This window comes from Schistocerca serialis, chromosome 5, assembly GCF_023864345.2.
Source record: "Schistocerca serialis cubense isolate TAMUIC-IGC-003099 chromosome 5, iqSchSeri2.2, whole genome shotgun sequence".
Taxonomy (NCBI): Eukaryota; Metazoa; Arthropoda; class Insecta; order Orthoptera; family Acrididae; genus Schistocerca; species Schistocerca serialis.
Genome location: NC_064642.1, coordinates 178,737,389 through 178,809,477, shown reverse-complemented (window position 1 = coordinate 178,809,477; position 72,089 = coordinate 178,737,389).

The window sequence follows — 72,089 nt, the reverse complement described above, 5'->3', positions numbered from 1 at the left end:
ACAGCACCGTCTCAAGACTCAAATAAATTGAGATTTCCACCAATCGAAATACAACTTTGTAACGCCGTTCATCAACAAAAAGCGATCTAAATCAGTTCGAAATTTTCGGATTGGATGCAGTCAGCTAGTACGTAGAACAACCACATAGCTGTTAACTGTATTAATGGGCACTCACCAGTTTTTATTTTTGCTGGTGGGGCATCAGTTTATCCAACGTTTTCACTCTCAAAGACCGGGCTACGTCCACACAAACATAATGTGGCTCAATTAGCTATGCAAATGACAACCCAAACAAAACCCGCTTCATTTCCGCTCAGGTACAATTCGTAAACTTTCCCATATGGTCCATAGATCATAAACACGTCTTGGTTTCATGCCTGCTTTAGCCGTTATTTTTCCAGTCTTTACTTGTTACCCACACAGCTTATCAACAAGGGTCGAAGTTGTTATTAATCTTCTTCAAAATAATATAATTGCTATCCGCCATAACACTTTCTTCCGATGTTTTCTTTTCCTCTCTTCAATATATTTCCTACGACAACCTTACTAAGTTTTTCATTCTATCGATCTTCCTCTTCTCTCTAATAATGCATTATGTCGAATAATCTAGAAACTTAATATTCTGCTGAAAATTTTATTGATAAATTATCTGATAAAACCGTCTTTACACCGTCTCCGTCTCTTCTTTGCTCTTGTTGCTAAGCATTCAAAACTGCTTCAATTTTGCCACTTATCGTAACTTTGCTCAAAATGACTTCTTCTTCCCACAGTAACTGAATTCAAGGTTGACTGCTCCCAGACTTCAACTCTCTCCTCCCTAATTTTTCTTAAATAGATGTTCAACGTCGCAGTACCAAAGAGGAGGCGGGTGGTGGTGTTGGGGGGAGGGTGTTTTGTACCCAGATTTCGAGAATATTGTAATCTAATCAGTCATTTCATATTTCAAAATTTTGAAAAAAAAATGTTTCTAATGATCTATTCTCCCGGATTCCATATATGTTCTACATTTTTCAGTTCAGATCAAGAGGAAATTGAAGCCTCAGTAGTAGACCCACCTTCCCTACTGAATGTCGCATTCAGTATTTTCGGGCTCAGGACCTTAGTTACACACCAGTATCTCTGTACAAAGTACGTCGTGATTAGAAGTCAACAACAATTAATGAACTTTGCATTTTCAAAATCCTTTAGGGCGGGCATAAACAACTCCTCTCCTGAAAATGTTTTGATGTTACAAAGAGTGTACTAAAAGATATTTTCATTTTTGTTACCCTACTAACACATCAGTACCTCTTTAAGAAGTGAGTTGTTATTATAAGTCAACAACAACTAAGGAATTTAGTTTTCTTTTTTTCCCTTGGATGTTCATAAGGTACTCCTCTGCATCCGCCCCTCTCCCCTCCCCCCCCCTCCCCCTCCGACAGTGGTTGTGTTGGTACTACTTTCACGTCAAGCAGAAAATTTGCATTCGAATTACATAAACTGCAACAACGAAACATACACTTGCAGATATGTGTAAATATATTTCATTATAATTTACGTTCTTGGATTTATAAAAATTTACTAAAACATGTATTGGATCAATATAACATCCTTACACAATAAATGGAAGGATACTACTCCGTCATATCCTCGAGTGATCAAAACAGCCGATTGTAGCCGCAGTCCGCTTCTTAAGCCAGAAGCATCTAGCTATCTTAGAAGCAGTAGCAGCAACATGAATGTAGGCAGCAGACTGACTGGAGGATGATGTAAGCTCGACCAACCCCAAGCGAGATGTAGCGGACTGATTATCGCGACCGTTTTACTTCATTTTGTAAGCTCATCCCCCCCCCCTCCCCTCCGCTAGCCTACTTGGAGAGGGTTTTTTGTAAAGAGACAGCTGTGAGCAGCTATGGTCTAAACTGGGGGAAATTCTATATTTTGAAATTGTGAAAAATACGTTTTCGAAAGCACGATACCTATCGCTCGATACTGACGTAGGTATTAAGACCAGCAACTGACCACCAGTAGCGGATAGCCGATGGCAGGGCAAGAATGTGGCAGGCATCAAAGAGCACAAAATCGCGATGGTTAAATACTGAACTCGTATGAAATATTAAAAAATTAGAGCAGTGCTTTGTTCTATTATATAATCAATGAAACGCCGAGCTAGAGCTGTTAAATTCTTCTTGAACGTTGTATTGAAACTCAAGTCTAGTTAGCTGTTTTAAGTTGCATGTTTGGGTATTTATTAACAGAAAATATAAAGCACTTCATTTTGAATTGTGCTGGGAGTGATTAGTAGTTTTGACCTCGGTGACGTCTTGTGTTGGGTGATTACGAGGTATAATGTCGATATTTGATGTCAATCTCAGTTACAAATCTTCTTGATATGGAACTGAGAACAATTTACGCGAATTACATTTTACTTACTCGGTGGCAGTAATAGTTCTCTTCGGGTTTTGTGAATTTTCCACGTACTGTCATGAGTCCTTCCATTCGACTTCTTCTGATTAGTCGATTCAGCGGTGCAAGTAAGGGCTTATCATCGACTAGTACAATCATAATAATCAGGAATTTATTTCAAAGCCCAGTTTTGTGTGTCTTCTCCCGGAGTTGGTGACTTAATATCGAAGGACTCAGGTTTCCTCAGGCGATTAGGCTCATCGAATACGTGTATCCGAGGAGCATAAGAGCCTTTAGTATAGGAGGAGCGCGAAAAAGACAGAAGCAAGAGGAAGCATGCCAAAGTGTAACTCCCATAAATCTCGAGCTGTTTGATTGATTGAATGTATCCAAAAGCTTCGCATGAGAAATATCTCTTTTCTAGCTACTCTAAAGAGGACGGAAAATATTTCTGTTACTCCATATAGTGTTCGAGAAATATCTCTTTTCTAGCTACTCTGTAGAGGACGGAAAGTATTTCTGTTACTCCATATAGTGTTCATACAAGGATGGTAGTACGAGAATGCAGTATCGATGCACGAGGGGCGTTCCACAAGTAATGCAACACATTTTTCTCTCGGCCAATTTCCGTTGAAAAAGTTAGAAATTTGCCATGGGAGGTAGCAGAATATTCCCGCTTCAAACACAACATTTTCATGATCTTGTGATAGGTGCCGGCGCGATGCGGTAGCCTTCGAAATGGCGCCTGTAGCGGTGATGTGATCCTAGCACAGAGCTGTAACTGAGTTTCTTTCGGTGGAAAACCAGAGCACCGCTTGAATAAAGTTTACGGAGACCTGAAATTGAAAAAATTAGGACGAATAATTGGGAGAGTCGTCTATCATCATCGCAAGAAGATCGCGCAAACATGTCCGATATCCCGCGTAGCGGACGGCGGCTCGCATCTTTTAAGTCGAGCAATGTTGGAACGTGCGGACCCTCTCATTCGAGGTGATCGGCTGATCACAGTCCAACACCTCGCTACTCAACTGGACGTCCCTATTGGGAGTGCTGATACATTCATGCACCAGGGGGGGTACTCAAAGTATGTGCACACGGTGTTCTCGCCGCCAAATAGATTATCATAACGAGCAACGAAGGACCACGTGAGCAGAGCTGCTTGCACGTTACGAGGCCGATCGTGACAATTTTTCGTCGAACGTCGTCACTGGCGATGAAACATAGGTTCATCACTTTGAACCGGAAACAAAACGGCAATCCATAGAGTGGCGCCACACCGCCTCTACCCCGAAGAAAAAGCGCAAAGGAGCACTCTCAGCCAGTAAAGTCCTGGGATTCTGAAGGGGCTATTCTGTTTGATATCCTCTCACACGGTGCAACGATCAAAACTGAATGAAGTGTATTGTGCTATCCTCAGGAAACTGAAGAAACAACTACAGTGTGTTCGCCGCCACAACAATGCAAGAGATCTTCTCCTTCCCCACGGGAACGCAAGGCCTCACACGTGTTGGCACACCAGAGAGGTCACAAAACTTCATTGGACTGTTCATCGTCACCCACCTTACATCCCATATATCACACCTCCCGACCCCATCTACTTATCACACTAAAGGATGCACTCCGCGAAAGCAGTACATGAGATGGTGGGGAGGCTATTAAAGCCACAGGACGTTCGCTCCGACGTTGACCAGTATATGGTACTACACTACTGGCCATTAAAATTGCTACACCAAAAAGAAATGCAGATGAAAAACGGGTATTGCTTGGACAAATATATTGTACTATAACAGACATGTGATTACTTTTTCACGCATTTTGGGTGCATAGATCCTGAGAAATCAGTACCCAGAACAACCACCTCTGGCCGTAATAACGGCCTTGATACGCCTGGGCATTGAGTCATACAGAGCTTGGATGACGTGTACAGGAACAGCTACCCATGCAGCTTCAACACGATACAACAGTTCATCGACAGTAGTGACTGGCGTATTGTGAGGAGCCAGTTGCTCGTCCTCCATTGACAAGATGTTTTCAGTTGTCGAAAGTTCTGGAGAATGTGCTGGCCAGAGCAGCAGTCGAGCATTTCCCGTATCCAGAAAGGCCAGTACAGGACCTTCAACATGCGGTCGTGCATTATCCTGCTGAAATGTAGGATTTCGCAGTGGTCGAATGAAGGGTAGAGCCACAGGTCGGGACACATTTGAAATGTAACGTCCACTGTTCAAAGTGCCGTCAATGCGATCAAGAGGTGACCGAGACGTGTAACCAGTGGCACCCCATACCATAACACCGAGTGATACGCCAGTATGGCGATGACGAATACACGCTTCCAATGTGCGTTCACCGCGATGTCGCCAAACACGGATGCGACCATCACGATGCTGTAAACAGAACCTGGATTCGTCCGAAAAAAAGATGACGTTTTACCATTCGTGCAGCCAGGTTCGTCGTTGAGTACACCATCGCAGGCGCTCCTGTTTGTGATGCAGCGTCAAGGGTAACCGCAGCCATGGTCCCCGAGCTGATAGTACATGCTGCTGCAAACGTCGTCGAACTGTTCGTGCAGATGGTTGTTGTCTTGCAAACGTCCCCATCTCTTGACTTAGGGATCGAGACGTGGCTGCACGATCCATTACAGCCATGCGGATAAGATGCCTGTCATGTGGACTGCTAGTGATACAAGGCCATTGGGATCCAGCACGGCGTTCCGTATTACCCTCCTGAACCCACAGATTCCATATTCTGCCAACAGTCATTTGATCTCGACCAACGCGAGCAGCAATGTCGCCATACGATAAACCGCAATCGCGATAGGCCACAATCCGACCTTTATCAAAGTCGAAAACGTGATGGTACGCATTTCTCCTCCTTACACGAGGCATCACAACAACGTTCCACCAGGCAACGCCGGTAAACTGCTGTTTGTGTATGAGAAATAGGTTGGAAACTTTCCTCATGTCAACACGTTGTAGGTGTCACCACCGGCTCCAACCTTGTGTGAATGCTCTGAAAAGCTAATAATTTGCATATCACAGCATCTTCTTCCAGTCGGTTAAATTTCGCGTCTGTAGCACGTCATCTTCGCGGTGTAGCAATTTTAATGGCCAGTAGTGTATGTGGGCATATAAGCTCCCGAAGTGAGGTGGTGCAAGACCATCGTATTATGTTGGCGTATTGGAATCCTGAATGAAGCCAACCTGCTTTCAGAAGGAGAAATGTGTTGCGGTACGTACTGAACGAGTCTCGTAACTGCGTGCGTCTTTGAGTTTGATCGAGTGCCGTTACCTTAATGTGTTAATGAAACGAGGCGGGAAGCAGACTCGTAGAGCAGCTGGCAGAGACTGCAGGAGATGGCAGAGTGTGCGGGCGGCCGGTAACTGGTGTGGTGGAGAGGATGCTCGCTTTGGCTGTCCGGCCATCAGCAGCGCTGGCATAATGCGGCTGTGCCGGCAGCCGGGCTGTCGACCGCACGCGGCGGCTATTGTGCGTCCTGTCGCCAGTCGGTGCCTGGTATTGGCAGCAGCGCTGGCGCCAGCTGGCTGCGGCTCTTGAGCACCTGCGTAATTAGCGCGCATCAGCAGAGTGGCCGGCTCCGGCTCATTCATCGCGGCATTAAGCGGCGGGCCGCACTCGCGAGCCGGCGAGTGTGGCCACCCGACCAGGCGCGTCGTTTATACCGCCTCTCTCCTCTTCCCGTCCACTCCGAAAGCGACGACAAGTGCCTACATCGAACTACGTCACCTACAGTCTGATCAGTGAGTACTGTCACAACCGTCTCCCCTCTTTTTTGGTCTCGAATTGTAATTATTTCGAATATGTCATAGCAGATGTGCGACAGACGTTAATACTACACGTAACAGTTTTTTTTTTTTTTGAGTCATCATTCTTTTGACTGGTCTGATGCGGCCCGCGAGGAATCCCTCTCCTGTGCCAACCTCTTTATCTCAGAGTAACACTTGCAATCTACGTCCTCAATTATTTGCTGTATGTAATCCGATTAGATTAGATTAGTATTTTTTCCATAGGTCATGAATACGACACTTCGTAATGATGTGGAACGTTTCAGGGTAATAAAAGGTGTCCATACAAGGTATTACATTATATTACATTCGACAAAATATTACATGACACTCAATATTTTCTTTATTTTTTTTTTTTGTGGAAGTTGGGAAATAACCCACTTACTACTATATCCAAAAATTCATCTAATGAGTAGAAGGAGTTGACATTAAGAAATTTTTTTAATTTCCTTTTAAATGCTATATGGCTATCTGTCACACTTTTGATGCTATTAGGTAAGTGACCAAACACTTTTGTGGCAGCATAATTTACCCCCTTCTGAACCAAAGTTAGATTTAACCTTTTAGTAGTGAAGATCATCCTTTCTCCTGTAGCCATGTACACTGCTATTACTTTTGAATTCGTTTGGATTGTTAATAACAAATTTCGTAAGTGAATATACAGGGCTATTACAAATGATTGAAGCGATTTCATAAATTCACTGTAGCTCCATTCATTGACATATGGTCACGACACACTACAGATACGTAGAAAAACTCATAAAGTTTTGTTCAGCTGAAGCCGCACTTCAGGTTTCTGCCGCCAGGGCGCTTGAGAGCGCAGCGAGACAAAATGGCGACAGGAGCCGAGAAAGCGTATATCGTGCTTGAAATGCAGTCACATCAGTGAGTCATAACAGTACAACGACACTTCAGGACGAAGTTCAACAAAGATCCACCAACTGCTAACTCCATTCGGCGGTGGTATGCGCAGTTTAAAGCTTCTGGATCCCTCTATAAGGGGAAATCAACGGGTCGGCCTGCAGTGAGCGAAGAAACGGTTGAACGCGTGCGGGCAAGTTTCACGCGTAGCCAGCGGAAGTCGACGAATAAAGCAAGCAGGGAGCTAAACGTACGACAGCCGACGGTTTGGAAAATCTTACGGAAAAGGCTAAGCAGAAGCCTTACCGTTTACAATGACATAGTCAAACGCCCGTTGACATAGTCAAACGCTTTGAATTTTCGGCGCGGTTGCAACAGCTCATGGAAGAGGATGCGTTCAGTGCGAAACTTGTTTTCGGTGATGAAGCAACATTTTTTCTTAATGGTGAAGTGAACAGACACAATGTGCGAATCTGGGCGGTAGAGAATCCTCACGCATTCGTGCAGCAAATTGGCAATTCACCGAAAGTTAGCGTGTTTTGTGCAATCTCACGGTTTAAAGTTTACGGCCCCTTTTTCCTCTGCGAGAAAAACGTGTATCTGGACATGCTGGAAAATTGGCTCATGCCACAACTGGAGACCGACAGCGCCGACTTCATCTTTCAACAGGATGGTCCTCCACCGCACTTCCATCATGATGTTCGGCATTTCTTAAACAGGAGATTGGAAAACCGATGGATCGGTCGTGGTGGAGATCATGATCAGCAATTCATGTCATGGCCTCCACGCTCTCCTGACTTAAGCCCATGCGATTTCCTTCTGTGGGGTTATGTGAAAGATTCAGTGTTTAAACCTCCTCTACCAAGAAATGTGCCAGAACTGCGAGCTCGCATCAACGATGCTTTCGAACTCATTGATGGGGACATGCTGCGCCGAGTGTGGGAGGAACTTGATTATCGGCTTGATGTCTGCTGAATCACTAAAGGGGCACATATCGAACATTTGTGAATGCCTAAAAAAACTTTTTGAGTTTTTGTATGTGTGTGTAAAGCATTGTGAAAATATCTCAAATAATAAAGTTATTGTAGAGCTGTGAAATCACTTCAATCATTTGTAATAACCCTGTATATATTGTGAGGCTGCAGTGAAGATTTCTAGCTCTTTAAATAAGCGTCTGCAGGATGATCATGGATGAGCTCTAGCAATTATTATGATTACACGCTTTTGTGCACTGAATACTCTTTTACTCAAGGATGAGCTACCCCAGAATGTGATGCCATACGAAAGCAGAGAATGAAAATAGGCGTCGTAAGCTAATTTACTCAGATGTATATCGCCAAAATTTGCAATGATCCTAATAGTATAAGTAGCTGAACTCAAACGTTTCAGCAGATCCTCAGTGTGTTTTTTCCAGTTCAACCCCTCATCAATGCATACACCTAGAAATTTTGAATATTCTACCTTAGCTACCGATTTCTGATCGAAGTCTATATTTATTAATGGGGTCATTCCATTTACTGTGTGGAACTGTATATACTGTGTTTTGTCAAAGTTTAATGGGAGACCATTTGCAGAGAACCACTTAATGATTTTCTGAAAAACATCGTTTACAATTTCGCCAGTTAACTCTTGTCTGTCGGGTGTGATAGCTATACTTGTATCATCGGCAAAAAGTAACAGCTTTACATCTTCGTGAATATAGAATGGCAAGTCATTAATATATATTGAGAACAGCAGCACCCCATTCTTGATTGTTCCCCAGTTCGAGAAATCACCAGTTTTTTGCATTGCTTCCATCCTTCCTCCACAGTTTTTGCCCTCTACAGGTCCCTCTAGTACGGTGGAAGTCACTCCCTGATGTCTTAACACATGTCCTGCCATCCTGTCCCTTCTCCTTGTTAGTTTTTTCCACATACTCCGCTTCTCTCCGACTCTGCGCAGAACCTCCTCATTCCATATAAGTCCATCTAATTTTCAGTATACGTCTGTAACACCTCAGCTCAAATTCTTCGATTCTCTTCTGTTTCGGTTTTCCCACAGGCTATGTCTCACTATCATACAATACTGAACTCCAAACGTACATTATCAGGAATTTCTTCCTCAAATTAATCCCTATGTTTGATAACAGTACATTTCTCTTCGTCAGAAATGCCCTTTTTACCACTGCTAGTCTACTCCGTGTTCTGTCAATTCCGTAACTTCATCTACTTCATGACTTTCAATCTAGATAAGTTTCTCGCTGTTTTCATTGCAACTACTTCTCATTACACACGTCAGTCTTCGATTTAATCTCAATCCATATTCTGTACTCATTAGCCAATTCATTCCATTCAGTAAATCATGTGATTTTTTTCCACTTCCATTCAGGATAACAATGTCATCAGCGAAACTTATCTTTGATATGCTTTCACCTTTCGTTTATTTCCATCATTGCTTCTTCCATGTAGAGATTGAACAGAAGAGGCGAAAGGATACATCCCTGTCTTACGCCCATTTTAATCTGAGCGCTTCGTCCTTGGTCGTCCACTTTTATTATTCCCTCTTGGCTCTTGTTGGATTGTATATTAATCGTCTTTCCCTATTGCTTACTCCGATATTACTCGCCCAGTTGTACAGCTGACGTTCATAGCAATGGTTCACTTCCTCCAAACCCCGTGATTTGGCTCCTGCCAATTCACAACATTGGCGACGAGCTAAATCGCGTTTGTACCCATTGATCTTGCCTAAATTACTTGTGTCATGGCTTCGCCACAATCTCCAGATGTACTGTCCGAATTTTATCGCTTGCAGAATCAGCAGACGCAGGCCTTATTGGATGCCCTTGGACAGCTCTTCCAGGGTCAACGTGCAATGCAAAACGATGCGGCGGCCACCGCTTTACCGCTACCGCAGCCGCCACACGCAGTTGCACCACCTTTTCGTCCTTTTGATGCGGCACTGGAAAGCTGGACGGAGTGATCCCGCCAATTTGGATTCCATCTCGTCGCCTACAGAATTCAAGGTAATGAGCGGCAGCCTTTTTTGCTTTCGTGTGTGGGAGTGATTGCAATTTATCCTTTACCCCGCCCGGAAGATCTTTTTGACAAACTGTGCCCGGGTAAATATTTTTCGAAGTTGGGCCTAGCAGATGCGTACTTGCAAATACCGGTGGACGAAGAATCCCAGCGCGTCTTGGTGGTTAACACGCATCTTGGTTTGTACCGATTCAAAAGACTGTCATTCGGGTGTGCATCCGCCCCTGCATCGTTTCAGCAATTTCTGCAAACTGTTTGTGCCTCGGTCCCTACTGCAGCAAACTATCTGGACGATATTGTAATCTCCGGAAAGACAAAAGAAGAACATTTAGCCAATCTCAGAACATTATTTCAGGTCTTGCGACAAAATGGTCTTCGCTTGCGGAAGGACAAATGTGTGTTTTTTGCTCGTGCCTTACCCTATTTGGCACATGTAATCAATGCCCAAGGCATACATCCCAGTCCTGAGCACCCCCGTGCCATACAAGACTTGCCGCAGAATTTGAAGCAGCTACAGAGTGTGCTGGGAAAAATAAATTACTAGAACAAATATGTTCCCCATGTCTCTTCCATTTCAGCTCCGCTTCATCGCTTACGCCGTAAAGGTGTTCCGTTCGTCTGGACGACGGAATGCGAACGCGCCTTTCGCCAGTTGAAATCGGCGTTGCTTTCCAATACTTGCCTTATGTGGTGTCACCGCCAGACACCACACTCGCTAGATGGTAGCTTAAATCGGCCGCGGTCCATTTAGTACATGTCGGACCCGCGTGTCGCCACTGTGTGATCGCAGACCGAGCGCCACCACAAGGCAGGTCTCGAGATACGGAATAGCACTCGCCCCAGTTGTACGACGACTTTGCTAGCGACTACACTGACGAAGCCTTTCTCTCATTTGCCGAGAGACAGTTAGAATAGTCTTCAGCTAAGTCCATGGATACGACCTAGCAAGGCGCCATTAGCCTTACATAGTTTGATAGTGATCGTATGAAATGTCTCATCAAGAACGTTGTATTCACAACAAGGATAAATAAAAGTTAAGTATTCGAGGAGCTGCATACTTTTCTTATTAGAATTCACTACTTATCCTGTTCCAGAATTCACGCCCGTCTGCGTTAGATAGCGTGCATTTCGGCCTCCTCTATCTACAAGGTGTTGGCACATTTGCCAACACATCATTGGCGACGAGAAAAACGTGTTCTTTCTAATTGCTTACATTTACTTGTGTCATGGCTTCGCCAGATGTACTGTCCGAATTTTATCGCTTGCAGAATCAGCAGACGCAGGCGTTATTGGATGCCCTTGGACAGCTCGTCCAGGGTCAACGTGCACTGCAGCACGATGCGGCAGCCGCCGCTTCACCGCTACCGCAGCCACAACTCGCAGTTGCACTGCCTTTTAGGCCCTATGACCCAGACGTGGAATCCTGGACGGAATGGTCACGCCAGTTTGGATTTCATCTCGCCGCCTACAGAATTGAAGGTAACGAGCGGCAGCCTCACTTATTGTCTTGTGTCTGCGTGCAAACGTACCGTGTGATAGTGAAATTGTTTCCCCGACACGACGTAGCAACTCTGTCCTACGAAGAAATTTTGTCGGCATTGGACGCCTATTTCAAAGAAACAGTTAATGTCGTTGCAAAAAGGTATACGTTCTTTCGTACAAAACGTACGGCCGGTCAAACTAATAGGGAGTGGGTTGCAACATTGCAAGGCCTTACAAGGGATTGTGCGTTTGAATGTGACTGTGGCCTTCCTTATTCAGATACAATGGTACATGATGCAATTGCACAGAACATTTCTGATGTTCGTATACGGGAGCAAATTTTGAAACTAGTTAATCCCTCCCATCAGCAAGTGATAGACATATTAGATAGACAAGACACACTTGACTTTGCTCAGGACTCATTTGAAACTTCGCCAGCCGTGTGTAACATTAACCGGCCCGCCGGGCGCGCTGCGCGGCCCGGTCAACTGCCCTCGCACACGTCCGTGCTGCTGCCGCCAAGCTCTAAACCAGGTGTGCCGCGCCAGCACACAAATGCAGTGAAATCATGCCCGCGGTGTGCTACTAGACATTCGCGTGAACATTGCCCGTCATGCCAAGCTATTTGCTTTTTCTGTAATAAGAAAGGACATGTTCAAAGTGTTTGCCAGAAAAAGCTCAGATCAGACAATCATAATCATTCCAGGCCTTTTGCTTCGCGCCGGAATCGAACCAAGGACACTCAGGCTCGTGGACATTCGCCCATGGACATTCATGTAGTTAATTCCACTTCGTCCAGTGCCACTTTCTCCAACAGTGACTGTGTTCATCCCACAAAAAGTGTGCGTCGAAGTCGCCGGAAATCACGTCAATTAACAAGTGATGCTGTACCTGTATCAGTTCAAATTGCACGAGACAGTCACTCTTGTCGTCAGCAGGACAATAAACTTTTTGGAGATTTGGACTTTAATGGCAAGGTCATACCATTCCAGCTCGATACCAGAGCTGCAGTTTCTCTGCTCAATCACGACACGTACAAACAACTGGGCAAACCTCCGTTGCGTGCCGCAAATGTTCAGTTAAAAAGTTATTCAGGACGGCAGATCCCTGTGTTTGGACAGTGCACTCTTCTTGCAACATACAAGGGACAAACAAAACTTGCGTCATTTTACGTTCTTCGTTCTTCTACTGCAGTGGACTTGTTTGGTTTGGATTTATTTCAGTTGTTTAACATGTCTATAGTAAATCAGGTCCTAACAGTGAATCAGACTGTGCCTTCAGACAGTGTTTCTCGTCTGTGTGAAGAATTTGCAGACATTTTTGCACCGGGCTTAGGTTGCACTAAAAACTATGAAGCACATTTGGAACTGAAAGTAAACGCGCAACCGAAATTTTTCCGAGCGCGCAATGTTCCCCACGCATTGCGTGATGAGGTCGCAAGAACGTTAAACGATCTAGAATCACAGGGTGTAATTGAACGCGTGCAAGCTTCTCTCTGGGCCTCACCCTTAGTAATTTTGCCAAAACCTTCCGGAAAACTGAGACTTTGTGTGAACTTCAAGGCAACAGTGAATCCACAACTAGTGACTGCAACTTTTTCCTTACCCCGCCCGGAAGATTTTTTGATAAACTGTGCCCGGGTACATACTTTTCCAAGTTGGACCTAGCAGATGCGTACTTGCAAATCCCAGTGGACGCCGAATCCCAGCACGTCTTGGTGGTTAACACGCATCTTGGTTTGTACCGCTTCAAAAGACTGCCATTCGGGTGTGCATCCGCCCCTGCATTGTTTCAGCAATATTTACAAACTATTTGTGCGTCGGTCCCTACTGCTGCGAACTATCTGGACGATATTGTGATGTCCGGAAAGACGGCAGACGAGCATTTAGCACACCTACGAACATTATTTCAGGTATTGCGCCAACATGGTCTTCGCTTGCGGAAGGACAAATGTGTGTTTTTTGCTAGTGACTTACCATACCTGGGCCATGTCATCAATGCCCAAGGCATACATCGGAGTCCAGAGCACCTCCGTGCCATACAAGATTTGCCTTCGCCACAGAATATGAAACAGCTACAGAGTGTGTTGGGTAAAATTAACTATTACCTTCGCTTTCTGCGCAATGCCTCTTCTATTTCAGCTCCGCTTCATAGCTTACGCCGTTGGATAAGCAGCTGAGCAGCAAGTCGTATACTCCTAGCTCACTCATTTGTTACATAGTTTAATTCTTAATTTCTTTGCGTGTTTTTGGTACTTGCATTGTTTAATTCATAAATTTCGGGCGTATTATAGAATTTGAGAGTGTAGCATCGCGTTTTAGTACCTGAATAGTGTAAATTCGCGTAGTCGTTTGTCTTCTGTCTTTGTTTTGAACGGCCAGTGTCGGTTGGTCACAGTCAGTGTGCTCCCTGCCGCCGTTGGATAAGCAGCTGCAGCAGCAAGTCGTATACTCCTAGCTCACTCATTTGTTACATAGTTTAATTCTTAATTTCTTTGCGTGTTTTTCATAAATTTCGGGCGTATTATAGTATTTGAGAGTGTAGCATCGCGTTTTAGTACATGAATAGTGTAATTTCGCGTAGTCTCCTTCCGCCGCCGAGCAGTGTCAGCAGTGCGCAAGTAGCAGCATTACTGTATTTACTAGGCAATCTTGTATTTTAATAACCGTTTAAATTTTGTTGATTTGTTTGCGCTCTCTGTAGATTATTTCAGACGTTCTTTGCAAAACAGTTTTTAGCATCGATAGGGACTGCAACTGTTGTGTTCGGATGCAGGCTGAGTTGGCATCCCTTCGCTCCCTGCTTCAGGCAGTGTTGGCTTCGGTCACACAGCTTGAGGCTGTTGCCAATGGGCATCACTGTGGGGGTCCGGATGGGGGTTTGTCGGTGACGGCCAGCTCGTCCCACGCATCCCCTGATCGGACTACGACTGTGGTTGCCCGGGATACTGCCCGCATTGAGGCTGATCCCTCACCTGTGGTAGAGTGGGAGGTCGTCTCAAGGTGTGGCAGGGGCGAAAGACATTCTGGAGGGCTGAATGGAAAGCCTCTCCAGTTTGTCTGACGAACCAGTTTCAGGCTCTGTCTCAGGCTGATACTGATCTTCGGCCTGACATGGCTGCTTGTCCTGTTCCAGAGGTTGCCCCTCAGTCTGCAAGATCCGGGCAGTTGCAGAGGGTGGGCTTACTGGTAGTTGGGAGCTCCAACGTCAGGCGCGTAATGGGGCCCCTTAGGGAAATGGCAGCAAGAGAGGGGAAGAAAACCAATGTGCACTCCGTGTGCATACCGGGGGGAGTCATTCCAGATGTGGAAAGGGTCCTTCCGGATGCCATGAAGGGTACAGGGTGCACCCATCTGCAGGTGGTCGCTCATGTCGGCACCAATGATGTGTGTCGCTATGGATCGGAGGAAATCCTCTCTGGCTTCCGGCGGCTATCTGATTTCGTGAAGACTGCCAGTCTCGCTAGCGGGATGAAAGCAGAGCTCACCATCTGCAGCATCGTCGACAGGACTGACTGCGGACCTTTGGTACAGAGCCGAGTGGAGGGTCTGAATCAGAGGCTGAGACGGTTCTACGACCGTGTGGGCTGCAGATTCCTCGACTTGCGCCATAGGGTGGTGGGGTTTCGGGTTCCGCTGGATAGGTCAGGAGTCCACTACACGCAACAAGCGGCTACACGGGTAGCAGGGGTTGTGTGGCGTGGGCTGGGCGTTTTTTTTGGTTAGATGGCCTTGGGCAAGTACAGAAAGGGCAACAGCCTCAACGGGTGCGGGGCAAAGTCAGGACATGCGGGGACCAAGCAGCAATCGGTATTGTAATTGTCAACTGTCGAAGCTGCGTTGGTAAAGTACCATAACTTCAAGCGCTGATAGAAAGCACCGAAGCTGAAATCGTTATAGGTACAGAAAGCTGGCTTAAGCCAGAGATAAATTCTGCCGAAATTCTTACAAAGGTACAGACGGTGTTTAGAAAGGATAGATTGCATGCAACCGGTGGTGCAGTGTTCGTCGCTGTTAGTAGTAGTTTATCCTGTAGTGAAGTAGAAGTGGATAGTTCCTGTGAATTATTATGGGTGGAGGTTACACTCAACAACCGAACTAGGTTAATAATTGGTTCCTTTTACCGACCTCCCGACTCAGCAGCATTAGTGGCAGAACAACTGAGAGAAAAGTTGGAATACATTTCACATAAATTTTCTCAGCATGTTATAGTCTTAGGTGGAGATTTCAATTTACCAGATATAGACTGGGACACTCAGATGTTTAGGACGGGTGGTAGGGACAGAGCATCGAGTGACATTATACTGAGTGCACTATCCGAAAATTACCTCGAGCAATTAAACAGAGAACCGTCTCGTGGAGATAACATCTTGGACCTACTGATAACAAACAGACCCGAACTTTTCGACTCTGTATGTACAGAACAGGGAATCAGTGATCATAAGGCCTTTGCAGCATTCCTGAATATGGAAGTTAATAGGAATATAAAAAATGGGAGGACGGTTTATCTGTTTAGCAAGAGTAATAGAAGGCAGATTTCATACTACCTAACAGATCAAAACGAAAATTTCTGTTCCGACACTGACAATGTTGAGTGTTGATGGAAAAAGTTCAAGGCAATCGTAAAATGCGTTTTAGACAGGTACGTGCCGAGTAAAACTGTGAGGGACGGGAAAAACCCACCGTGGTACAACAACAAAGTTGGGAAACTACTGCGAAAGCAAAGAGAGCTCCACTCCAAGTTTAAACGCAGCCAAAACCTCTCAGACAAACAGAAGCTAAACGATGTCAAAGTTAGCGTAAGGAGGGCTTTGCATGAAGCGTTCAGTGAATTCGAAAGTAAAATTCTATGTACCGGCTTGACAGAAAATCCTAGGAAGTCCAGGTCTTACGTTAAATCAGTAAGTGCCTCGAAACAGCATATCCAGACACTACGGAATGATGATGGCATTGAAACAGAGGATGACACGCGTAAAGCTGAAATACTAAACACCTTTTTCCAAAGCTGTTTCACAGAGGAAGACCGCACTGCAGTTCCTTCTCTAAATCCTCGCACAAACGAAAGAATAGCTGACATCGAAATAAGTGTCCAAGGAATAGAAAAGCAACTGGAATCACTCAATAGAGGAAAGTCCACTGGACCTGACGGGATACCAATTCGATTCTACACAGAGTACGCGAAATAACTTGCTCCCCATCTAACAGCCGTGTACCGCAAGTCTCTAAAGGAACGGAGGGTTCCAAATGATTGGAAAAGAGCACAGATAGTCCCAGTCTTCAAGAAGGGTCGTCGAGCAGATGCGCAAAACTATAGACCTATATCACTGACGTCGATCTGTTGTAGAATTTTAGAACATGTTTCTTGCTCGAGTTTCATGTCGTTTTTGGAAACCTAGAATCTACTATGTAGGAATCAACATGGATTCCGGAAACAGCGATCGTGTGAGATCCAACTCGCTTTACTTGTTCATGAGACCCAGAAAATATTAGATACAGGCTCCCAGGTAGATGCTATTTTTCTTGACTTCCGGAAGGCGTTCGATACAGTTCCGCACTGTCGCCTGATAAGCAAAGTAAGAGCCTACGGAATATCAGACCAGCTGTGTGGCTGGATTGAAGAGTTTTTAGCAAACAGAACACAGCATGTTGTTATCAATGGAGAGATGTCTACAGACGTTAAAGTAACGTCTGGCGTGCCACAGGGGAGTGTTATGGGACCATTGCTTTTCACAATATATGTAAATGATCTAGTAGATAGTGTCGGAAGTTCCATGCGGCTTTTCGCAGATGATGCTGTAGTATACAGAGAGGTTGCAGCATTAGAAAATTGTAGCGAAATGCAGGAAGATCTGCAGCGAATAGGCACTTGGTGCAGGGAATGGCAACTGACCCTTAACATAGACAAATGTAATGTATTGCGAATACATAGAAAGAAGGATCCTTTATTGTATGATTATATGATAGCGGAACAAACACTGGTAGCAGTTACTTCTGTAAAATATCTGGGAGTATGCGTGCGGAACGATTTGAAGTGGAATGATCATATAAAATTAATTGTTGGTAAGGCGGGTACCAGGTTGAGATTCATTGGGAGAGTGCTTAGAAAATGTAGTCCATCAACAAAGGAGGTGGCTTACAAAACACTAGTTCGACCTATACTTGAGTATTGCTCATCAGTGTGGGATCCGTACCAGATCGGTCTGACAGAGGAGATAGAGAAGATACAAAGAAGAGCGGCGCGTTTCGTCACTGGGTTATTTGGTAACCGTGATAGCGTTACAGAGATGTTTAATAAACTCAAGTGGCAGACTCTGCAAGAGAGGCGCTCTGCATCGCGGTGTAGCTTGCTCGCCAGGTTTCGAGAGGGTGCGTTTCTGGATGAGGTATCGAATATATTGCTTCCCCCTACTTATACCCCCCGAGGAGATCACGAATGTAAAATTAGAGAGATTAGAGCGCGCACGGAGGCTTTCAGACAGTCGTTCTTCCCGCGAACCATACACGACTGGAACAGGAAAGGGAGGTAATGACAGTGGCACGTAAAGTGCCCTCCGCCACACACCGTTGGGTGGCTTGCGGAGTATAAATGTAGATGTAGATGTAGAAGGGTCTTTTGTTCGTCTGGACGGCGGAATGCGAACGCGCCTTTCGCCAGTTGAAATCGGCGTTGCTTTCTAATACTTGCCTTACGCCATTCGATCTCCAGAAACCCCTTTTGTTGATGGTCGATGCACCGGATTTCGGGATTGGTGCTGTGCTTGCGCACAAAGTTGGCTCGCATGATCGTCCTATTGCCTTTGCGTCCAAATTGCTCTCGTCTGCGCAAAGACATTACTCGCAGATAGAGAAAGAAGCTTTGGCTCTCGGGTGTGGTGCTACTAAGTTCCATGATTTCTTGTATGGTCGTCACTTTACCATCATCACAGACCACAAACCTTTGACATCGCTTTTTCATCCGAACAAGCCTGTACCTCCGCGTACAGCGCAGAAATGCATTCGCTGGTCTATTTTCCTCTCGCAGTACCGCTACGATATCTTGTATCGGTCCACTGCTAAGCACGGAAACGCCGATGCGTTGTCCCATTTGCCTGTTGCTGAGGATAGAGCATTCGATTCTTCCGAACTTGCTTGCATGTTCATTGATGCGGAAACCGATGAAGTGGTCAAATCGTTTCCGATTGATTTTCGTCGTGTAGCTACAACCACAGCTGCTGACCCTGTCCTTGCTACCGTTTTGCGTTTTGTTGCTACGCAATGGCCTTTGTCAAAGTCTCGGATCGAGGATCCGCTGGTTCGCCGATTTTTTGCTCACAAGGAGAGACTTTTTGTTCGACGTGGTGTTTTGTTGTTGCGTTCTGATAATGATCAGTCCAGAGTCGTGGTCCCACATTCGTTACAGTCCTCTGTTTTACGGCTTCTTCACCAAGGACATTGGGGTATCGTGCGAACGAAACAACTTGCTCGTCAGCACTGTACTTGGTTCGGAATCGATGCTGCGATTACGAATATGTGTTCTTCTTGCATGGCGTGTGCTGAATAACAATCCGCACCACCGCGGAAAGTCTTTGCATGGCCAAAAGCCACTTCCCCTTGACAACGCTTGCACATCGATTTTGCTGGTCCATTCTGGAATGCTAGATTGTTGGTTCTGGTAGATGCCTTCAGTAATTTTCCTTTTGTTGTCCGGGTGTCTTCCACGACGTCAACTGCCACCATCCAAGCGTTGTCTGCTATCTTTTGCATTGAAGGTCTTCCGCAGACTATTGTTTCCGACAATGGCCCACAATTCATGTCCGCGGAATTTCAGTCATTCTGCCAGGCCAATGGTATTCAACATCTGACATCCGCGCCGTTTTTGCCTCAGTCAAACGGTGCCGCTGAACGATTGGTCCGGACTTTCAAGTCACAGATGTTGTAGTTGAAAGAGTTGCATTCTCGGGAGGGCGCGTTGTTGCTCTTTTTGTCATCGTATCGCTCTCAGCCCCGAGATGGTCGCTCGCTGGCTGAGTTGCTCCACGGTCGTCCTCATCGAACCTTGATGTCTTTGCTGCATCCGCCGCATCATGTTCCTGTGCAGCGGCAGACTTCTGCTTTTGCTCCAGGCGACGTTGTATTTTATCGCAACTATCGAGGTTCACGGCGTTGGCTCGCAGGGCGCATTCTTCGCTGCCTCGGCCGCGCGATGTATTTGGTTTTGGGGGCCTCTGGTGAGGTGCGTTGGGATCTCAATCAGCTGCGCCTCTGTCGTCGCACAGGTTCTGCTGCTCCCCGTCTGCTTTCAGCGACGGAGCCGTCCGGTCAGCGCCCTGGGGACCCATCTACTGGCTCGCCTCATCCCCAGGTGTTCCCGACGATGCCTTCCATTTTGCCCCATGGCGACGCGGCGCCGCAGCCGCCGCCGACGCCGCCTGTTCTCCCGCCGGCGCCACCCGCATTAGACGCTTCGCTGCAGCCGCCAAGCGCCTCCCCGGGTCACGCGCCGCCGATCGCTTCCCGGGACCAGCTGTCCTCCGCCATGGAACTCTTGCCCGCTCCGGACCACATGGCGTCTTCGCGCGTCGGATACCCCGACGGAATGGAGGTCGACCCTTCGGCCCCTCCTGTCTCTTTACGGGCGCATACACCGCATGTTGACGTGCACCCTGGACTAGGTTTTCAGGCGTTTCCTAGCTCCCCTCGGACCGAATGGCCGGGTGCGGGTGGCACGGCCTCGCCTGTTGTTAGGCTCCCCACCTCATCGCATACGTCAACATGGGGTCCTCCCCACGGAGGGCGGAAGTCTTATCATACGACCGTTCGCTGATTTGCGGGGGAGGAATGTGTTGTCACCGCCAGACACCACACTTGCTAGGTGGTAGCTTAAATCGGCCGCGGTCCATTTAGTACATGTCGGACCCGCGTGTCGCCACTGTGTATCGCAGACCGAGCGCCACCACAAGGCAAGTCTCGAGATACGGAATAGCACTCGCCCCAGTTGTACGACGACTTTGCTAGCGACTACACTGACCTAGCCTTTCTCTCATTTGCCGAGAGACAGTTAGAATAGCCTTCAGCTAAGTCCATGGCTACGACCTAGCAAGGCGCCATTAGCCTTACATAGTTTGATAGTGATGTATGAAATGTCTCATCAAGAACGTTGTATTCACAACAAGGATAAATAAAAGTTAAGTATTCGAGGAGCTGCATACCTTTCTTATTAGAATTCACTACTTATCCTGTTCCAGAATTCACGCCCGTCTGCGTTAGATAGCGTGCATTTCGACCTCCTCTATCTACAAGGTGTTGGCACATTTGCCAACACATCACTTTACGCCATTCGATCTCCGGAAGCCCCTTTTGTTGATGGTGGATGCATCGGATTTCAGGATCGGTGCTGTGCTTGCGCACAAAGATGGTTCGCAAGATCGCCCTATTGCCTTTGCGTCCAAATTGCTCTCGTCTGCCCAAAGACATTATTCACAGATCGAGAAAGAAGCATTGGCTCTCGTATTTGGTGTTACTAAGTTTCATGATTTCTTGTATGGTCGTCACTTTACCATCACCACAGACCACAAACCTTTGACATCGCTTTTTCATCCGAACAAGCCTATACCTCCACGTACAGCACAGAAATTCATTCGCTGGCCTATTTTCCTCTCGCAGTACCGCTACGATATCTTGTATCGGTCCACTGCTAAGCACGGAAACGGCGATGCGTTGTTCCGTTTGCTTGTTGCTGAGGATAGAGCATTCGATTCTTCCGAACTTCCTTGCATGTTCATTGACTCGGAAACCGATGACGTGGTCGAATCGTTTCCGGTTGATTTTCGTCCTGTAGCTAAAGCCACTGCTGCTGACCCTGTTCTTGCTACCGTTTTGCGTTTTGTTGCTACGCAATGGCCCTTGTGAAGGTCACGGATCGAGGATCCGCTGGTTCACCGATTTTTTGCTCACAAGGAGAGACTTTTTGTACGACGTGGTGTTTTGCTGTTGTGTTCTGATCATGATCAGTCCAGGGTCGTGCTCCCACGTTCGTTACCGTCCTCTGTCTTACGGCTTCTCCACCAAGGACATTGGGGTATAGTGCGAACGAAACAACTTGCTCGTCAGCACTGTACTTGGTTCGGAATCTTATCTGCGATTACGAATATGTGCTCTTCTTGCATGGCGTGTGCCGAACACCAATCCGCACCACCGCGGAAATTCTTTGCATGGCCGGAAGCCACTTCCCCTTGGCAACGCTTGCACATCGATTTTGCTGGTCCATTCTGGAATGCTCGATGGTTGGTTGTGGTAGATTCATTCAGTAACTTTCCTTTTGTTGTACGGATGTCTGCCACGACGTCATCTGCCACCATATCCAAGCGTTATCCGCTATCTTTTGCATTGAAGGTCTTCCACAGACTTGTTTCTGACAATGGCCCACAATTCATGTCCACAGAATTTCAGTCATTCTGCAAGGCCAATGGTATTCAACATCTGACGTCCGCGCCGTTTTCGCCTCAGTCAAACGGTGCCGCTGAACGATTGGTCCGGACTTTCAAGTCACAGATGTTGAAGTTGAAAGAGTCGCATTCTCGGGAGGACGCGTTATTGCTCTTTTTCTCCTCGTATCGCTCTCAGCCCCGAGATGGTCGCTCGCCGGCTGAGTTGCTCCACGGTCGTCCTCATCGAACCTTGATGTCTTTGCTGCATCCGCCGCATCAGGTTCCTGTGCAGCGGCAGCCACCTGCTTTTGCCCCAGGCGACGTTGTATTCTATCGCAACTATCGAGGTTCACGGCGTTGGCACGCAGGGCGCATTCTTCGCTGCCTCGGCAGCGCGATGTATTTGGTTTTGGGGGCCTCTGGTGAGGTGCGTTGGCATCTCAATCAGCTGCGCCTCTGTCGTCGCACAGGTTCTGCCGCTCCCCGTCTGCTTTCAGCGACGGTGCCGTCCGGTTAGCGCCCTGGGGACCCATCTACTGGCTCGCCTCATCCCCAGGTGTTACCGACGCTGCCTTCCATTTTGCCCCATGGCGACGCGCCGCCGCCACCTGTTCTCCCGCCGGCGACGCCCGCAGTGGACGCTTCGCTGCAGCCGCCAAGCGCCTCCCTGGATCATGCGCCGCCGATCGCTTCCCGTGACCAGCTGTCGTCCGACATGGACCTCTTGCCCGCTCCGGACCAGATGTCGTCTTCGCCCGTCGGCTGCCCCGCCCCTATGGAGGTCGAATCTTCGGCCCCTCCTGTCTCTTTACGGGCGCATACACCGCATTTTGGCGTGCACCCTGGGGTAGGGTTTCAGGCGTTTCCTAGCTCCCCTCGGAGCGAATGGCCGGGTGCGGGTGGCACAGCCTCGCCTGTCGTTAGGCTCCCCACCTCGTCGCATACGTCAACATGGGGTCCTCCCCACGGCGGGCGGAAGCCTTATAACACAACCGTTCGCCGATTTGCGGGGGAGGAATGTGGTGTCACCGCCAGACAACACACTTGCTAGGTGGTAGCCTTTAAATCGGCCGCGGTCCGTTAATATACGTCGAACCCGCGTGTCACCACTGTCAGTGATTGCAGACCGAGCGCCGCCACACGGCAGGTCTAGAGAGACGTTCTAGCACTCGCCCAGTTGTACAGCCTACGTTCATAGCAATGGTTCACTGACAAATTACGCTCTCATTTGCCGAGATGATAGTTAGCATAGCCTTCAGCTACGTCATTTGCTACGACCTAGCAAGGCGCCGTATTTAATTCATATATATCTTGTGAAGCATATACAGTCAAGAGAGATGTTCTACAATTATGGATTAAAGTTAAGTATTACAGCAACTGCGTACGTTTTTCTAAGTTCTCATTTCGTTGTAATGTTCCTGACCTCACGCCAGCCTGCGTGAGTTTAAACGCGTGCCTTTCGGCTTCCTCCAAACCCCGTGAATTGGCTCCGGCCAATTCACAACACTGTGCATTAAGTGTTGGAAATTCCTGCACATGTCCTCCTGGTGCAATTCCAGCGCCACATGGCAAGATTGTGAACGTCCACTGAATAGAATACTCCACTTGCACCTCCTCCCAGCTGTGTCAGCTGTGGAGATTACCACCCCCCTGCTCACCAGACTGCACGGTACTCAAAAAGGAGCGGAAAATTACGATGTACAAGACCCAGGACTATCTGACTTACCAAGAGGCTAAACATAAGTATGAATGCTTGACATCTTTGCATGCTGCAGTTATATCGACAGTCGTCCCCACATCTCTTCATCACACAGTACGCCCTCAGGGCCACCCTAATACATCTGTCCCCTTGATGGTTGGGGCACTTCTTCTTCTGTTGCGCCCAAATACCTACTTTGCGAGAAATACTCCCCCCCCCCCCCAAACACTGGGTGCATTGGTCCCTGCATCCCAGCTCGAGAAACAGCTTGCTCCAGCCTCTCTCTCATGGAAGGGGCTCGGGCTCTTGAGTCTCTCCCTTCCAGAATCTCCCCAGTTTCCACAGTGGACACTAGTCAGTGGCTGAAGAATCCATGTGTAGCTAGTTGAAGGGCTTCATATTCTTCCTCTGTCCCTGGTGCAACATCAGGGCAGCCCTCCCCAAAGAGAAGGGCAAGAGCAAGAAGATGAAGAAGGAGTCTGCTAAGCAACAGGATACTCTGGTGACCCCAACCCCACCATTCCCTAGCAGATCCACGTCTGAGGACGAGGTGGAGGTTGTAGCATCCCCCGAGGGTGTAGATCTTGCCAACACTTCAGGCGAAATGGTCTTGGATACCAGCAATCAACAAATGGTGGGAGGGAACCCTGAGGCATAAACTGCATCCTGGAGCCCTTCATGGCTTTCCAGACGACTGACAGTGTCATCCTCCAGTGGAACTGTGGCGATTTTTCTCCCATCTGGCTGAGTTACGAGAAGTAACGTTGCCCAACAGGAAACCTAGTTTCTCCCGACGCAGACCACTGCACTTCTTGGCTATTGGGGGTATTACAAAAACCATACTGACTGCAGTACACTGTCAGGTGGAGTCTGTATCTATCTTCTCACACTGTAGGGAATGTGTGGCCCTTCAAATACCTTTAGAATCTGCGTCTGTCAGGGTGAGGGCATCGCAGGACATTACTATCCGTTACATCTGCCTTGCTCCAGGTGGTGAAGTGCCACATGATGTGTTGGCTGGATTAACTTCCCAACCCCCCCCCCCCCCCCAAACCTTTTATACTTCTGGGCGATTTTAAGGTCTAAACGTTACATCTGCCTTGCTCCAGGTGGTGAAGTGCCACAGGATGTGTTGGCTGGATTAACTTCCCAACAGCCCCCCCCCCCCCCCCACCTTTTATACTTCTGGGCGATTTTAAGTTCTAAAACCCTTTGTAGGATAGCACCAAGATTAATGGACATGGTAAAGACATTGACGGTCTACTCACTTAACTCGATCTTTGCCTCCTGAATATAGCTGCCCCCATCTATTACAGTGTGGCACATGGCACATACTCAGTCATGTATCTCTTGGTTTGCCGTCCTGGCCTTCCCCCATCCATCCACTGGACAGCTCAAGGCGACTTGTGTTTTAGTGACCACTTTCCACTCTTTCTGTCTCTACCCCAACATCAGTCATCTGCGCACTTGCCCAGGTGACCACTGTCCGCTCTTTCTGTCCCTACCCCAGCATCAGTCACCTGCATGCTTGGCCAGATGGGCCCTTACCAAGGCTGATTCAGATGCTTTCACCTCCTCTACTTTGTCGAATCTCTCTTGCATGGCCCCATGGATGGGGTGATCCAGACCATCACTACTACCATTGTTAACGCAGCTGAGTCGGCAGTCCATTGCTGCTCAGGTTGCCCCCAGCGGCAGTCAGTGCCCTGGTGGCAGCTGGAAATCGCTGCAGATATTAGAGACCATAAGTGGGACTCCCAACATCATAAGCACCACCCATCCCTGGAGCACCTCATTACCTTCAAATGGTTCCATGCCCAGCTCCATCAGCTCATCAAAAAATGGAAGAAGGAGTGTTAGGAACCATACATCTTCAACATCAGATCAACAACCTCTCCTTCTCTGGTTTGGACCAAGCTCAGATGCCTTTACAGATATCAGACCCCTGCATGTATGCCTGGAATTTCCACTCATGGAGCTGCATCCACTGATCCAGATGTAATCACAGAGTGTTATATTGAGAATTATGCTCACGCCTCTGCACCTGAGAATTACGGCCCCGCCTTTCGTTTCCTAAGACAGTGGGTAGAACGACATTACTTATCTTTTGCTCCACGCCACCCTGAGCCTTACAATGCTTTCTTGAACGGGTGGGAATTTCTTAGTGCCCTTGCTGATTGTCCTGACACAACACCTGGACTAGACCACATACATTCCCAAATGATTAAATATCTGTCAGTGGATTATCAGTACCAGCGCTTTACCTCCTTCAGATGCATCTGGAGCGACGGCTAATTTGCTTTGCAATGGTGGGAAAGTGCATCGTTCCAGCCCTACAGCCTGGTATGAACCAGTTAAGTGTGGATAGCTATTGTCCTATCAGCCTCACCAACGTTCTGTGCAAGCAGCTCGAATGTATGGTGAAGTGGTGGTAGTGTTGGCTCCTTGAATCTCTCGTTCCATCGCAGGGCAGTTTTCAGCAAGGTCACTCAGCTGCTGACAACTTAGTCTACCTGGAGTTTGCCATCCGAATGGCGTTTCCCCAACAACACCTCATTGACATCTTTTTTGACCTAAAAAAACCCTATGATACCACTTCGTGAAATCACATCGCTCCTCTGCACGAGTGATTTTTATACCGAACTTCTTTGGCGCTTCACACTTTCAGAGTTCGAGGTGGTGCTCGACACAGTTCACCCCACATCCAAGAGAATTGGGTCTCGCAGGGCTCGTATGACCCACTCTTCTAAATTACTGTTAATGTTCTCGAGCTAGCAACATGGTCCTCAGTATCTTCCCTCCTATATGCTAATGATTTTTGTATTTCCTTCTGCTCTTCTTCTATTTGTGTGGCTGAACATCTCCATCAGGGTGCCATACGAAAGGAGCAGTCATGGGGCCTCGCTCAAGGCTTTCAATTTTCAGCCACCCAGACTTGTGTGATGCACTGGCTTTCAGTTCTCAGCCACCAAGTCTTGCATAATGCATTCTGTTTGCATTGTACTGTCCACCCCCCACCTAAAACTTTACCTCTATGACCAACTGCTTAATGCAGTGGAGGCTTTCTGCTTTTTGAGACTGGTCTTCGATGCCGACTTAACTTGGCTCCCCCATCTTCTTCAGCTCAAGGAAAAGTGCTTGTGGCACTTTAATGTCATTCAATGCCTGAGATGCACAGACTGAAGTGCTGATCACCCTACATTGCTGCAGCTGTACAAAACCCTTGTGCAGTCCCATCTCGACTATGGGAGCCTGGCATATGGTTCACCATATCCCTCAGTGTTGCAGCTGCCGGACCCTATACACCACTGAGGAGTTCAGCTTACCTTGGGAGCTTTCTGAACCAGACCAGTGAACAACCTTCTTGTAAGTGCAGGCGTTCCTCCTTTGCGGATTAGGTGACTGCAACTGCTTGCAAACTACACTGCCCACATCCAGTGTCGCCCCACTACTCAAATTACCGTCTGCTCTTCACTAATATGGCGATCCATCTCCCACAATGGCGGCCCAGATCAGGGACTCCAGCTGCAGTCCATGTCTGGTCGGTTTTTGCCACACTTGACACTTTCCCTCTACACCTTTCCTGCAGGTCTACTCACTGACAGTTCCATCGTCCATGCCTTAGCCACAGCTTCTTCTGGACCTATTGCAAGGCCCAAAAGGTTCAGTTCCACCTGAGCCCCTCTGTCCACACTCTTTCTCCAGGGTTCAGAAATAGTCTACACTGATGGCTCGATGGTGAATGGTCACATTGGCTTCGCTTACGTTCAACCTGACCATACTCAGCAGTGCTCCTTGCTGGATGGCTGCAGTGTTTTCACTGAGGAGTTTGTAGTCATCGCCGGCCGGTGTGGCCGAGCGGTTCTAGGTGCTAAAGTTTGGATCCGCGCGACCGCTACGTTCACAGGTTCCAATCGTGTCCTTAGGTTAGTTAGGTTGAAGAAGTTCTAAGTTGTAGGCGACTGATGACCTCAGAAGTTAAGTCCCATAGTGCTAAGAGCCATTTGGTTGAACCATTTGGTTGAACCATTTGGTAGCCATCTCACGCTCGCTCTTGTGCATATCTGCTCCTGCCCAGGTGAGTCCTTCCTCTTCTGTAGTGACTCCTTAAGCAGTCTACAAGCTCTCTACCAGTGCATCCCTCGCCATCCTTTGGTAAATATCCAAGAGCCCCTTTATGCCTTCAGAAACAGTGGATATTCAGTGTCCTTTACTTGGACCCCACGACACGTCAGTATCCCAAGCAATGAACTCCTCGACAGACTGGCCGAACAAGCTATCGGTAAACTGACTCTGGAGATGAGACTGGCAGAAGCTGATCTCCGATTGGTCTTACGCAGAAAAGTTTTTGGGACCTGGGATACAGTGTGGCCCACCCTCAGTACACCAAATAAACTACGTGTTATCAAGGAGGAAACGAATGTGTGGCGGCTATCCACGCGAGTCACTCGCAGGACTCAGTTGTCCTTTGCTGGCTCCGCATTGACCATACGTGGGTGACTCATAGTCACCTCCTCCACCGCGAGTAGCCTCCTTAGTGTCGCTGCAATTCCCCCTTGATTGTCGTCCACATCGTGTTGGACTGCCCAATTTTAGCGGCTCTGTGGCGGACTTTTAATCTTCCCAGCACCCTACCTACGGTGTTGGGCGACAATCCCTCGACAGCTGCCATAGTTTTACGTTTTATTCGTGACGGGAATTTTTATCACACAATCTAAGAGTGGACTTCTGGCCTTCTTTTCCAGGCCTTCATCCTCCGTAAGTTTCCACTCTTTTCCACTCTTTCTTTGTTGTTCGTTCGCCTTGGTGTTCGTCATTTTCCCTGTCTGTGTTCCTCTAGCTTTGTCTTGTAGACCGTAGATTTTAGTATGTTGCAGGGTAGCTGGCTCATACTTTTTAATTTTACTATCAGTTAGCCAGGTCATCAGCTATATCACTTTATAACTTTCCACTACTTTTTCCTTTCAGTTCACGTTTTCCCCATTTTGTTAACTTGTTTCGTTTTCTTCTTCAGTGTGGTTCTGAGTTAGTTTCACGCCTTTTAATTTCCCCGACTCGTTTTGGGTATATTTTTAACCCGACACCTTCTTGAATGTGGAAAAAGGGACTGATGACCCCACACTTTGGTCCTCTTACTCCCTAAACCAACCAATCCTTTCTCCTACCTATGTCGCCCCATATTACCTAACCTAGGAGGCGAGTTAACAGAATAGAGTCTCTTTAGATACCGTTTCAAATTTCAATTTCATTATGTTCTGACAGAAGCGATCTTCACGTATGCAATTGTACGGGACTACGACAATGTTTCCGAAATAAGCGACATAGCCTCGTTTTATCCTACTCTACGTACTACCGTTCGATATTCCTTATTTACCAAGTACAGGGTTCCTCTTTTACTTATTTACAGGTTGACATCGCATATTCTGAGACCTGCCAAGATTGGGCGCCTATCGACCTTAGAGGGATACATCCTTTGCTGCACAACATCACACTTTAGTCCCATTCTTAAAATTAATTTAGCGCTGCATTACACTTAACCCACTGCGGTTCTTTTCCTGCACTGCTTACAACGAGTGACACATCTTCAAACACATCCAATCTGCCGACGTTACCGTTCAACGACTACATCTGCATGTATAATACGTGAGCCACCAAACGATCCACGGCAGGGGGTTCCTTATACACTACCAGCTATTCCTTTTCTCGTTCCACTTTAAAGTGGAGCGAGCGAAAAAGGAATGTCTATTTTCTCTTATAAGAGTCCTAATTTCTCTTCTCTTGTCTTGGCGGTAATTAAGAGATACGTGCGTTGTTGCAGTAGAATAGTTCTGCAGTCGTTAGAAAACGTAGGTTTCCTAAATTTTATCAACAGTATTTCGCAAAAAGAACGTCGTGTACCGTCTAGTGATTCCTGTTTGAGTTCATATAGCATTTGCGTAACAACTCTAGCAGCACGCCACTGAGCTGTTACAATTTCTCCTTTTAATCCTGACTGGTGGAGATCTCAAACATTCGACGAGCAATCAAGAATAATTCGCACTATGAGAGACAATGTTAAGTAACTAATACACCGAGGGTATAATTAATGTAAGTAATCTTCTAAGATGAGTTCAGAACTTCTAGCTTCTGAAGAAATTCAGATGCATAATCAGCTACCTTTACCTAGCATAAAAAATTGTTACATGAAATTAGACTATTCCTTTCTTAAAGCACCAAGATTGAAATTATTAATTTAAGATAGAAAAAAAAATATTTTCATCAGTTAAAGATCATGTTTCCTTTAGTTGGTGTACTAAAAAAGACCCAATTCTCAACAAGTATTTCAGATATGACCCATACGGACACTACAAAATCAGCGCCCTGAAGTTACTCTTTCAAAAGTATTGTCAATGACCGCAGGAGGAATGATGAACACGAAAATGGTATGAAAGGCAAGAAAACGATTAAGAACTATACAATCCAAAATCTGAGCAATGTACAGAATTCTACACACTTTTGTTGTGCTTAGAAGGCTTTATGTCCTTTCCACCTATGTTCTTTATTGCTAGATACTGTCCACGGAAATGGAGAAGACAGAACTAAAAACTACATTCAAATTACATTGTAACAAGACTGAAATAAATATGTCAGACATAGATATGTACTATACTAGGTTAGCATATGCATAAGATTTGTTCAAATTGTAACTGACCAAATCAAACCAGTTGTAACATAGTTTTTGCTGTAATTCCATATTCCATAGTGGCCCAAGACAGAACATTATAAAACAAAATAACTGCATTTTAAGTGATAACGTCGATAATATGACCTCTGTAAACTCAAACTATTCGATGTTTGCAGCTCATATTAAAGGTCCTTCGCTTCAAGGGTGTTAATCATTTAGACAGTTATACACCGGGTCTGGTAACTCCCACTGGTGAGCAAAGTAAGACCGTCAACAATAGCTATCTAAAGCGCCAATAATATTCATCATCATCGTTAAAAAGTACGTAGACTGAAGCGCCAGAGAAACTGTTGTAGCCATGGCTATTCAAATACAGGATATATAAGCAGGCAGAATACAGCACTGCCGTCTTCTACGCCTATATAAGACAACAAGTGTCTGGAGCAGTTGTTACATCTGTCGCTGCTGCTATAACGGCAGGTTACCAAGATTTAAGTGAGTCTGATCGTGGTGTTATAGTCGCCGCACGAGCGATGGGACACAGCATCTCCGAGATAGCAATGAAGTGGGGATTTTCCCGTAGGACCATTTCGCGAGTGTACCGTGAATATCAGGAATCCGCTAAAACAATAAATTTCCGACATCGCTGCGGCCGGAAAAAGACCCTGCAACGGGACCAACGACGACTTACGGAACTCGTTCAATGTGACAGAAGTGCAACCCTTCCGCAAGCTGCTGCTGATGTCAATGCTGGGCCAGTAACAAGTGTCAGCGTGCGACCATTCAATGAAACATCATCGACATGTGCTTTCGGAGCCGAAGGCTCACTCGTGTACCCTTGATAACTGCACGAGACAAGGCTTTACGCCTCGCCTGGGCCCGTCATCACCGACATTGGGTTGTTGACGACTGGAAACATCTTTTCTGGTCGGAAGAGTCTCGTTTTAAATTGTATCTGGTGGATGGACGTCTACGGGTATGGATTCAACCTCATGAATCCATGGATTCGTGTGCAGTTGGAGTGATATGGGACCCCTGATGCGTCAAGATATGACTCTGAAAGGTGGCAGATACGTAAGCATCCTGTCTGATTACCTGCATCCATTCATATCCACTCTGCTTTACGACGGACTTGGGTAATTCCAGCAGGATAATGTTACACAACCCACGTCCAGAACTGCTACCGAGTGACTCCAGAAACACTGAGTTTAAACACTTCCGCTGGTCACCAAACTCCCCAGGCGTGAACATTGTTAAGCATATCTGGGATGCCTTGCAACGTGCTGTTCAGATGAGATCTCCAACCCCTCGTACTCTTGCAGATTTATGGACAGCCCTGCAAAATTCATGGTGTCAGTTCCCTTCAACACTACTGCAGACGAGTCCATACCACGTCATATTGCGGCACTACGGAGTATTCGCGGGGGCCTTTACATGATATTAGGCAGGTGTACCAGTTTCTTTGGCTCTTCAGTGTAGAACTAGTGTCTGTTGCAAATGATATTTCCATATTTATTGAGTTGCTTCTTCTAAATTCTCTCTGGTAAGGGCTTATGCCCTGTAGCAGTCGTTCGCTTTGCAGAACAGTTTTTCGAATACGTTACCTACAACGATCAGTAGACCAACGTGGTTGTAATATTTGGGTTCATCTAATTGCTGTCCTGTCTTTTCACCGGAAAGCAACACTTCTTCACTCTTCCAAGGTAGATACCAAATTGATCAATTAAGACTCATATTAATTCTCCACAATTCTATCCGAACCTGGATATTTCTTTCTCTTTATAACTTCAAAATTGTTTGCCTAATGCCTTGTACTGCTAAAGGGTAAACAAATTTATTATTTGCGTAGCAGTCCTTGAATACTATTCGTAATATACACTGATTTTCGGCCTTGTCGGGAAGAGGCATTTCCATTAGCAGGGCACCGTACCTTGCTGTTAGTAACTTTCTGTTACCTATACAGTCTTACGGGTTCTATATTATTATGCCATGTTGATCTGGTAAAACTTCCAGGCTTTCCCAGTTTCAAATTTCAGTAAATACAGCACCTTGGTCAAGATATAAGGTACTCCGCTAAGAAAACTTATCAAGATAAATACTGACGCTTCCATTGTTATAGTATCGACTCGATCAATTCTTGAGCTTCAAAATTGATATCGCTATGCAGCGATGAATGTCCTATACAAGTAAACACTGGTCTCACGTTATCCTACCTAGCCCATCTGAAGCTGCATTTTGCTCTTATGTGTATGCTTCCTGAGGGATTTTGGATTTCTCTTCCAGAAATTATATACTTTATGATAGAATAGCTTTGAGTCTTGTTTTCATTCCTAGTCACCGCTTATATGTTTTATAAAAATAATAGGCTATGTCGGCAGAAGACTTCATGGAATCAGCCTCATTCTGAAGGTGGTGAAGAAGAGGGCAGAGACTTATGGTGTCTTATTGCCCTTGGGGTGGAAAACTGCTCTTAAAGGCCTAAGGATATGCAAACGTGAAAGACGTGAGGATGTAGAACGAAATAGAAAGCACTGCATTAAAAACAAAACAAAAAACTATATAACCACAACAAATATCGCCTACAGGTGAAATAATAACATGATTATATCTGCATTGAAAAAATTATATATTCCAGGTTAGTCCCACATTCGGATCTCCAGAGGGAGCGAGAGGGGGGGGGGGGCAAGCACTGGCAGAGTACATCTTTGACAAGTGAGTGCATGTCTGACCAGAGAGGAGTGGTACAGAGTAACAAGAAAAAGCCACAGAAAATAATGACTGTGCGATGCACTGTGAATAGGAATGTAGAGAGTAGAATAAATGTTCTGTAAACAGCTTAGTGGATTACTCTAATCCGTTTCGACAGCAATTGAAAGCCAACCAATAAAAGTTAAAATATAAATGGTGACGTCAGAAGCAGAAGATCAAATAAAGACAGTATTTGGAGACGTTGAATGGGTGATTCAGTATGTAAAGAGAGGTGAAATTGAGAGATGAAGTTCAGATAAGCATGGGGTTTGGATGGCACAGTACAGGAACGATTGGAAGACAGAACTATGACAGAATTCTGACTCGATTATAAAGAGAGAGGTAAAAGACTTCTTTATTTCTGTAACATATTTCATATGCTACTGAAGAATAACAATAGGAACACGTGCACGCGTAAAAGGCCAAGGGCACCAATTGATAACAACTGGTATCGTACGTCATGTTAAGACAAAATATGCCGATTATAGATATTGGACTCTATAGCAAACATAGCAGCAGGTACAGGCACAGAAAAGAATTTAACAAAGTAAGTAGGCTGAATTTCAAGAAAATTGTCAGGAAATATTAGTGTGCATAGAACTGGAATGCGTAAGTACTGAAATACGGTGACGTGCGTCATCTGGAACTGTAGATACTGCGAATACGATTACCACTGTAGGCAGTTATGTGAAAGAGAAATGGAAATCCCTAGAAAGGGCAGTCACAAAAATTGGACAAATAATTGAAAGTACAAGGAAAGTAATTACGAAGGAATCTTAGATGATAGAAGAAATAGTACAATTGGTGGACGAAAGAAGGAAATATAAAAATTTCAAAAAACGAAGGCATTACTGTAATATAGATCACTTAGGAATAAAGTCACTAGAGAGCGCATGGAAACTAAAGGAAAATAGCTGCAGAAAACTTGAAAATAAAATCAAAGACATCAACATCAAGTGTGAAAAATGAATTCCCTTTTAAGCCCAAAGGGAGAGCGGACACATTGAAAGAGTACATTCAGCTCCTCCCCGAGCGGGAGGATCTATGTGCCAATGTGGTTGAAAAAGGAATGACTGTCAAGTTGGAGGACATACGGGGTAAAGGAAATGATTGTGAAGTGGGAGGACATACGAGGTAATGTATTAGAGGTTGAAAGAGTTTTGGAAGACTTGTTTTCGAACAATGTACAGGGAATCGAAAATAATCCTTCTGAATCTCTAAAATCACTGGTGGAAGTGGCAACCACTTGCTTTTTCAAGTTAGTGTGTAGAATATATGACAATGGAGACACACCACTGGATTTTCGAGAGAATATATCAACACTATGTCAAAAGCAGATAAATGCGAGAAGTGTCATTTGCTTAGCTTAAGAACTCATGTTTCCAATTTACTAACAAGATAAAGAAGAATGGAAAAGGAATCTGAGGACGTATTAGATAGCGATCAGTTTGACATTTGAAATGATAAAGACACCAGAGCGGTACTTCTTCCTTTGACATTAATGATGGAGGCAAGGCACGACTTGTTGAACTAAAAAGAATACATTCTACAATGTAAAAGGCACAATAAGTCTCAAGTTCTAAGTAAAATTATTCGAAGCTGCAGGAGAAGATGTTTAATACATAAAGTTTACAAAACCGAATTGTGTTCACAGATAGGCATCTGGATCTTTGAAATTTCGTTATCAATGGTTTATCATAGAATACTATCTATGTCTTATTTTATTTTATAGTATTATTTACTTTAACTGCCATTTCTTCTATAACAGTCTGATTTTCACTGCAGTTCTCTGTGCAGGGCTGAAGTATACATCGAACCACTCATCATGAATGTAAAAATCTGAATGTCGCTGTAAACAGACGACTGTGAATTCTGACTTTGTAGCAGTCTTTTAAGGATTTGTAAATCCATTAAAATTCGTTGTACGGCTTTTACTAACCAGCTGACAAAGTTTTCCAGTTTTTTCCTATCACACTCGGTACGGTTAGGGACGACTAGCATGATGCAAAGAAGATTGTATAGCGTTATCTATTAAAGGGCTGGTTTATAAACAAAAATTTTGTGAGAACTGGCTGTGGTGGCGTAAAAATGAAAATTTAGGTCATACATGAGGCAGACGTGTATTGCTAGCACTTGCAGAAATTTCCACGTTGACTATTATGGAGCTTAATTTATCTATCTTTCACGGGCAGTACATATGAGGACAAAACTATACATTTTCCTCCGCATGTGAAGGCAAAATATATTCTCTTCTACAATTTCTTCCAACATTACAAAAATACGTCAGTATATAATATATTTCACATTGCCATCTAAAATCTGATTTGCATCTCAACAAAGAACTAAGAATAGTGTAAATTCACGTAGTCGTCTGTCTTCTGTTTTTGTTTTGAACGGCCAGTGTCGGTTGGTCACAGACAGTGTGCTCCCTGCCGCCGTTGGATAAGCAGCTGCAGCAGCAAGTCGTATACTCCTAGCTCACTTATTTGTTACATAGTTTAATTCTTAATTTCTTTGCGTGTTTTTGGGTACTTGCATTGTTTAATTCATAAATTTCAAGCGTATTATAGTATTTGAGAGTTGTAGCATCGTGCTTTAGTACCTGAACAGTGTAAATTCGCGTAGTCGTCTGCCTTCTGTTTTTGTTTTGAACGGCCAGTGTCGGTTGGTCTCAGCCAGTGTGCTCCCTGCCGCCGTTGGATAAGCAGCTGCCAGCAGCAAGTCTTATACTCTTAGCTTACTTATTTGTTACATAGTGTGGCCTGAGCTCCCAGTTTGTGCACATAGACAGCGCAGAAAGATACGTATATAGCTTCTTTTCTGTGTTTACTTCGTAGGTTCTTACTTAAATTGCCTGTGAGTTTCGTATAGGAGGTGTAATTTCGAGTTTTAGTTACTGTAATCGTAAATTCAGGCAGAGTGTAGCGCACTCGTTAGGCATTTGTACAGGTTTGTTCATACATTCTTTGCGTGTTTCCCTTGCGTCATCTAGGCACGGACTCGTGTTTCAGTAACTGTTGTTCAACATCGATTAGAATGGACAGGGACTGTGATTGCTGCGTTCGGATGAAGGCTGAGTTGGCACCCCGTCACTCACAGTTGCAGGCGACGCTGACTTCGGTCGCGCTGTTTGAGGCTGTTACCAATGGGCACCACTGTGGGGAGCCGGACTTGGGTATCACGGGGATGTCAACCTCGTCCCGTCTATCCCCAGATCGGTCTGCCGCTGTGGTTGCCCTGGTTGCTGCCCGCAGTGGGGCTGAGCCCGCGCCTGTGGTTGATTGGGAGGTCGTTCCAAGGCGTGGCAGGCAGCGAAAGACGTCCCCGGAGGCTGATCAGAAAGCTTCCCCGGTGCGTCTGACAAACAGGTTTCAGGTACTGTCTCTGGCTGAGCCAGATGCAGCTGCCTGCCTTGTTTCAGAGAATGGTTCTCAGCCGTCAAGGTTCGGGCAATCGCAGAGTGTGGGCTTATTGTTAGTTGGAAGCTCCAATGTTAGGAGCGTAATGGGGCCCCTTAGGGATATGGCGGCAAAGGAGGGGAAGAAATCCAGTGTGCACTCCGTGTGCAGTCCGGGTGGAGTCATTCCTGATGTGGAAAGGGTCCTTCCGGATGCCATGAAGAGCACAGGGTGCAGCCAGCTGCAGGTGTGGCCACATGTCGGCACTAATGACGTGTGTCGCTTTGGATCTAAGGAAATTCTCTCTGGATTCCAGCGGCTATCCGATTTGGTGAAGGCTGCCCGTCTCGCTTACGAGATGAAGGCAGAGCTCACCATCTGCAGCATCGTTGACAGAACCGACTGCGGACCTTTGGTGCAGAGCCGGGTGGAGTGTCTGAATCAGAGGCTCAGACGGTTTTGCGACCGTGTTGGCTGCAGATTCCTTGACTTGCGCGATAGGGTGGTGGGGTTTCTGGTTCCGCTGAATAGGTCAAGAGTTCACTACACTCAGCTGGCGGCTACACGGGTAGCGGAGCCTGGACTTGGCCGTTTTTTAGGTTAGAAGGCCTCGGGAAAGTACTGGGTGGGCTGCAATCTCAAAGGGTGCATGGATAATACAGGTCGTGCTTGGATCAAGGAACAGTCGGAATTGGAGTTGTAAATTGTTGTAGTTGTGCTGGGAAAGTCCCTGAGCTTCAAGCGCTAATAGAAAGCAAAGAAGCTGAAATCGTTATTGGTACAGAAAGCTGGCTAAAGCCTGAAATAAGTTCTGCAGAAATTTTTACGAATTCTCAGACGGTGTTCAGGAAAGATAGATTAGGCAGAATTGGTGGTGGAGTGTTTGTGCCTGTCAGTAGTGGTTTATCTTTTAGTGAAGTCAAAGTAGATACTCCGTGCGAATTAGTATGGGTTGAGGTTATACTTAACAGCGGAACTAAGTTAACAATTGGCTTCTTCTACCGACCCCCAGATTCCGATGATATAGTTGCTGAACTGTTCAGAGAAAATTTGAGTCTCGTAACAAATAAATATCCCACTCATACGGTTATAGTTGGTGGGGACTTCAACCTTCCCTCTATATGTTGGCAAAAATACTTGTTCAAAACCGGTGGTAGGCAGAAAACATCTTCCGAGATTGTCCTAAATGCTTTCTCCGAAAATTATTTTGAGCAGTTAGTCCACGAACCCACACGAATTGTAAATGGTTGCGAAAACACACTTGATCTCTTAGCCACAAACAGTCCATAGCTAATAGAGAGCATCATGACTGATACAGGGATTAGTGATCACAAGGTCGTTGTAGATAGGCTCAATACCTTTTCTTCCAAATCCACCAGAAACAAACGCAAAATAATATTTAAAAAAGCGGATAAAGTGTCACTAGAAGCCTTCCTAAGAGACAATCTCCATTCCTTCCGAACTGACTATGCAAATGTTGACGAGATGTGGCTCAAATTCAAAGATATAGTAGCATCAGCAGTTGAGAGATTCATACCTTAGAAATTGGTAAGAGATGGAACTGATCTCCCATGGTACACATGGTACACAAAACAGGTCCGAACGCTGTTGCACAGGGAAAGGAAAAAGCGTGCGAAGTTCAGAAGAACTCGAAATCCCGAAGATTGGCTAAAATTTACAGACGCGCGAAATTTTGCACGGACTTCAATGCGAGATGCCTTTAATAGGTTCCACAACGAAACATGGTCTCGAAATTTGGTAGAAAATCCGAAGAAATTCTGGTCGTATGTAAAGTACACAAGCGGAAAGACGCAGTCAATACCCTCGCCGCGCAGTGCCGATGGTACTGTTACCGACGACTGTGCCGCTAAAGCGGAGTTATTGAACGCAGTTTTCCGAAATTCCTTCACCAGGGAAGACGACTGGAATATTCCAGAATTTGAAACACGAACGGCTGCTAGCATGAATTTCTTAGAAGTAGATCTCAGGGGTTGCGAACCAACTCAAATCGCTTGATACGGGAAAGTCTTCAGGTCCATATTGTATACCGATTAGGTTCCTTTCAGATTACGCTGATACAATAGCTCCATACTTAGCAATAATATACAAACGCTCGCGCACCGATAGATCTGTACCTACAGATTGGAAAATTGAACAGGCCGCACCAGTGTTTAAGAAGGGTAGTAGGAGTAATAGATCGAACTACAGACCTATATCATTGACGTCGGTTTGCAGTAGGGTTCTGGAGCATATACTGTATTCAAACATTATGAATCACCTCGAAGGCAACAATCTATTGATACGTAATCAGCATGGTTTCAGAAAACCTCGTTCTTGTGCAACGCAGCTATCTCTTTATTCGCACGAATTAATGGCCGATATCGACATGGGATCTCAAGTTGATTCCGTATTTCTAGATTTCCGGAAAGCTTTTGACACCGTTCCTCACAAGCGACGTCTAATCAAGCTGCGGGCCTATGGGGTATCGTCTCAGTTGTGCGACTGGATTCGTGATTTCCTGTCAGGAAGGTCGCCGTTCGTAGTAATAGACGGAAAATCATCGAGTAAAACTGAAGTGATATCGGGTGTTCCCCAGGGACTCGTCCTGGGACCTCTGCTGTTCCTGATCTATATAAATGACCTGAGTGAAAATCTGAGCAGTTCTCTTAGATTGTTTGCAGATGATGCTGTAATTTACCATCTAGTAAGGTTATTCGAAGACCAGTATCAGTTGCAAAGCGATTTAGAAAAGATTGCTGTATGGTGTGGCAGGTGGCAGTTGACGCTCAATAACGAAAAGTGTGAGGTGATCCACATGAGTTCCAAAAGAAATCCGTTGGAATTCGATTACTCGATAAATAATACAGTTATCAAGGCTGTCAATACAACTAAGTGAGTACCTGGGTGTAAAAATTACGAACAACTTCAGTTGGAAAGACCACATACATAATACTGTGGGGAAGGTGAGCGAAAGGTTGCATTTCATTGGCAGGACACTTACAAGATGCATCAAGTCCACTAAAGAGACAGCTTACACTACACTCGTTCGCCCTCTGTTAGAATATTGCTGCACGGTGTGGGATCCTTACAGGGTGGGATTGACGGAGGGCATCGAAAGGGTACGAAAAAGGGCAGCTCGTGTTGTATTATCACGTAATAGGGGAGAGAGTGAGGCAGATATGATACGCGAGTTGCGATGGAAGTCATTAAAGCAAAGACGTTTTTCGTCGCGGCGAGGTTTATTTACGAAATTTCAGTCACCAACTTTCTCTTCCGAATGCGAAAATATTTTGTTGAGCACTACCTCAGTAGGTAGGAATGATGATCAAAATAAAATAAGAGAAATCAGAGCTCGAACAGAAAGGTTTAGGTGTTCGCTTTTCCTGCGCACTGTTCGGGAGTGGAATGGTAGAGAGATAGTATGATTGTGGTTCGATGAGTCCTCTGCCAAGCGCTTAAATGTGAATTGCAGAGTAATCATGTAGATGTAGATGTAAAAAACGCATAAAAGTGGATTGTTTATTGAAGGCGTCGTAGTGGAGGCCTACCAGTCATTTGAATGAAGAAAAAGATAAAATGAATACATAGGGAAGTTAAATAATTAATTCTGTTCTTAGAAATGCAATCGTTACGTAAATACGTCCTAGAGCACATATTTAACTAAATATCAACCACTACTTCGGTTTATACATTCAAAGGGTTGGCAAGTACAATGTACATCTGTGTTCATCAACCTATATGATTTACAACTTCTTTACGGTTTGAGATGGCCTAATCGGACCATACGCAAGTTAGTCAACGTAATCGATTTGGAAACAATTTCTAAAACTAATGGAAAATGACAATAGTAGGTCACCAAGCGAATTTCACGCAAAACTAGTCACACCTAAAAAGCAGATCTCTAAAGTCGAACATTACAATAGCGTTTTCATAAAATTTTTCTTCATTCCCTGAATAGCTGTGCGTAACAAGCGAACCTAAGGATTGAGCCAGAAACCCTTTCGCTTTTCTGGCCGACCTTGTTAAAGACTGATGGGAATCAGAGACCCGTTTACTTACTGCAGATCGGCTTCTCATTAACGCCCCTCTCAGCTCTAAATGGAGTTCCATCTCATCGTTTCCGAATCACTGGCAAAATTGCTGCTAGAGAAGGTTCATCGTGTCTTCCGGCAGCACTTTCACATTTCCCTGTGAAGTAGGTTAACGTGACGACGCACTTGATTTTAGACAGTCTAACAGTGTCCCGTTCCGAAAAGGATGAGGCGTTCTTTCGAGGGTGATTCTTCACTTCACCGACCTTTAAAACTTTACAGTTTTAATAGAAGAATACGTGGTCCATTATAGGCTACGTTGTGCTTTTTAAAATCGTGCTGTTAGCTAATTTCGTCAGAAGTCGTACGACTTCTGGTTTTATATATGTGATATAAAAGAACGTGATGAGCACGATATGTAATACGTGACAGCAAATGCGCTTAATAATGGTTCACTGCAGAAATTAGCTAATAGCACGATTTAATAAAGTTCAGTACAGCCTACAACGGACAGTTTATTCTTTTTAGGCACTTAGATGGATCAAATGGCTCTGAGGACCACGGGATTTAACATCTGAGGTGATCAGTCCCCTGGAACTTAGAACTACTTAAACCTAACTAATGTAACGACATCACATACTTCCATGCCCGAGGCAGGATTCGAACCTGCGACCGTAGCGGTATCGTGGTTCCAGACTAAAGCGCTTAGAACCGCTCGGCCACAGTGGCCGCCTGACACCTAGAGGCTGTGGACCCCCACGAAAGCAAAATTTTGCAGTTCTGTATGCAAGCTCTTAACATAAAAGTAGACGATTGTACAACGCTGACTTCACACATAAAATAAACTACTAGACATTAAAATTGCTACACAAAGAAGAAATGCAGATGATAAACGGGTATTCATAGGACAAATATATTATACTAGAACTGACATGTGATTACATTTTGCCGGCCGGTTTGGCCGAGTGGTTCTAGGCGCTTCAGCCCTAAACCGCGCGACCGTTACGGTCGCAGGTTCGAATCTTGCCTCGGGCATGGCTGTGTGTGATGTCATTAGGTTAGTTAAGTTTAAGTAGTTCTAAGTTCTAGGGGACTGATGACCTCAGACGTTAAATCCCATAGTGCTCAGAGCCATTTGAACCATTTGATTACATTTTCACGCAATTTGGGTGCATAGATCTTCAGAAATCAGTATCCAGAACAACCACCTGTAGTCGTAATAATGGCCTTAATACGCCTGAGCATTGAGTCAAACAGAGCTTGGATGGCGTGTACAGGTACAGCTGCCCGTGCAGCTTCAACACGATACCACAGTTCATCAAGAGTAGTGACTGGCGTATGGTGACGAGCCAGTTGCTCGGCCACCGTTGACCAGTTCGTGAGAGATCTGGAGAATGTGCAGACGAGGGCAGCTGTCGAACATTTTCTGTATCCAGAAAGTCCCGTACAGGACCGGCAACATGCGGTCGTGCATTATCCTGCTGAAATGTAGGGTTTAGCATGTATCGAATGTAGGGTAGAGCGACGGGTTGTAACACATCTGAAATTTCAGGTCCTCTGTTTAAAGTGCCGTCAATGCGAACAAGAGGCGACAGAGACGTGTAAGCAATAGCACCCAACACCATCACGCCGAGTGATACGCCAGTATGGCGATGACGACTACACGCTTCCAATGTGCGGTCACCGCGATGTGGCCAAACACGGATGCGACAATCATGATTCTGTAAACAGAACCTGGATTCATTCGAAAAAATTAAGTTTTGCCATTGGTGCACCCAGGTTCGGCGTTGAGTACACCATCGCAGACGCTCCTGTCTGTGATGCAGCGTCATGGGTAACCGCAGCCATGGTCGCCGAGCTGATAGTACATGCTGCAGCAAACGGCGTCGAACTGTTCGTGCAGATGGTTGTTGTCTTGCAGACGTCCCCATCTGTTGACTCAGGGATCGAGACATGGCTGCACGATCCGTTACAGTCATGCGGATAAGATGCCTGCCATGTCGACTGCTAGTGATGCGAGGCCGTTGGGTTCCAGCACAGCGTTCCGTATTACCCTCCTGAACCCCCTGATTCCATATTCTGCCAACAGTCATTGGATCTCGACGAACGCGAGCAGAAATGTCGCGATACGATAAACCGCAATCGCGGTAGGCTACAATCCGACCTTTATCAAAGTCGGAAACGTGATGGTATGCATTTCTCCGCCTTACACGAGGCATCACAACAGCGTTTCACCAGGCAACGCCGGTCAACTGCTGTTTGTGTATGAGAAATCGGTTGGAAACTTTCCTCATGTCAGCACGTTGTAGGTGTCGCCACCGGCGCCAACCTTGTGTGAATGCTCTGATAAGCTAATCATTTGCATATCACAGCATCTTCTTTCTGTCGGTTAAATTTCGCGTCTGTAGCACGTCATCTTCGTGGTGTAGCAATTTTAATGGCCACTAGTGTAAATCAACGAATAAAAATGGAGCACTTGTAATATTTCAATCATTCTCTGCAGTAAAATCATTCTCAGCTCTCATGACATTGTTCCAAAATTTAGAGTCACTTAACTAATAAATGAATTTCTAACTACAATCATACAATTTGAATTTCTTTATGAAGAAAAAATGCTGTCTACGAGTAAGAACTTACCCATAGCGCAAGCCAAGAGCAGAATGAGTTATGCAGTTTGGACAAAATTTCATGCCTGTTATGCGTTGGGAAGCAGTTGGAAGCTAGTTGGTGTATATATCAATTGAGTGGGTGTGTTGCAAAAGAGTAATGTCTACCTTTATTTCAAATTAAAGTTGCTTGTGATAACTGTTATTCATGTCTGTATGCGTTGTTTGGCATAGCAAGGGGTCATAACACATCAACAGTAGGGCTCCTTAAATTGGTATTGAGTTAGGGAAGGCGCCATGTGCAGATAAATAGGGATATATAAGCGTATGGTGGATCTCTTCCATAAAAAAAAAAAAAAAAAAAAAAAAAAAAAAAAAAAACAGAAGGAAACTGACGATGTAAAGAAAATTCTACAATACATGCCTGACGAGCAGAAACATTTTAAACATTTTATAAAAGCATCTGCCACTGGCCTATCGAGGTGGACAATATTAAGATGAGGCAAACTCACCATCGTTGCTTTCCTGTATTTTGACTGTGGTTGTATTTTGGGCACATTATGAATAAATCTCGTAACACATGTTTTTTATTGTCATAATGAATGTGAATAATATAAACTTGGGTAACGAGATCCTTTTGCTCGTGCCGCCTAGTACAGGTGAGTTAGTGTTTGTTGAACTGTATGTCAGTTCGCTGGTCTCTTGTATTAGTCATGGGCCTGTTATGACACGTTATGTTTCATTTAGTGAGCTCCTGTTGGTTGAAAATATTGTGTAGCGAGGGTTGTCGTGTGTTTATGCCTGTAATTATATGTTGGAATGATTCAATTAACTGTCACGCCCTACTGAGACCAACGCTTTCATCTGTCTCAGCTGAACTGGTGTATATATCATGTACGATCTTTTGTAGAGTTTTCAGTGAATATATAAGGTTTAGTGCGCCATTTGCGCCAAAGTACGCAAGCATTTCGTGAACTGATATAATGACCATGCATGTTCTTGAGTAGAGTTTTGTGTGAACACGTTAGGTTTAGTACGCCAGTTGCATCAAAGTATGAAAGTATGGAATAAATTTCTTTATTTCCGTCTATGATTACAAAACTGTTAGGTCCTTAGAGTACCGGTTTCGGTGTGCAATGACCATCTTCAGATCTGAGCAAAAAATGGGAAGAAACACAAATACAAATAAATAATGCCTACTTCGCTTTGTTTGACAATATTCTACTAATCGTATACGATACTCTCTTGAAAATTAAATCAATTGAAGTGGTTGTGATAATGTTTAATAATCATTGACTTATCAATTTTTCTGATGACGAAGAGGTCTATTTGTGTTCTTCATATTGTGGAAGTTTCCACCAATTTATTATTATTGCTGGAAAGAAGATGTAAATTGTCAGAAGTGCAAAATTTGAGAAAGGATACTTTTGTTTTAAAATATTCCATTGAGATGTGTTCGCAAACAGACATGCAGCTGTTTGAAAAACTTTATGAGCTATGATCTGAATGTGGATCAAAGATATTTATTCAGATTCGCTGAAAGTAACCATAAAGTATATTGATGTGATCAAGTTTTAATTTAGAATATACCTGATAACGCAAAAATCAACGATTCACAGATTTTAGTTGAACACTGGATTAAATGCCAGCGTTGGTTTTCTGAGCAAGGAGAGGAATTAACAACTATGACTACTGCAGGTGAAGGCTGCAGCCAAAGAGTTTTCTTTTATGAATATGGTCTTTCTCAACGGGGTGAACCCGCAAACCTTTACGTTATTAACGTTGCGCAATAAGGGAGAATCAGCTATCAGAAGGAACTGTTGGAGATACTGGACAGCAGACGGTCGATTCTGAAACAATGATCCTTACCAATGTTAGCAGAGAGACGTGTTTCACCACACATGTGACTCCAGTTACGGGAAGACTAAAATAGAAAATGAAAGGAAAACGAAAGAGAAGAGAATCCGATCATCCGGAGGAAGAGGAGATACAAGATCAAAGGTGAAGACTGAAGACGGTCTTGGGGAGGGGGCACAGCAAATTAATTTGTCCAGGTGGCGATTACTGGTCGTAATCGGGCGACAATGTCGTCAGCGCAGGCGAGTTCGGGGCGCTGAACCGACACATTAGCAGCACACCACAGGTACCTTTCAGCAACAATCGGCAGCACTGTCTGGAACATCATCAGCAAAAGTAAATAAAAATACGTCTACAGACATACTCCGCAAGCCGCATTACTGCTTGGCGGAGGATACCCTGTACCACAACTATTCGTTTCCTTTCCATTCTACTCCTAGATAGAGCGAGGGACGAAGTACTATCAATATGCTTCCACGTGAGCCCTAATTTTTCGTATTTTATCCTCGTTGTCTGTATACGAAATATATGTTGGTGGCAGTAGGATCATTCTGAAGTCAGCTTCAAATGCCAGTCCTCCAATCTTTCTATGTAACGTTCTTCGAAATGAATGTCTTCTCCCTTCCAGGAATTTCCACTTGAGCTCCCGAAGCGTATCCGTAACATTTACGTGTTGATCGAACGTACTAGTAACAGGTAAAGCAGGCCGCTTCTGAATTGCATCTAAATCTTCTTACAATCCGACCTGCTGCGGATCACAAACACTCGAGCAGTACTCGAGTACTCGAGAAAACGTCGCACTAGCCTCATACAGGGTGACAATTATTGAACTATATGAAAAAAAACGTCATTAGTTACAAACTACGGTGTGCACACACTTTATTCAGCATGTAAAACCGAGCGAGGTGTCGCAGTGGCTAGCACACTGAACTCACATTCGGGAGGACGACGGTTCAATCCCGCGTCCGGCCACCCTGATTTAGGTTTTCCGTGATTTTCCTAAATCACTCAAGGCAAATGCCAGGATAGTTCCTTTGAAAGAGCACGGCCGACTCCCTTTCCTGTCCTTCCCTAAACCGATGAGACCGATGACATCGCTGTCTGGTCTCCTCCCCCAAACAACCCAACCCAACATGCAAACGTCCCTATGGGTATTAGGACTTAGACAATGACATGTTCCATATGCCTGCCATCATTGGCGATGATGTGGTGCAGAGGAGTAGCGAAATTCTGTATGAACCGCTGAAGTTTCGGAACATCGATGCTGTCGATTACCTCCTGAATGCCTATTTTCAGCTCAGCAATGGCTTAGAGATTATTGCTGCACATCTTGTCTTTAATGCAGCATCACAGAAAGAAGCTGAATGTGCTCAGATGCGGAGAATATGACGGCCAATCGAGGCCGATGCAGGTGGCCTCTGGATACCCTACAGCCAGAATGTTGTCCTCAACGTCCTCCTCCAGTACATAAAACACTGTCCGGCTTCTACAGGGTGAAGCTCCGTCTAGCATAAACCACACCTTGTCGAAATCAGGGGCACTTTCGTTAATGGGGATGAAATCATCTTCCAAATTGCAAATACGCTTCTCGGGTTTGCCGCCGGATCGTATTGTGTAAATCGTACAATATTTCTTCGAGGTAACTGCTCGACATCATCAGGTGGTGGTAGCTGCTGCTGTCACTGCTACAGTCGCGCCTTGTAGCAGTGACAGCAGCAGCTACCACCACCTGATGATGTCGAGCAGTTGCATCGAAGAAATATTGTACGATTTACACAATACGATCCGGCGGCAAACCCGAGAAGTGTATTTGCAACAGATCCGTCGGGAAAGCTTGAAAAGTCACATCTTCCAAATTCTTCACGTACTGTCCAGTAGTCACCGTGCCATCAAGGAATATAGCACCGCCTAATCCGTGACTGGGAATTGCACACCACAGAGACCCCGTTGAGGGTGAAGACACCTATCGATAGCGAAATGTGGATTCTCAGTCCCCCAAATGCGCCAATTCTATCTACAGATGGACACATCCAAATGAAAGTGGGCTTCGTCGCCAATTCAAACCATACAGCGCATACTAACTCCCATCATTCCCCGCGGCCAATCGTGCAGTTTGAACGCCCTAACGCAAACCATTCAGAAGTTATGACGATTTCATTTCATATAGTCCAATAACTGTCACCCTGTGTACGCGGTCTCCTTTACAGCTGAACCACACAATTTCCCAAAATTCTCCCAATAAACCGAAGACGACCATCTTCCTTCCCTACCACAACCCTCAAACGCTCGTTCCATTTCATGCTGCTTCGCAACGTTACGCTCAGATATTTAAACGACGTGATTTTGTCAAGCACGAAACTACCAAAGCCGTAATCCGACCATACGGGGTTTGGTTTTTCTACTTATTCGCATTAACGTACATTATTCTTGAATAAGAACTAGCTGCCATTCAGCACACCAACTAGAAATTTATCTACGTCATTTTATATCAACCTACTACCACTTACCTTCGACACCTTCCTGTACATCACAGCATCATTAGAGAACCGTCGGAGATTGCTGCTCTCCTGTCTCCCAGATCATTTAAATATATAGAAAGTAGCAACTGCTACTTTACCTCAATGGGGCAGTCATGATGTAACCCATGTCTCCGATGAATACTCACCGTCGATGACAGAATACCCGGTTCTATTACTTAAGACATCTTAGAAACTGTCAAATATCTGGTGGCCTGTTCCGCATGCTCATACCTTCGTTAACTGTCTGGAGTGGAGTACCGTGTTGAATGCTTTCGGGCATCTAAAAACATGGAACCAGCCAGTAACATCATCCATAGTTCGCTGTATGTCATGTGAGAGAAGAGCAAGCTGGGTTTCCACTAGCGATGCTTTTTAAAGCCGTGCTGATTCGTCGACATGAGCTTTTCAGTCACTAGGAAATTTATTGTACTCGAACACAGAAAAAGTAAAGTCGTATGGCACTGTTGGCTGTGAGAGACAGTTTCAGCCACTTAGTGGCAAAGAGTTTGTTTCTCCATGTACAACATGTCCTTCCTTTACGGATATGTGAGAGTTGTGCCTCTACAGTCAGGAACCGCACGACCGCGACGGTCGCAGGTTCGAATTCTGCCTCGGGCATGGATGTGTGTGATGTCCTTAGGTTAGTTAGGTTTAAGTAGTTCTAAGTTCTCGGGGACTTATGACCACAGCAGTTGAGTCCCATAGTGCTCAGAGCCATTTGAACCATTTTAGAATTGTGCCTTATGTGTTTTCTTGAGCTCAAATAAGTGTAAAGGATATGTGTGCAATGGGGAGCTACATTTGTATTGTGTGATGATTATGAGAGCAAGGAGACAGTGATACATAGTGTCAGCACATGGCCTACTCCTCTCGTACAGCACCAAGTGGTCCGTCCTGGGTAACATCCCCACCCGGTGGGTGGATCACTGTCACCTGTCACGTGACCTCACTTCATACGACACTGCGGAGACGTTTGGAATTTAATCCCGGATATTGGCGCGCAGTCAGTAATTTTCTGTCACCACCTCTCCTACCTTTGACGGCCAAATACTGGCAGTGAAGAGTTCATCCATTGCTGCGGTACAAATCTGCTTACTTTCCAGTCGAGCGGCACTGCACAGGCGTGTGTTAGGTTCGTCCTTTTTTTAATAAATTCAGTGACAAATGTAGCTGTGACTCAGAGTCATACTAGAGAGATCCGAACCCACATGGAAGCTTACCGGCTACCACTATGCCAGAAAACCTTATGCTACTGGAACGGAAAAGAGAGAAGTGGCACTGATACACAAAGTACCTTCCCTCACACACCGAAATATGACTCGTGAACGGTAGACGTTGATGTAGACTATACAACAGAAGATTACTATTGAGACTATAACATTAACTTTAATAACTGTAATTCTTCTCATCATATGGTATTTATTTAGATAATTCTAAATGACATTAATATTTACTCATAATTGAAACTTCGAGAGAGAGGTTTTCTCGACCCTATGGTCAGGTAATAGAAACCGCTGATGGGCAAGAGAAAACAAAATTAATACCATGAAATAAATCTGTGTTAGGCAAGGCAAGACCATGTAAGAGACCACTGATTGGTTAGATACTAACAGAACAGAAATGAAAAAAAAAAATGGCAAGTGACATAAAGAAATACCAAATAGAAGCTAACAGTAGAGAAATTAAGGAAATTGGGTATGTACTGACAAATAATACTGGAATGCCTTAAACGAAGTTAGATGATAATAGTAATCGATTTGGAACATATGTCTAGGCGTTAGGATTAGAGAAACACAATTGAATAAAAACGTCGCTGATGAGATCAGCTTGGTAGTAAAGGACATTGCAACATTGGCTCAGTTTCAAATAGTGCAGCTCATGACATCAGTTCATGGCTTCTCGAAAATAAACTAACGCTACATCGCAGTAAGACACAGTTTTACATTTTCTAGCACGCAGTTCAACAAAACTTGACGTTTTAATTTCACAGAATGGGCATTTGATTAGTGAAACTGAACAGTTCAAATTTCTAGGTGTTCAGATAGATAGTAAACTCTCATGGAAAGCACATGTTCACGATTTTGCTCAAAGACTTAATGCAGCCATATTCACAGTATCTGAAGTAAGTTATCGTTCGCCATGAAAATTAGTCTACTTTGCTTATTTTCATTCGCTTATGTCGTATGGTATTTATTTTGAGGTAACTCTTCCCATCCTAAAACGAAATTTTTGGCTCAGAAACGGGTGGCTTGGGCAGTAAGTGGTGTAAGTTTACGAACCTCTTGTCGACCCCTGTTCGCGAGTGTGGATATTTTGACATTGGCCCCTCAGTATATACTTTCCATAGTCTCATTTCCTGTTAACAATATTAGCTTATTCCCAAGAATAAGCAGCTTTGACTCAGGCAGAAATCAAACCTGCATTTGGAATGGACTTCCTTAACTCTTGTGCAAAAAGGTGTGCAGTATACTGCTGCAGCCATTTTCAATAAGCTACCGTAAGAAATGAAAAATCTTAGCAGTAATCCAAGCTCTTTCAAATCGAAACTGGAGAGTTTGCTCATGGGTCACTCCTTCTATTCTGTAGAGGAGTTCCTTGAAAAATTAAGCTAAATTTTGTTATATTGTTGATAGCGTTTACTTAAACTTATGTCTTGATTTTTTGGATTCATAAACATTTTTTGGTCATCTGTTATTACTTTTATGTTGTAATTTCATGTACTGAGACGTTCCATGACTTGGAGATTTGCTCCTCAGTTTTGTACTACGGAACTTAACGTGTGAATAAATAAATAAATAGTAAAAGCGATCAAATTTAGTGATATAGGAACTTAGAATCAGGGCAATTTTTCGCGAAAAATATAATGAATAATGGATTCATTAGTGTGTTTCATACTGCATGGAATTTCTTTTTGGCCTTGTTAGAGTCAAGTCCAATTTTAATTACGTGAGTTAAAACGTTAAAGACGTGGCATTATGTTGAATACCTTGACGAAAACAAAATCACTTGAAGTGTTTGTGAAAGTATTAATAATCACTAAGTTATTCATATTTCCTGATGCATCTGTGAAGAAGTTTATTTTCAGATTTAGCTATTGGCGATATTTTTAAACTTTAAATTGTGAGTAGTGTTGAAAGTAAGAAACGAGATCTTTGATTTTAGATTACTTTGCTGAGGTGTACTTGCGAAACACTGTTTTGGTGTTTCAAAGAAGAAAATGATATGAAACTCTATGTGCACGAAAGATAGTTATTTATGGTTGCTTGGAAGTGACCGTAAAGTATATAAACGTGCGAAATTTTTAATGTCAAGCATAACTCCCAGCTCAATAATCATTGATGACAGATTTTGGTACATTGTCGACTTAAAAGTAACCGTAGAATCTTTGAGCTACTAAGAAAATCAACAACTATATTACGACTAATGCAGGTAAGGATTATAGAAAGGGAATTTTCATTTGTAACCATACACTTTCTCGAATGAGGTAAACTTACGTCATTAGTGATACGCAATCAGGGAAAATTAAATATTAAAATAAGTTGTGGAGCAAAGGGGACACAACTGACAAAATTCATCAGTATCCGTGCCATTCCTGTGATAAGAAGACAATTGATTTCCTTTAAAGCGTACTTGCCACAGCGGTAACAAAAATAGTTCCACCTTCTATCTGCTTTCTGGAGAGGTTTCAGTGAATAGCATTAAATCTTTCACTTAGCGAGAAGAATACATCTCTCGTCGAAAGAAAATCCGAACAGGAAGAACTGTTGCACCTCTGTCCGGATTGTTTACAGCCGGAAACGCTCCAGTCTGCTCAGTGAAACAGTTACTTCTAGGAGCGAGCAGGTAGGGCCGAAAGGCTGCGACCCTAATGAGAAAGCGAGCTACTTGCCGAAAGCCCTGCCTGCTTCGGCGCACTGCTTGTTATTTCCGGAGCGTAGCGTCTATCGCCGATAGGGTAGGGCGGGATAGGGCGGCGAACAGGCTCTGATTTGCATGCCGTAATGCAATCAAAGGCCGGTCAATACACGTGGCTCCGCGTCAGTCCGGCTAATCGTGTTTGCAGCCGGCCACGAAGCCCGCTCTAATCAGGTCTGTGTCCTGCTCGTAAGAGTACTGAGCGGCCCCCTCCGGCGAGCGCCCACTCTTTACTTTTCCCGTGCCTCTCGTTACAAACTGCACCGCAGTACAGTTCCAGCGGAATACCTAACTAGAAATTTTCTGGAGACAAAAATAAACGGATAAACTAGAGCCTTCGATACCATCTGTTTACTTTGATCAAAGACGCCAGAACAAGCCCCAAAATGCAACATATATATTATGTCGAAATGTAGAACAATAGCATTAAACTTTCCCTTGGGTGCTGTACTCAGAATTTCACGTCCATATCCTTAATAATAAATACTGAAGTGAAGGGAACAACGGCGTGAGACTGGAGGGTTAGGGTGAAGAGAAAGTAAAATTATAACCACATAATCACAAAGACAGAAAAATATACAAAATGAAAAATCCAGAGAAACTCGATAGACTCATTGATTAAAAAGACGCCAGAAACAAAAACTTAGCTTCTATCAACTTTAACAAGTATCGAAACCTTTAGTTGATCTTCATCAGCTTAAAAGACCAACACCAATGAAACTCGACGCGCAAGTCGCCGAAGTGGCGTCAAATCGAAAGACTTGCACCAGGCGAGCGGTCTTCCCGACGGGAGGTCCTAATCACACGCAATTATTATTATTATTACCAATGAAAAAATCCAAAAGCACAAAAGAATAAAAGTCTGTACTAATAAAGAGCCAGAAATCGAGACTCAACGTAAAACTCCGATACCAGTATGACAAAAACAAAAAGCTAAAAAGCGACACCAACACACGTAGCCAAAGGCCGCGTCTATTAACGAAATGTGGTACCGAAATAAAACAGAGGACAGGTATGTTAAGAACACTGTAACACACAAACTGAACATCCAAAGGAAGTAGCACACCAACCCAGAAATTTATTTTCAGATAAAAATGAAATCGTATTTAGGAATAATTCGAAGTTCATGAGCAATGTAATTCCTGTTTTCGCTTCTTGCTATGACAATGAAAGACGACGTTTTACAGTACTACGTCACGGCTTAAAACCGATGGTTAGTATATAATGCTGAAGGTGAACCACATAAAAGGCAAACACAGAGAGATAGTAGACTGGACGCAGTTGTATATTCTGTAATGCTCTTTACCGAAGCACTTGACACACAGAATTCTACCCTTTTTAAATTTATTAACTTAATACATGAGAGAATATGTTGTCGAAGAGGAAGCAAGGTGTGTGAATAAAATGTAAAATAGTAACAAAACGTTTCTCCAACATCACGTGCAGATCTTCAAATACACGGATTTAAATGTGATCAGCCTGCCATTTGCTTTAAGTGACTAGAGGGAACCATGGAAACCACATGCCTGAATGTATGCCAAGTATTTGAAACATCAACGTTCCGATTAGGACCCCAGCGTCTTACGTCACACCCGTTCCGGTCAGTAGCAGAAAATTCACTCCTCTTAAAATGAACATTTGAGTTCCATCTCACGCTGATCGAAACTGTAACAGAAACACAACCGATGGGAACAGTAACAGAAACACAACCTAACAGATGATCAAATCAGTAGTATCTTAATCCCCCTCTCTCATCATTCCTCTCACATTTACGTCTGGTCCAGTTTTCTTACCGTTCCTTGTTTCCAAACGACCCTAGCGCATTTCTAGATTCGCAGTAGCGTGATTGTACGACATTCCTCAGTATCTCCTTCCCTGTCCTACCCAATTCCATCTACGCCCTCTTCCTCCTATTACGCTACATAATTTGCTCCTTCCAATCACGCGTCTTCCCCTAAACAATACATTTGATATTTCATGCAACAGTGTTTAGCATCTACACTTATTTTCACAAATGCATAAATAGGTAAGCACTCTCTCCAGATCTACACAGTCACACACACACACGCACTTGTCGTCGACAGGAATACAGCTCTTACTGTGGTGGTGGTTAGTGTTTAACATCCCGTCGACAACGAGGTCATTAGAGACGGAGCGCAAGCTCGGGTTAGGGAAGGATTGGGAAGGAAATCGGCCGTGACCTTTCAAAGGAACCATCCCAGCATTTGCCTGAAACGACTTAGGGAAATCACGGAAAACCTAAATCAGGATGGCCGGAGACGGGATTGAACCGTCATCCTCCTGAATGCGAGTCCAGTGTGCTAACCACTGCGCCACCTCGCTCGGTCAGCTCTTACTGTGGTAAACATAAAATTAGCGTTTGAAATACTAGTCGCTCATTGTCCACAGAGTAAGGAAACGAGGTAACGACGAATTTCAACTTTAATACATGGAAATGCTTATACACTAGTGCAACTACGACTCTCAAAAAGGATACTTATTTGATTTAAAAATAACGATAACAAGTACCATTTCATTTGAAATATGAATCAGTAAGCTGAATCACTAAATTTTTTCCACAGAATTTCGCACCTTTGGGTACTGTGGAAGCGGTCTCTTAATGATAGACAGACAGCGTTCACTAAGAAGACAGCTCTACGTCCACATAAGTTGTAGAGCAGTTATCCATTTGTACATTCCCATTACAATGTTTTAGTAAGCACATCTTTTGTAATACATAGTCCAGAAGCGTCAAACCGTTAGTTCTCGCATTGTTGAATAGGAGACCACATCAGAGATCATTTTTCAAGTTGTGTCAGGATGGACATTTCACATTTCAGATGTTTTCCGCAGATACGTCAATCGCATTGGAGGGATCGAAACAGCACGTGTGTAAACTGATAAATGGGATCAGTTTGCATGAAACAACTGAAACCGATACTCTAAGCTGTTCAAAGTTGCTATCACCTGACGTGATTGTGGCCCTTACATTTGACAAGTGAAGAGTGAAACAAATACTTCGACTGAAAATCATGCGAGTTGCGAAGTGCGGCGAGTAATAGGTTTTCTGTTGGCAAAATACCATAAACTGATCGAAATTTATTAGCAACTGTTTGAAGAGTTCGAAAAGAACTAATTACTGAAGGCGGAGTGCGCCAGTGGTTTATTAGGTTAAAAAGTGGTTGAACTGAGGTTCACAATGAGGAGCAATATGGGCGACCAAGAGACTTGTGTTTTCTTTTTTTTCTTCTTTTCTTGACAGGAAAGGTTTCTTCTTGTCGGTTTTCTTCAGGGTGGCTCAACAATCAATTCTGTGAGGCACTGTCAAACTTCGGGAAACTAAAGAAGGGAATTTCAGAAAAAGCGCAGAGGAAAGTTGGACCCAAAAATTTTGTTCTTACATAACAACGTTCGACCACACACGGGAGATCTCACTTTAGGAGAGTGGATATTTTCAAGTAGAATACGTTTCCTCATCTGCCGTACATTACAGACCTTCCACCCAGTGACTAGAATCTGTTTCCAGTGGTGAAGACCTGACTCACATGCAGCATTTTGATGACGACGCGGAACTGAGGAAGGGCCTGACCAAGTGGTTGAAGCCTCAGGAGGCAAAATTTTAGGACACTGGAATTTCAAAGCTCTACGATAACTGCCTAAATCTGTGTGGCGATTTTGTGGAAAAGTAATATTTAATTGTCCCTCTCAAATGAATAAAACATCACTTTACCTTTCTTTGTAATAAAATATAATCTGCTTTCTGGACGGCCCTCATAGTTTTAATGATATCGAAATTATTTTTGTGCTACACCTTGAACTTTCCACTCTGCCTTCACACACAGCACCCATCATCCATAGAGCCACGTATTAAGACCGTTAATTATTGTTCACGACCTGGATTTCCCTGGAGTTTAGTTGAGAAGTGCTTTTCTTGTGTGGGGACGTTTATTGGAGGCGCAACTGGTGCGGCCCAGATAATAAGACGGGAACCGGCTCCGGCTGCTTCCCTGGCTCGCCAGAGGCAGAACAAAGCCACGTTAAGCCCCAGACCGCCTCGCAGACCTGCTTTTTGCAGTCACCTCCGTCCCCTGCGCTGCGCAAACCCAGAGTTTCCTCTTCTCAGCGCTTCTCCTTCGCAGTCTGTTTTCCTTGTAGGTGGCTTTTTCACGGGACTTTTTAAAGAAGGCGTCGGATCTCGTACAGTGGATATGTAGTATCACAATAATAATAGCTGTCGCGAAGGAAAGATTATTAATGGAACACCCTGCGACCTGCAATTGAGAGGCGGCAGCTTGGTGCATCAAAAGGCCTGGAAAAATCAAATTTAATTAATGATTATTTAGAATGGCATTCGTCGTCGGAGAACGGACTACTAAAAAAAGAAAAAATGGCACACACAAAAGGCATTCTTTAAGTATGTATCTTCCGTTAAACACAGCATTCTCCTGCCTCTCTTCAGTGAATTTTTGTATCTACATGTCAGATGAATCAAATTAAGATTAACGACGAGCTATGGTTTACTTTCAAAAGATGGCTGTGAGCACTATGGGACTTAACATCTGAGGTCACCAGTCCCCTAGACTTAGAACTACTTAAACCTAATTAACCTCAGGGCATCACACACATCCATGCCCGAGGCAGAACTCGAACCAGAGACCGTAGCAGCAACGCGGATCTGGACTGAAGCGCGTAGAACCGTGGTTTACTTTAGAAGAACATGCATTTTTTTCGTAACTTTCCGTATAATCTTCCGCAAGTCGCATACACATTTAATTTCTGAAAACTATTCCTCTAATTTGGCTTTGACAATTTCTATAATAATGAAAAATCTTCTTCCATATGTAACTGTAACTCATCTGCTGAACACTTCATAAAACATGGGCACGAATCTGACATGGAAGGGGATATGAGAAGTATTAGCATGAGTAATAGCAAAAGATAACTCCCTACGTTACAGAAAAATTTTCACGTGGGCTGCTACACAAACAAAAGACGCCCGAAAACACGCAGCGACCGCTGGCAACACTGTAAACGGTAAACACTCACAACGAACAAATCATTTAAAAAAATACAGTCAAAGGGAAGCGTTAAGTCAAACTTGCTAGCTAATGCAGGAATTCGGACGTCCTGCTGTACGCAGGAATAAGAAGTACAATTCCAGAGGGACACGTGAATGATGACAGGGTCTCAAATAATCCTAGCTCTGACCAACTAATAATTTAACATTACGAAACCTTCGCTGCATAATGTCACTTAGCAATAAGAGATGAGCGAAAAACTGTAATATAGTAATATGATGATGCTGTTGTCCGGTCTGTAGCCGGATGACACAATCATCTAGACACAGTAGCTCCAGGTTCCACCTGGCCGCAATATTCAGTTGAGAACACTGTTTGCCAATCTCTCCAGAACTATTATTGTGGACTGTGACCCTTTTTGTGCTGCGAAGACCGACATTGCGTCCACCAGATATCGTTGTCGCTGCCTTCTAACGCAAGTACAGGTGCGGCGCCCCACTGGTGAACGCTGGCAAAAACTATGGATGTCTTTAGAGTACTTCTGTCAATACGTTCTGCCGACCGAGCCAATAACCATCGTTTTTTAAAGCCAGATAAAACAGTATTCGACATCTTACTTGAAAATTAACCGTTGTCTCTATTCATGGTGATGTCTGTCAGTCAAATTTCGATTGATTCCTTTACGACAAAGTTCCTAAAGCGAGACACAGAGACTACTATTCTCGACATACATCACTCTGTGTTCCTCGGTTAGATAGCGCTCTGCCGTCGGAGCTTCCTCCGGATGTAATAGTCGCGTGTGGAGATAGCGCTTAATATATTTGTCGTGAACAGTACGAATCATTCGTCCAATATAGGTTTTACCATAATGACAAACAATCTTGAACGCTGGACATCCTCAATCCCTTATAATCCTTCACCGAGAATAGCACACTAATCTTGTTAGGCAGACGAAATACGCTTTTTATACTATACCTTTTCAAAATCCTTCCTATCTTTGAAGATACACCTCATGCATATGGTAGGAAAACAATCAACCTACATGCATCTTCTATTGTTTCCGGCGAATATCTAAACTAGAAGGCACGATGCATCTAAGTGTAGCTATTACGATTGAACACGATATAAAGTTTTCCGTTTCCTAAATGGCGTAAGCTCACCTTGTCAACGTGTACAAGACTCGGCTGCATTCGTACAGTGGATGACAATTCGTCGTACGTAGATATCAGTCTGTATGCTTTTGTTTTCTATAAATACTGTAGTCACATCGCCCTTCCTGTAACCTTCCCTTGCGATTTCTATTGTAGCCTTACCGCTGGCACGAAAGCAATTAAAACGACCCAGTAAACAGCTCAGAATTTTTATTCCAAGTGAATTCACCATAAACGCGTTGTCGATGTTCCTTCAAAAGCAGGTAGGCACCCTGTCTTTAAAATCATCCATTAATAAATTGGCGACTATCACAGTAGTGTACTCGAATAGCCACCCCGTCACTTCGTTAAAAATATTTGTTATTGAAGAAAAAACAGGTGGACGTCACCACACCAATGACATGGCTTTGTCATTTCCACTTCCAGATTTTCAATAATTACTATCAAGGACTCTCCAAGAGGAATCTGGACAAAAAGAGACGCTACAGCCAAGTTCATAAGCAAAACCGCATCACTAAGTTACAAAGTCTGCAAATGCTGGGTAAAAATTGTAGAACTGGAAGTGTGGTGTACATATTCTCCTTCGGGAGGACTAAGGTTGGAAGCTCAGGTGCGGGTGAATTTGGTCCAGAACCCCATTAAATTCTTACCCTCGTCTGTGCGCAATGTCAGTGATGATTACCGATTGTGAATGATGTTGCTGCCCATACAGTCAGTGATGTATAGATCACAGACTCTAAAACAAACTGGTCGAAAACGAAATTATTGATGTGAAAGACGATGAACAAGGTGTTGTAAGACGTCACTCAAGAAGTCATTACTGCTATTAATTTATTTTCACCGAAATGGGTCACAGCGTTAGACGCTGACGATTACACAGTATCGTCTTATCACCAAAGATGGCAGCGACGCGAATCGAAATATTAGTAACTCGAATTTAAGAGACCTCTCTCGATTCATTATCAGAAAGTCGAGACCTCAGGTATATATGGGTGCGCTGTACAGGCACTGTGGATACGAACTGCTACGAAACAAAGATAGTAAAGCTGATCGTTCTTCTCTAATTGCACGTCTGGAGAAACTATAATTTGAAAATGATTTTCATCTTTCAGTGTCCACAATTTTAAACACTGCTGTCATTGAACATCAAGTTAGTTGTTTGGCAATAATCAACAGAATAATGTGTGGCATCAGTCTCTAACATTCTGCGTAGTTTCTGTTGTTCTGAATTGTGTTTCCCTACCACTTTCGCGCAACGACGCTCTGAGTGTGTTTTTTAGAGAATTGACTAGTTTGAACCTGTGACCTGTTGCTGGTAAGGAGACATCACACCACACATGACATGTAGAGTTCAGAAGAGTTCAGTGAGACTAGCGATGATATAATCAAATACTTAATGATTTCAGCGTCAGTTCCACTGCACTCCCTGTAAAAGAATCTTAATACTAACTAAATTTAGTGGAAGGGGTTCAAGGCTTTCTATTTTTAGTTAGCTGGTAAAATAACGTCGAAAAAGCAGTTAAGTTTACCATTGGAAATTTTATTCTACTCACAAAACATTGTTTATAAATTGCACTATTGATAAAAGGAAGTGTTTTAATACAGGATGGTAAAAACCAACTGCGATCAACAAAAATGTGAACGAATATTCCCTGAATGGGTTTACAAGTTCTACAATGGATCAAAGGATGACCTATGCCATATCACATCTGTCATCTAGGTTTAAATTAAATTCCACAAAACTGTCAAAATGGTCTATAGTGACCCTCAATTATCTTTAATTACTTATCTAACTTGTCATAAATTACACCGGCTGATGTGACTTCTCAATAACTATATAACAGAAAAATCATGGCGTTTCAGATTTTTACTTCAAGTAGCAAATGTGAACACCATGAGCTTTAATTGACGATCGACACTAGTATTACGCAAGAAGGGGTTGTAAGACTTCTGCAGTTCTGAATGAAGCTTTATGCGCTGTTATGTGGCATTGCGTGCGTTCACTACATTGTCGGTGTTCGTCAGGGGGCGGCGAACAGCAGAGCTCTGCTCACCTCACCGTCTCGGAAGCAACTCTCTCCTAACTTCTCCTTACAACAATTTACCGATGTTGGTTTAAAAAAACTATCTGGCTGTGTTTTCATCTGACCAATCAGGGTCTCAATGTTAACCTTAAGCTCCGCCTACAAAAATTCTGTCTACGCAATGAGAAACGTTATACTTTTCGTGGTGGGGCAATGTTTTTAAAGTTTGCCACGTAACAGAAACGCTAAAAAGTCTCACGCTAAAACTTGCAGCTGGTGTGGTCCTTTTAGTGTTATCGTAAGATCTATACTGTTCTTCTGGAGGGATCTATATTTTAACATGGGCTGAGGGGTGGTCCTGACGTAACAGCGACGCGAAAAAATCTCACGCTTAAACTTGTGGCTGGGGTAGCCCTTTTTGTGTTATCGTAATATCTATACTGTTCTTCTGGAGGGCTCTAGCTTTTAACATGGGCTGGGGGGTGGTTCTAGCGGTTAGCTGGCGACGTGGGTGTCCGTCCCTTATCGTAGGGCCTCTTAGCTTAACTCAGTTCTGCACTCGGCTTCTGTTCTTGTTTCTCCCCTCGGAACTGCGTCTGTCTCACGGTGGGAAGGTATGACATGCATTTAGGCATTCTTGTGTTAGTCTGAGGTATTCCATTTGCTCACTTGTTACTCGTATAACTTGGGTTAACTTAATGTCAAGATTTATTCGGAGCTATGTGACACAATACTGGATTAGCTTATCATGTCAGGGTTTTCGTGGAAGGTGTTGAATTTGCCAGACACCTTACATATCTCCACCCTTCGAACGTAATGTTTGTTCTGAAGTTAGGCAATGATTGAATCGTTGTCTAAGCCAGTCAAAAATTATTCCATTATCTAAATTTTGTTGCCTACTGTTCAGCCACGTTATTCTGTTCCATGCTAGTTTGTATTACTAATTTATATTTTTATATTCTTTCACATTATTATCAAAAATATGTTTATATTGACAAGGGAAGAATATTTTTATTCTATTATATTTATTATTGAATTGTGAAGTTTGTTTTTGTAAGAAGTTTGTTATTGAAAGTGAGGAGTCTTTCACATCGATTTTCTTAGAAATACTGTTTTTATAAATGTAGTAATTAAGTAAAATCCATTCCTAACACATTTTCCAAATATCATGTACAAGTAATATGTTTTTGTTTCTAGACACTCATTTCAACATTGTTACACTAACAAATAAGAATTATTTCCAAGAATTGCTTTGACAAAGAAATATACATACACAAGTATTGAGATATTATCCTAACAAATGGTACAAATGTTAAAAAAAGGGGAAAACATCCAACAAGACAATTTTTTATTCTTTGTCTTTATAAGAAGAAAATAAGTACAATATAGTTATCCTTTTATTTTTATGAGGAAAAAATAAGTGGCATATAGTCTTAGTGTTTATTATGCCTTACTTTTGTTCCCAATATACTGTCCATTTCAGACCTAATGACTTATTTTTATCGATAGTCTATTTTTTACATAAGTCCATAGTCAATGACTGTTATTTTGTAGTTTATTAGCTGTCTGGTGTGCTTAATTTATTTAGTGTTTCACACATTTCTTTTGCACAGTTCCTACATCAGATAATTTGATTTCACACATTCACACAATTCTATGAATGTTTAAGCATGAGGTTGGCGAATGTTTTTTGCACGAGGGTGATGGAATGGAGTGAGATGGATGTGGGCAAGTATTTGATGTACAGCTTCGTTCGCCGTTCCTTGTTGGCTTTGCAAGTGTGTGTTGCTGTTGTGGAGGTCCCATAATTGAATGGAGCTATGAGTGCAGAATCTCGTGGTTTACTGGCTTTGTATGCGTGAAAGTCATCGTTATGTGTCGCTGAAAGCGGTAGTTTTTCGTTGTAATACTTCGCAGACGACTAGTTTACAATAGGATAGGGATTTGGGAGGGTATGTCGTCTATTCTTCACCCATTTTCTTTCTTGGTCTCAATCTTGCGAATCTTCAACTTCTGTTCTTCCTGCTTTTTCTCTGCTTCTTACTTGCTTCTTGGTTCTTCTCTGGGCAGGATATGGAAATATTTATCGATAACTAGTCACTTTGAAATTCTCCTCTTAGTAACAGTTTGATAAGTTGTTTGGGCATGTCATTTCTACTTTGTGGACGTTTTCTTCAGTTTTGTGCATCAGCGTGCTGTTTAATAGTGGCAGTGTGACTTTACACATATTTTTTGCCAGTGGTGGCTTGCCCAAGCCATCTTCTCGTTGGGCCATTTTTTTCTCGCTCCGCTGAGTCAGGGCGTCCTGGGGTTTACGAGCGGCGAAAGTCCGGTGTTTGCTTGTCAGTCCCTGCACCGGTCCCTTCCATGTTCTGCCACTCTGTGGTTCCATGTTCTGTCCCAGCAGAGTTCCGCCACCCTGTGGTTCAGTAGATTTACTGCCCACTTCAGCTACCCTCTGTTGGTCTCACTGTCCTTTCCCTTCTCTCGACGCTTCTGCCTTGTAGGAATCGTTCTTGCTAATTACGTCCTTTTCTCTCTTGATACTTCTCACGTTGCAACTTGTGGGTCATTGCATCTGGTCTTTGTTGGAGTTTTTACAATGGTTCTTACAAAAAGTTTTACTTATAATCATCTAACATATGTCTAGTACCTACATTGTTTTACACCTTCTTAAAAAGCTTTACAAATTTCGGCGCCCTTTCCATGTTACAATTCTAAGATATTTTGAGTCTTAACTTCTACAGAAATCCTGAAATTGGTTTTTTTTATTTTTGTGTAGTGTCATGGTGTATAGCATTTTAGTATTTCATGCTGTTAGACTATCTATGCTTTATCCCTTCACCTTAATCTATGGTACTATTGGTGTTATTTTTGTTTTTGTTTTTATTCAAACTACTTTCTTTTTCCCACCTTCCTCTCTCTTCATTCTTCTTCCTCCTGACGATCTTATCTGCAATATAATCTTGAAATATTGTGCTGATTATTTACCAGTAATAAAATTAATCTTCAAACTTGTACTGAAAGTGTTTAATACTGCCAGTCTTAGGTAAAATACCCTCTAATTCTCTTTTACTGTTTTCCGAAATACCTTGAATTTTTGCAATTTTTCGTCAATTTCTTTATGAACTTCTAACATGAGTTGAGGCGATTCCCCCTTTTGTGCATACGATTCTAATTCTTCATCCTCTTTATCTCACATCATTCTTAATTGTTTGTTTATAACTGGTATTTCATCTAATTTTAGCTTTTGCTCAAAGAGAAGTGTGACATTACCGAATGTTACACTACCTTTCCCCATATCTGTTATCGCTCGTCTCTCATTTAAAGAATTTGCACCTATAATCAAATCTATAGTTTAGATATAATCACGAAGTTGGCTTCGATCTTTTGACCCTGACACGAAAGAGTTAACCTTGTTTGTCTCGTTACTTCCGCAGCATTGTTTCTAATAGAACCTCTTACTTTAATCTTACATGTTTCCAGAACTGGCAATTCCTCATTGGCATTACACTGTATGATTAAATTTTCGAGATCGTGGTCAGTTCACTTCTGCTATCAATTACAATATTGACTGGGATATGCTTTACCATGGCCTTCACAATTAGTTGAATTTGAAAGGGTTGGTTCGGTTCTTCTTCTACTTGCATCAACGAATCCTCCACTGAATCATACATGAGCCTTTTTAGGAATTTCCCTTGTGAATTCGAACTTTCTGTTGGATAAGCTTCGACTGCTACTTCTCTCTCCTTTATTTCCTCTTCTCTATTTCTTCCTTTATTTCCTGTTCTCTATTTCTTCCTTCATTTATGCTTTCTTCAACATCCTCTACTTTTTCCTCATCCTCGTCTATCTTCTCCTTCTTCGTTGCTACTTCCACATAATCGCATCTAAATGCTCTAATTATCGCTTCATAACTTCCTTCATTATATACGTTGGGTTGTGTGCCCACTCCCAACTTATTTTCAACTTCTGTCAACTGCTCATTATCCTGATTGAATTCGCTTTCCCTGGTTTCCATCTCAAATAGCTCTGCAATACTCATTACTTCGTCCTTTCCTCCTACATTCGCTGTGCATGCCTCTGGTGATCCATCTTCCGCATCAGTATTCTCCCAATTAATTTCGTCCCAACACGATATTGTTACTTTCTTGTCTTCGTTTTCATCTTGTTCCTGTGGATTTGTTTCTTCCTTCTTCTCTTCTCGAGATAAGATTTTTAATTCTCTGTTCAAGGTGCTGCTATTGTCCTGGGTTGGTGCGTCATTCTCTTTGGCATGGGCGCTTAGCTGTCAATTCGAACGTTTATGGGGTTTGGTGGTCTTACCTCCACCTCTTCTATCTGTATTCTCTTTTCTTGTTCAACTTGTTGATAGTGGTTTCTTTCTTGATAATTTGTCGGTCTATTGGTTCTCCAGTACCCGTTCCGGTTGTCGTTATTCCCTCTGTAATAGTTGTTGCCGTTCCTGGGTGAATTATAGTTATTGCCATATTCTCTTCTAAATCCATAACCGGATCTTTGTTGAAATCTATTGTAGTTTCTTGGTGTGAAGTTATCACATGGTTCGTAAATATTGTTTCTTCGTACTGTGTCTTGTGGATTCCACTGCTTTTTGCTTTCGTTTTCACGTGCGCTTCGTCTCTTTCTTGCATCATCTTCCAAAAATATGAACTCTAGTTCCCTTAGAATACCTTTAAATGCTTCGACGTCATTGCCTCCGCGACCTACTAATGATTGCTGGTATTTCAATGGTAGCTTCATTGCGCATAGTTTAATCAACTCTTCATCACTGTATGGTACATCTAAGCATTGATTTTTCTTCGCTATTAATTCGAAAAATTTCACGGGACTCTTCTCTCCTGAATTTTCAAAATATGGGTTCTGTAATAATTCGTACTTCACTCTGTTCTGTGCTTCGCTGGACCAATATCGTGAGAGAAACTTCTCTCTGAAATCTTCATACGATCGGCATGTCGCTGCAACATTCTGCATGGTTTCTGCGACTGTTCGTGTCATGTGTGCACGTATAAAGTCTAATTTGTTTGCTAGCGTCCAGTGTTCTGGTAATCCTACTCGGCATTGATCAATAAAAGTTCGTGGATGTAATGAGTTTCCTTCTCGAAAGTGTTGAAATTTTCTGACTGTGAGGAAATGATCGTTGTCGTACTTCGTCATAGTTCCATATGAAATTCGCGATTCTTCGCCACTTTGTTTCTGATCATTTCTCCCGTCGTTCTTTCCGGTCGTGGTGGATCCATTGGATATTGTCCGCTGTAACTTTCGCCTACCCTTGCGTAGTATCGTTGGAGTAGTACGCAATAATTTTCTTCCATCGGTTGTGAACAAGTAGCTGAATGCATTGCACTGTACTCTTCGCGACCTGGCTTTCCATTGTCAGGTATTGGTTCGGTATCTTTTCTGGCTAACCTTGCTGCTTCATTGCACGATCCAAACTGTCTTGAAACATACATTTGTGGTTTCGCATGTGTTTCTGATGACGTTTGTTCATCAAGAATTTCGAAACGTGTTTGTTGCTGTGCAGGCTGTCTGATTTCACGTCTGTTAATTTCCGCCTGTGATTGGAATCGCAATTGCGAAATATCTTCGTTAATTGCTTGTTTTTTTCGGTGCTGTTACAGATACGGATGCGGTTGCAGACTCTGTGCTTGTTCGATCCTGTTCACTACGCTCTTCAATGGTTTGCAACAACTCTGTTCACAATTTCTGAAATTGTTGCTTCGTTTGCGCTTCTATTTTGACTATGCGGTTATCATATCTCTTCAGCGCTGCTTTTATGATACGTTTGTGTAACACACTGTTTTCAACAACTTCACGAGTTGTACCTGCTGCTTGTCTAGTAATTTCGTTTATCTGTTTCTCTAGTTTCTTGACTTCTCCCTGGGTGTTGTTGCGTAATGCTTTGATCTCGTCCTGAATGTCATTACGCAATGTTTGTACGTCCGCTTTGTTCTCAATTGATTGAAACTTGTTATTAAGTTTCCAATCACTTCTCGAGATTCTTTTGCCTCATCTTCAATATGACTTAGGTGTATCTGAATTTTTTTGTTTTGTTCTTTAATCGCACGCATTTGGCTCGTGGTTTCAGCATTCTGAATTTGAATTTGGTTCGCTATGTCTTTATTTTGTCTTGTCATGGTTTCCGTAATTTGTTGCAATAAGTCTGCCAGATTGGTGGGTCCTATTGCGTTTTCTTCCGACGTCTTACGCTCTGTGTTTTCGCCCAAGTGTTGGTTCGCAAGCGATTGCATTGAACTGTGGTGTGACACGTTTCTGCTCGCATTCCTTGTACTCTGTGGTGAGGGAGCTCTGATTACTTGTACTATGGGTTCTACGTATTCAAGAGGCAAGTTAGAATCCTCATCGACTGTCTCTCTACTTTCCTGTTCCTCTGTCGTATGCTGACTTATGTTTTCTATGCCTTGACGTACATTATCCTCGTTATGGTGCGTTATATGTCCTATTTCGCGCGATACTGCATCGTCTGTTGTACTGTCCTCTATTCTCTGTCCATTTTCATGCTGGGTCTCTACTTCCATTCGGTCAAGTTCTCGATTTGCCATTGCTAATCTTTCCGAATCCTTTATTTTCTGTTTTAAAAGCAATCCACGCGCCCTACTTCGAGTCAACATGCGCCCATACGATCTCACGCGTTTCATAACCTTTTTGTTCACACGACTTGACACTTATTATACCCAAGACTGACAATCCATTCACTTACTTTTTGGGTCAGAACCAAATTGTCAACGATGTATCCGCCACTTGTGCGCTTGCATTGAGGAGAAAACTTAATTCTAACAATTTTTTAAAATTCATAACTTTATTATGCTATTGTCTCTGCTAGAATCTCTCACTATCTATCGCTGCAGCTACTGTTTTCAACTATTTATGCCTCTCAAAAAAATTTTTTTTATTACGAAATTTTTTTATCAGGATATTTTTCTGACATAGTTAGACATGTGGTCGACCTTCAATCATGATATTTTACTATACTGGCAGGGTCGCCATATTTTAACATTCTGCATGGTTTCTGTTGTTCTGAATTGTGTTTCCCTACCACTTTCGAGCAACGACGCTCTGAGTGTGTTTTTTAGGGAATTGACTAGTTTGAACCTGTGACCTGTTGCTGGTAAGGAGACGTCAGACCACACATGACATGTAGAGTTCAGAAGAGTTCAGTGAGACTAGCGATGATATAATCAAATACTTAATGATTTCAGCGTCAGCTCCACTGCACTCCCTGTAAAAGAATCTTAATACTAACTAAATTTAGTGGAAGGGGTTCAAGGCTTTCTATTTTTAGTTACCTGGTAAAATAACGTCGAAAAAGCAGTTAAGTTTACCATTGGAAATTTTATTCTACTCATAATACATTGTTTATGAATTGCACTATTGATAAAAGGAAATGTTTTAATACAGAATGGTAAAAACCAACCGCGTTCAACAAAAATGTGAACGAATATTCCCTGAATGGGTTTACAAGTTCTACAATGGATCGAAGGATGACCTATGCCATATCACATCTGTCATCTAGGTTTAAATTAAGTTCCACAAAAGAGAAAACTACCAAAATGGTCTACAGTGTCCCTCAATTATCTTTAATTACTTATCTAGCTTGTCGCAAATTACAGTGGCTGATGCGGCTTCTCAATAAATGTATAACAGAAAAATCATCACGTTTCAGATTTTTACTTCAAGTGGCAAATGTGAACACCATGAGCTTTAATTGACGATCGACATTAGTATTACGCAAGAAGCGGGTGTAAGACTTCTGCAGTTCTGAATGAAGCTTTATGCGCTGTTATGTGGCATCGCGTGCATTCACTACCTTGTCGGTGCTCGTCAGGGGGCGGCGGGTAGCACAGCTCCGCTCACCTCACCGTCTCGGAAGCAACTCTCTCCTAACTTCTCCTTACAACAATTTACCGAAGTTGGTTTAAAAAAAAACTATCTGGCTGTGTTTTCATCTGACCAATCAGGGTCTCAATGTTAACCTTAAGCTCCGCCTACAAAAATTCTATCCATCCAATGGGAAACGTTATACTTTTCGTGGTGGGGCAATGTTTTTAAAGTTGGCTACGTAACATAAACGCTAAAAAGTCTCACGCTAAAACTTGCAGCTGGTGTGGTCCTTTTAGTGTTATTGTAAGATCTACACTGTTCTTCTGGAGGTCTCTATATTTTAACATGGGCTGAGGGGTGGTCCTGACGTAACAGCGACGCGAAAAAGTACCACGCTAAAACTTGCAGCTGGTGTGGTCGTTTTTGTGTTACCGTAAGATCTATACTGTTCTTCTGGAGGGCTCTAGCTATTAACATGGGCTGGGGGGTGGTCCTAGCGGTTAGCTGGCGACGTGGATGTCCGTCCCTCATCGTAGGGCCTCTTAACACAGTTCTGCTCTGGGCTTCTGTTCTCGTTCTTCCCCTCGGAACTGCGTCTGTCTCACGGTGGGAAGGTATGACATGCATTTAGGCATTCTTGTGTTAGTCTGTGGTATTCCATTTGCTCACTCTTTGCTCGTATTACTTTGGTTAATTTAATGTCACGATTTATTCGGAGCTATGTGACACACTACTGGATTTGCTTATCATGTCAGGGTTGTCATGGAAGGTGTTGGTATTGCCTGACACCTTACAAGTCTACATTTCGTTACATATTCTTATAGTAATGTATTATTTGCTATCGTACACTATGAGCTCTAGAAGAGCATAGTGTTCCAGAAGATTGGAAAAGGGCACAGGTCATCCCCGTTTTCAAGAAGGGACGTCGAACAGATGTGCAGCACTATTGACCTATATCTATAACTTCGATCAGTTGTAGAATTTTGGAACACGTATTATATTCGAGTATAATGACTTTTCTGGAGAATAGAAATCTACTCTGTAGGAATCAGCATGGGTTTAGAAAAAGATGATCGTATGAAACCCAGCTCGTGCTATTCGTCCGTGAGACTCAGAGTGCCATAGACACGGGTTCCCAGGAAGATGCCGTGCTGCTTGACTTCCGCAAGGCGTTTGATACAGTTCCCCACAGTCGTTTAATGAACAAAGCAAGAGCATATGAACTATCAGACAAATTGTGTGTTTGGAGATAACAGAACGCAGCATGTCATTCTCAATGGAGAGAAGTCTTCTGAAGTAAGAGTGATTTCATGTGTGCCGCAAGGGAGTGTCGTAGGACCGTTGCTATTCACAATGTTATATAAATGACCTTGAGGTTAACATCGGAAGTTCACTGAGGCTTTTTGCGGATGATGCTGTAGTATATCGAGTGGTTGTAACAATGGAAAATTGTACTGAAATACAGGAGGTTCTGCAACGAATAGAAGCATGGTGCAGGGAATGGCAATTGAATCGCAATGTAGACAAGTTTAATGTGCTGCGAATACATAGAAAGAAAGATCCTTTATAATTTACCTACAATATAGCAGGTCAGCCACTGGAAGCAGTTAATTCCATAAATTATCTGGAGTACGCATTAGGAGTGATTTAAAATGGAATGACCATATAAAATTAATCGTCGGTAAAGCAGATGCCAGACTGAGATTCATTGGAAGAATCCGAAGGAAATGCAATCCGAAATCAAAGGAAGTAGGTTACAGTACACTTGTTCGCCCACTGCTTGAATACTGCTCATCGGTGTGGGATTCGTACCAGATAGGGTTGATAGAAGAGATAGAGAAGATCCAACGAAGAGCAGTGCGCTTCGTTACAGGACCATTTAGTAATCGCGAAAGCGCTACGGAAATGATAGATAAACTCCAGTGGAAGACTCTGCAAGAGAGACACTCAGTAGCTGAGGCTTTTGTTGAAGTTTCGAGAGCATACCATCACCAAGGAGTCAAGCAGTATATTGCTCCCTCCTACGTATATCTCGCGAAGAGATCATGAGGATAAAATCAGAGAGATTGGAGCCCACACAGAGGCATAAAGACAATCTTTCTTTCCACGAACAATTGGAACAGAAGGGAGAACCGATAGAGGTACTCAAAGTACCCTCCATCACACACCGTCGGGTGGCTTGCGGAGTATGGATGTAGATGTAGATGCAGATGTAGACACGCCCAAAAACACAAGTTTTTTATATTAGGTGCATTATGCTGCCACCTACTGCCGGGTAATCCATATCAACGACCTCAGTAGTCAAATGGTTCAAATGGCTCTGAGCACTATGGGACTTAAAATCTGTGGTCATCAGTCCTGGTCATCAGTCCCCTAGAACTTAGAGCTACTTCAACCTAACTAACCTAAGGACATCACACACATTCATGCCCGAGGCAGGATTCGAACCTGCGACCGTAGCGGTTTGGCGGTTCCAGACGGGAGCGCCTAGAACTGCAAGGCCACACCGGCCGGCCCTCAATGGTCAATAGACTCCATGAAAGAGCAGAATGTGGCGCTCCGCGGAACTCACGGACTTCGAACGTAGTCAGGTGATTAGGTGTCACTTGTGTCATACATCTGTACCGATATTTCCACCATAGGTCCACTGTTTCCGATGTCATAGTGAAGTAGAAACGTGATGGGACACGTGCATCACATAAGAGTACAGGCCGGCCTCGTTTGTTGACTGACGGAGACCGCTTACAGTTGAAGAGGGTTGTAATGTGTAAAAGGCTGATTTCTATCCAGACCATCTCACAGAAAATCCAGACTGTATCAGGATCCAATGCAAGTACTATGACAGTTAGGAAGGAGGTAAGAAAACTTGCGGGTGGTGAGCGGCTGCTCATAAGCCACACATGACGCCGGTAAATGCCAAACGACGCCTCATTTGGTGTAAGGAGCGTAAACATTCGACGACTGAACAGTGGAGAAACGTTGTGTGGAGTGACGAATCACGGTACACAATGTGGTGATTAGATGGTAGGGTGTGGATATGGCGAATTCCCGGTTAACGCCATCTCCCACCGTGTGTAGTGCCAACAGTAAAATTCGGTGTTGGTGTTATGCTGTGGTCGTGTTTTTCACGGAGGGAGCTTGCACCCTGATTGTTTTGGGTGGCACTATCACAGCACAGGCCTACAATGACGTTTTAAGCACCTTCTTGCTTCCCACTGTTCAAGGCAATTCGAGGATGGCATTGCATATTTCAGCACGATCGAGCACCTATTCATAATGCTCAGCCTGTGGCTGAGTGGTTACACGACAATAACATCCCTGTAATGGACTGACTTGCGTCGAGACCTGACCTGAATCCGAAAGAACACCGATCGACATCGGTACCTCTTCTCAGTGCAGTACTCCGTGAAGAATGGGCTGCCATTCCCCAAGAAACCTTCCAGCAGCTGATTGAACCTATGCCTGCGAGAATGATGGGCCACCACCATATTGAACTCCAGCATTACCGATGGAGGGCGCCACGAACTTGTAGGTCATTTTCAGCCTTGTGTCCAGATACTTTTGATCACATAGTGTACATACACAGAAAACATATGTATCGATACACAATACTGATATACTCGACTTGCTGAATATTTTATATATGAGCAAATGCAGAAGTGTCCTTGGCACAGGCACGTCGAAGGATAACGTGTGATTGGTATATTCCGATTTTCCTATGATTACAACACTTACAACATTCAGTATTCTTCAACGTGAACTGTATCAGGCAAGCCGGGATACAAAGTCTGGATAAGTAGTTTTCGAAATGAAATTAGTCTGAATATAACTGATGCGTCCAAGACGTCCGTCTTCATTACACAGATACGGTGTAAAAAACTATGTATACAGTATTTCACAGTGTTTAGAGGACATAAAAGAAACACTTCTTTATGCGACAAAAATGTGAGACATGCATCGTTTCCCTATTACGAGGCCAATAAGGTTTTCACGTCAGTAAGTTGAGAGAGGGATTCGAACTGCCATGTAATGGATACTGCTTTAGACATATTGCTAAAAATGTCATATGTTTACATTAATACACATCGGCCATCTAAGTGCTAATTTTTTCTAACAAGCTTCTTAGTATTTGGTGATACGTGTTACACGCATAATTTCTGAAGCTTCAGCCAAAGGGCAACCAGTTGTTCTGGAGTGTCCCACTGGTGCCTGGTACACCACACGTTTCGTCTCTGCTCACAAGAAGCAATACGTAGCAGTGTGGTCGGAAGTACGTCGCCACCGCCGAACTGGCCCACACATCTCAATAAAATAACTGGAGGCTACATTACTCAGATGTCGTCCTGCGTAAAGCGCAAAGTGTGATGAGACCACGTCACACAGAAAACATAATTATATTGCATTAGCAGCATGTTTTGCTACGTTTCTGGTTGCCCTTCACGGAAAAAATACATTAAATTCCTTAAAAATGGTTCAAATGTCACTAAGCACTATGGGACTTAACATCTGAGGTCATCAGTCCCATAGACTTAGAACTACTTAAACCTAATTAACCTAAGGACATCACACACATCCATGTCTACATCTACATCTACATGATTACTCTGCAATTCACATTTAAGTGCTTGGCAGAGGACTCATCGAACCACAAT